This window comes from Rosa chinensis, chromosome 7 (genome assembly GCF_002994745.2).
Source record: "Rosa chinensis cultivar Old Blush chromosome 7, RchiOBHm-V2, whole genome shotgun sequence".
Classification (NCBI taxonomy): domain Eukaryota; kingdom Viridiplantae; phylum Streptophyta; class Magnoliopsida; order Rosales; family Rosaceae; genus Rosa; species Rosa chinensis.
Window position 1 is genome coordinate 14976609 of NC_037094.1, and position 67377 is coordinate 15043985.

Below are 67377 nucleotides of genomic sequence, written 5' to 3' on the forward strand. Positions count from 1 at the left end.
TATTTATTATTTTATTTATCAAAAACATCCTCACTCTTATAAGACGAAATACCCAAAACACCCACCAGTTGGAATTTTAGCTCACCCAAAACTCCTTTACCAGTTCCACCCCTTATTTTTTTCCGCATGAAATGCTTATATTCAGACCTCCATAGCTCCATATTTAGTAAGTGGACAGCAGCTTCCATGAGTCTATCCCTCATGAGTTGTCTAGTGAATTTGTGTTTGTTTAACCTGGGCCAATTACAATATACATGAGTCATGAATCTTCCAAGAGCCAGAGGATGGATTGAAATTTCATTCAAAACTGCACTCCTGGAAGCCACCATCTTTGATTCAATATTTCAAGTTTTCAACTCTGAAAAAGTTTGAAGATTCACCAATTCCTAAACTTCTTTGAAAATCCATAACCCAAAAAGATAGGTTTCTTGATTTCAACGAAGAGAAAGAGTTTCTACTACAGAATTTAATCACCCTAAAGGTCACGTTTGGTTCGCGGAAATGAAGCATCAGGAAAGAAAATTTGTTCCTTTCCTGCGTTTGGGATGCAAAAGGAAAGGAAATCGTCTTCTGAAGGAAATGAAAATAAGGGGAAAAGTGGTTCCTTCCAAATCTCAAATGAATCATTTTCCCCCTTCTTTTCTCGCATTTATTACTCACAACATATTATTTTATTACATTAGAGCAACTCCAACAACTTCCCCATATTTTGATTTTTCTCTACTTTAGGGAAAAATTAGTCTTTTTTGCTCCAACAGATTCCCTATAACTATCCCTATTTTAGGGAGAGTAAGGAAAGAGAAAATAAAACTCCCTATATTTACAGCAATCTCTAAAATTTTAAGCAAGAATATGAAGATTTTAAAGATTGCTGTAAAATAAATAATCTGTTGGAGTTGGAGAAAAAAAGATGCTAAAGTTTTGAATTTTGCTTCCTTATTATATGGAAATTATAAGGAAGCGGTTGGAGTTGCTCTTATTTACAACTTTCCTGATAACTTTCTTTACATTACCAAACATCGGAATAGAAAGTTTCTCTTCCCATAGAAAAGGTAAAGAAATTACTTTCATTTCGGAATAGAGGTCAAAGGAAATTCAAGGTTCTCTCCTAATCATTATGTTCCTATGCATATATAAATGAATCCCCCAAACTTTTTCAAATTTAAAAAAGATGGAGAAGAATACTAGTGAAACAAGAGCCAAGTCTCGTTCCAATTTCATCAATTGAAGACTACTATTAAAGTCTTCTAAAGAAGCTAATAATGTTAATTTGTTATAGCAATTGATCAAGACCTAGTACTCTTTCACGTTGACTTCTAGAAAACACACAAAAACTAAAGGAGGTCCACATACTAAATGTGGAGGTCTCGATAGAAGCACCTATAATGCTTACGCAAACATAAGTACCAGCTATCATTATTATATGGGAAAAATTCACCAACGGTGTCTGGACACTTAGAGGACTTTCAGAATGATACCTGAACTTACAAAGTTATCAATGTGATATCTGGACTCATTTTTTCATATCAACGTCGTACCTATGAATAGTTTCCGTCACTGAGCCGTTAAATTTTGTACGTGAGTCACTTAATGAAGATAAAAATACCGATTTACTCTCAAAATTTTTTGAAAAAATTCACCAACGGTGTCTGGACACTTAGGGGACTTTCAGAATGATCCCTGAACTTACAAAGTTATCAATGTGATACCTAGACTCATTTTTTCATATCAACGTCGTACATACGACCAATTTCTGTCACGGATCCGTTAAATTTTGCACTTACGATGCACGTGAGTCACTTAATGAAGACAAAAATACCGATTTACCCTAAAAAGTTTTTCTTTTTCTTTTTCTTTTCTTTCTTTCTTTCTTTATTCTTCTTCTTCTTCTTTTTCGGATTCCTTATTCTCTCATTCTCTCCTTGCCAACACCACCGCTTTCGGAGAACCCACCATCGAATATGCAGGAAGAAAAATGGGGGAGAGCCACAATAACCTCCACCACTACGCAATGACATCGTCCTCCGCTGCTTCTTGATTGGGTTTGAGGATAAGGATTGCTTCTTCCTCCACCGCTAGCGAAATCGTGGAGGCTCGAGGCCACATTCTAAGGGCCACCGGCCGGAAGGACTGCCACAGCAAGGTCTGCAGTGCCAAAGGCCCCAGGGACCACCCCGTCCGGCTCGCCGCCCACACCACCATTCAATTCTACGACGTGCAAGACCGGTTAGGATACGACCGGCCCAGCATGGCCGTCGATTGGCTCATCAAGAAAGCCAAGACCACAATAGACGAGTTGCCGCCGTGGAACCCGAACTCAATTTCTGTTCAGACAAAATCTTCTCCGACGATGTCGATATTCGCCTAGCAGGACACGCAGAACGTGAGCCTCCATTTCTCGATGGTGGAGGCTCCGAGTTCCTTGTTTGCTAATCGGCGAGGCGCAATGGTGGGCAGCAGCAGAGTGGCGGAGCTGGTGAATCAGAACAGCTCGAATTTTTTGCAGGTGAGGATGGTATGGAGGCCGAAGTTAATGTTAATCTTTTTCTGCCTACAATTGCCTCTGATCGAAGTTGGGCTAGAGGCCGAAGTTGTCGGCTAGACAGGTGAAGTTGCAGGTGAGGATGGTGTGGAGGTGGTGTTGCATGTCGGGAACGACGGAGAGGATGGCAGGGTGGGATTGGTGCTGTGATTTGAGAGTGGAGGGTTGGCGGGGTTTGTGTTTTTGATCAATGGTGTATAAAAAAGGGTCGGAGGAGAAAACAAGAGTGGTGGTGGCTAAGTCGTCAGCGGAGGGGATGAACTCAGAGTAAGCGGCGAAGCCTCAATGCAGAATTTCAATTTGCTGTAAGATTTGAAATGGGAGGAACCAGAAGCATTTGCGGTGGTTGAAGGTGGATTGAGACGCAACAGCGATGTTTGATCGGAGATCGGCGGTGGAAATCGGCTGAGCAAGATGATTTGAATCTTCATGATTCAAATCAGGTGAAGAAGAAAACAAAAAAGAAGAAGAAGAATAAAGAAAGAAAAAAAAAAGAATAAAGAAAGAAAGAAAGTAAAGAAAAAAAAAACTATTGAGGGTAAATCGATCTTTTTGTCTTCATCAAGTTACTCACATGCAAAATTTAACGGCTCCGTGACGGAAATTGGTCGTAGGTACGACGTTGATACAAAAAAAATGAGTCTAGGTATCACATTGATAACTTTGTAAGTTCAGATATCATTCTGAAAGTCCCATAAGTGTCCAGACACCGTTGGTGAATTTTTTCCTAAAACAAACTGAGGGCAGAATATCTTTTTTGCCCTCATTTTTGGGCTCATGTGCTCACAGTTGGCGGAGACGTGACGGAAGCTCGCCAGAGGTACGACGATAATACGAAAAGTAAAGTCTAGGTATCACATTGATAACATTCAGAGTTTAGGTATCATTCTGAAAATCACCAAAGTGTCTAACCGTTGGTGAATTTTTCCCTTATTATATTGTAAGATGTAGCCTTTTAACTTTTGATTACTAATTTAGCTCAATATTAAAATGTAGATATAACATAGAGTAATGATATAAGAATGCAAGTGAAAGACTAACAAGTAACAAGTCGATAAACGTCTAAAATTACGTTTATGTGATTGTTTTTGCTAGCTAACATTTTTGTTTTTTGATGACCTTGCTGGCTAACATTTGATTAGTCATGGTTAAGGATCACATCGGCTTGAACATTAGAAATCAACGATCTGGTGGGATTTCTATGCATGATATCTGATGAACAAAATTAGGCTGCACGAAATACCTCTCCAAGTTCCCTTCTCTCAAAATTTTCTGTATGAATCTGGATCCAGGCAGATCTAAAAAATCAAAAATGAGGTCAGTCCTTTTCAAGGGGGATTAAAATGTTCTCTAGTGAAGTGATGAAAGAGCATCATCAAATGCCGATCGGTGTTATGAAAAAAGTGTCGGAAGGGTCAAAAGGTCTGTGCAGCCTGCGGGCTCAAGTGTAATGGATGAAGGTCTTTTCGTATATTGGGCTTAAGTCTCAGAGTTGGTGATACATGGGAACTGAGGCCCTAAACACATGAAAAGTGCAATCCAACTATTATGGAAGAAAGTTTTCTGTCTTCCAAAATTGCATAAAACACGTAGCTAGACTTGCTGTACATGTTGTACAAGCCTATAGATCTGACCGTCTGATTGAAGACCTTCTCATACTCATGACTCATGACGAGTTCTAGATTAAGTCATGAAATCCTTGGATTAGGTTATCGATCTAAAAGTGACATTATAACCCTCCAATTGGATTTGCTTATATGATTGATGTTTACTCTAAAAATGACATTCTTGTTTACATGTGTGCAAGGATGAGGATTGCAAACACACTTTTATTGGTCAATCTTATTTCGAAATATTCAATTTGATTCATTTGTATAACACACGAGCTAAGAATCATCCTATTTTTCAAAAAGTTTTAAAATAAAATAAAATTTGAATAAAATACGTCATTGCTAAAGTTGGGCTATTGAACGTGTTTTGATTTGTTTTCTATATAGATATTGATGACATATTTTCAAGTCTAATCCTAACATAACGCCTCAATTGGACATTCCCTAGACGGTCAATGTCTGCTAGAAGAGATTCTTTTGTACTCGTCCGAGCGAAAATGAGAATGTTATCTGATTCTTAGTGGTCAGTATTATTTTTAGAGATTCTTATCAAATTATACATTTATTTGCTTAGAATTTCACAATACACGAGATGAGACAACATGCAAACCTAATTTATTAAAAACTAAAACAAAGACATAAGAGCCAAAAGCAGGTTTTTTGACGCCGAACTTTTTTGCTATATAGATATTGATGATATCCTCTCAAGTCTAAACCTAACATTATAACGCCTCAACTGAACATTCTGTAAATGGTTGATGTCCACTAGAAGATATTATTTTGCACTCGCCAAAGCGAAAATGAGAATGTCAAACTAACTCTTAGTGGTCAATATTATTTTTAAAAAAATTATTGTTTTATTATGCATTTATTCACTTGATAGAATTTCACAATGCACCGGATGAGACAACATATGAACTCAATTTATTAAAAACTAAAATAAAAGACATAAGCGCCAAAAACTAGCTTTTTGACACCAAACTTTCTTGCTATATAGATATTGATGATATCCTTTCAAGTCTAAACCTAACATTATAATGCCTCAATTGGGTATTCTCTAAACGGTTGACGTCCGATAGAAGAATTTATTTTGCACCTGTTAGTGCGAAAACTAGAATGTCAAACTAACGCTTAGTGGTCAATATTATTTCAAGAGATTCATGTCTTATTATGCACTCATTCACTTGATAGAATTTCACAATACACGAGATGAGATAATATGCGAATAATAATTTATTAAAAACTAAAACAAAAAACATAAAGCGCCTCCAAAACATGTTTTTTGACGCTAAATTTTTTTGCTATTTTCTATAGAAATTAATGATATGTTATTTCAAATTGTATATTCGGACCTCATTGAATGCATCTAATCATGACATTGTAATGCCTCAATAGTAGTCAATGATACTCAAAGAGATTCGCATTTACTCGTTTGCGACAAGGAAATAAGGAAATATGATGGACATTATCTTCATTTCATTGCTCATGTTGCTATGCGAAGTTATCATTCAGATTTTAAGAATGAATTGATCATTTCTTCTCAATTGATTACTTCTTAAATCTCATAATAATCCTAAGAATGAATTGATCATTCCTTCCCATGATTGATCGCCTCTTAAATCTCTATCCTAAGAATGAATCGATCATTTCTTCCCATTGGTTCCATAATCACAGGGCTGAATTTACTCATCAGCGTTTTACCATGGACTTGAATCACTCATGCAATCATATCCATTTTTCCAACGCTTGGGCACAAATCATGGTTGATTAGCTTATAATTAGTGTATTTTTCAACTAAATTCTGACTTGAGTACCTGGAACAGAGTTTCATGCTATTAGTGGTTGATTAATATTATTGAAGTACCCTAATCAAATTGACATAGACTTTCCAAAGAAACATTGACATGGACTTTCCAAAGAAGGTCTTATCAAATAAAAAGGTTAAAAAAAGGCACAAGATTTACAGAACATGGAATATTTTGGCCAAACAATGAACCGTGCAAGAAGCTGGGTGGGTGTTATTCAAATTATTTGTGGAGCATTTGCAATATATCAAAATTGAGGGGCAGATGTGCAAAGCACAATGCTATATATATAGCATGGCAGAACTGCAGAAGTGGACTGGTCTCTTCCTGTGTTGTTTGAAAATCTCTTCTGTGTGAGAGAGAGAGACGAGAAATGGTTTTCTTTGTCTTGTTGCTCAGTAATTCCAGAGGCCCTGTCTAAATTTGTCAGTGTTCTTTGTCCGCTTCACAACAGAAGACGCACAAATACAAAAGCAGAACACTTCCTAACTTTCCTGGTCTGTTTCCTTTTGGGGTTCCAATTTCAGATAATAGAGAAAGCAATTTGGGTCTGCAATGTCTTCTGATCTCTTTGTTGACGATGCCTCCTTATACCGCCATTCCTATGAAACAGACCTCTTGTCTGACCCCTTCTCTCCTTTCTCAGACTCAGCTCTTGACCTCCTTCAAGCAATCTCTGACCACCGAAACGTACAAAACCCAGTTGAGGATCAGTCTCATTCTTTTGAGCAAAGCTCCCCAAATCCTGTTTCTTCTTCACCCCCAAGTTATCAATCGGGAAGTTTGAGCCATTACCAAGCAACCCATCTGGGCCCTCTTGAAAATGGTCCCAGTTTGGGAGATGCCTTGGGAAATTTCTCAGCTTTGGACATTTTAGGGGAGGTGAAAACTGAGCAATGTCATGTGGGTTTTGACCAGAATGCTCATAATTACAACACCCAACACGCTTTTTCTCCTCACAGTTACAGTGGTGGTGCTGAAAATGTGGCCAAATTTATGCAGAGGAGCTATAGCAGCAACTCCTTTGACGGAAAGCCTGGCTTTGTTTTCCAACCTCGCTTCGATTCTCACATGGAATCCCCAAAATTTCAGAACCAAGCAGCCTCCTTGAGCTCACCTGAGAGCAGCTACTTGACAAGTCAAATGAGAAGGGTTTCCAGCACTGGAGATTTACAAGTCAGTCTCACAATTCACAATTTTACTTCACTCCTCTGTGTTTGCTCTGTTTCGTTTCACCAAATACTAACAACATCCACTGTTTCTGCTCTGTTTCGTTTTTCAGAATTTCAAAACTGCTCGTAATCCTCGAGAGAGCTCGGCCATGGAGGAAGCTGGGAGCTTCAAGATGGGGAAGTACAGTGCAGAGGAGAGAAAAGAGAGGATTTCAAAGTACAGAGCTAAGAGATCACAGAGAAACTTCAACAAGACTATCAAGGTATGCTTTTTTTCCAAGAACTGATTTTTCCTCAGTAACCAAAAACACCATTTTTTTTTTTCATCATAGTTTTATTACGTGTTGGATTCTGAAAGTGGGTGATTTTTTTCTGTATACTTGGATAGTATGCATGCCGAAAGACACTAGCAGACAACCGTCCACGCATACGTGGAAGATTTGCACGAAATGATGAAACTGGTGATCTCACCAAACCTGCATGTTCAACCAGAGAAGAGGACGAAGATGATCTCTGGGTAATTTAATTTGGCTTCTCCACATTTCAGTATTCTCTCACGTTTCATCAACCTTATAATGTAACGTACGAAACGGTTATGTTGCAAAACTCTCAATTTGACTTGACCAGAATACACATGATAATTAATTTAGATTGACGGTTTCATAACATAATATATTGGACTGTCGGCTATAAAATATTTCTTTATCAATCTTTTATACTCTATGGTCGACAGTACAATAAATCATCACGTGAACTCTCTAGTCAAATCAAATTGACAGTTTCACCACATAACATATTGCACTGTCGGCCATATAGTATTTCTTCATCAATCCCATATAGTATTTCTTCATCAATCTTTTAAATTATAGCCTAACTTTTGGTGCGGGTTTTGCAGATTGAAGGGTTGAATGTAGATGAGGAATTAGGGGATAGGACAGTAAGAGGAGGACAGCAGTTTATGAACAACAACTTTGCACCCCCGCAGTTCCAGTACTATGGCTATTATCATTGAGCAATTACTAGAAAAGCTTTTCCAGAAAGGATGAGCTTCCTTTTAGGATAGTATTATTAGTTCCGGAGCACAACATGACTAAGAAGCCTTTCTGGGTAAAGCAGAGAGATTCAAAGGGTTTCCTTTTGTTTTCCTTTTATGTTTAATGAAATAAGGCACCTACTGTTGAGATTAAAGTTACAGTAGGGTAGTTCAGTAGTTGTAGCTGGTAGAAGTTAGTCACTAATAGGGTTTCTCTTAACTAGTTCTGACCTCCTCTGTATATGTAGTCAATAATAAGAAAATGTTATATTCAAAAATCAAGATGGTTGTTCTTCAAGTTGCTATCATACAGTCATATGTATGAACAATCAAAGCAGATCAGCAATTATTTTAGCTCCGCGAAAAATATAAGGCAATTCTATTTGTGATTTGACGTTGTCCTCGAGTGCTCATAATCTATTACTCAATCATTCAAATGAGTACTCATTTCTTTCCCCATACCATTTTTGGCATGTTTTTTTTTTTTTTTTTTTTTTTGGTGGAGACAATTTTTATGAATCTTATAATCCAAATTACCCTAAAGTTCCCACTAATCGGCTAGGATTTCACTGTTTGAGACCACATGGCATAGATGCCTTTCGCCTTTATCCTCAAGAAATTGTCTAAAACAGTCGAGGAAAAGGAGTCTAAATAGCTCTAAAGGTGAAATTTTTTTTTTTTTCCTTTTCATATTCCAGTTCAATTTTACCGGCAGATCTAACAAATTGCTCTTCTGTAGAAGATCAGCTCCAGTTCTGCAGCGATTCGTAGCCATGAAATTGATCCTCTCAAGTTTGAACCAATATTGTATATCAAACTCAACATGTTTCAATAAAACATAGTGGACTTCTAGTTCATGTTTACATTAAACCCTAAAAGGCTATTCCTTTATAAAGTGGCTTTTAGTAATATTCTGTAAATGCTATATGACTTAATTTGATTGCATGTTGGAAGCAATAGGTTTCTGTTTCCTAACTTAGGTTGATAATTATCAACTTGGTCCATATATAACGAATAAGAAAGATGCCTATATATATTCACTTTCATAATGTTCTTAACCCCCACATGCCAATTTACAATTGTCTTTCTGTTGGTAGACTAGTAGAGCACATAATAACCTCGAAGAAATATATAGTAGCCCACCTCAAATGGTCAAATTTTGCACTTGATGTTGCACTGAGTTAATGGTAAAGTTGGATTTTTTATTATTAATTTACCTCTTTCGGCCGCCGATAGGATCTTACGGACAACAACATACTATCAGATAAAAATATTTAAATTTTTTATTTATCTCTCTAAAAGTGATATTTAAATGTGAAATTTATGAGTCTTATACAGTTATATACTATATTAAAAGAGCATTAGCAGACTATATACCTTGGCTCCTCAATTATTTTAGAGTTAGCTTTTTATCTATGTTAGCTGTTGCACCAGACTCCTAAGAGTGTGTTTGGATGAGGGAAAAAATGATGGAATTTAATTGAAAGTGAGGATTTCATAATTCCTAAAAGCCAATTCCCTCGCTTGGCATTATCAGATTGGAAATTTTAAATTTCTCTATGGAAAAAAACAAAGAAATTTGTTATTTAAATTACTCACTTCAATTTCCACCAAAATATGTGTCATTTACGAATTCTTTGCAGTATTCAATTTTTATTTCTAAAACAAGATTTTTTTTCTATTTTATCTTTTTATTTGTTTTAAACTTTCTTAATTTATTACACATTTCAAATTCTAAATAGATGCAACCAAACAATAGAAATTGCAATTAATGGAATTTTAGATTGATGGAGTTAAAGATTCCATCATTTATAAATTCCTACGGATTTTATAATTTTCTCATCCAAACGCAGCGTAAGTGTCTCTCCATTATAATTATCAGTTATCTCACTCCTAAATGTAGAGAGCAAGATAAGGCTTTCTATTATTTTTGTTAATTTAAAATATTTATTTTTTAATTATTTAAATTATATTATTATAAATTCAAAACTAGCTAAATACATAGTCAAAATAACTTTGTAACTACTTTGGCTAGAATTTGACTTATAAATAACTAACATTGCTAAAAATGCTCTTTAAAAATATTATCGTTTTGATTATAACCAATTATCTTATCAAATGTAACTAGACAAGGATGTTGATTTCTTAATTAGTCTTGTTCTATTAATCAAGTAATAGGTAATTAGAGTAGGACTTTCATATTCCAATCAAAGATCCAATCAAAAGAATTTCCCAGTCTATATTAATTAATTTGTAATTTATGTTTCAACCCTTTTTAGTGTAGTCAAGTCATTAACCACTAAGACAGATGCAAAAATTACTTTCAGGTGTTTTTGTAGAGTTTAGCAGGCACAGCTCTTCTGCAGAGTCCAGCAAATCATCACCCACAAACTATTTTACACAATATAAAATTCTCCCCTATCGGTAGGAAGAGAATAAAATGATGTTGAATCCTCCCTTCCAATTGGGTAATGGCACGTCTCTGATTCATATAGTTATATATGCTAATCTTATATAGTGATCATTCTGAATTTGGATTGAAAATGTGGTAGAAGACTAAAAATCAATTGGAAGAATCTATTAGTGTGAATGGTACTAGCAGTCAAACCCAAATATATAAAAGCAGAGCTTGTAAATGAATTAACAGCCTGAGCTACTGAATATACATTTGGAACAGATCCTTCTGGTCATGCATGAAACATATTAGCACCATCACCTTATAAATATATATGCAGCTTTCTCTATTTATTCCCAAAAATGGAAAAAGAAAATAGATCCTTTTGCCTTTGAATCTGCCAGGCATAAAATGCATGCACTAATTCCATAATTTCATATATAATGCAGTATATCTCAGATATAAAAATATTTATGATTATGACACATGTAAACCAATCAAGTACTGTCAAGCTGCAGATGACATCTGCTAGCTTGGTAGCATTGCAAGCCCACAAAGGGAACCTAATATATAAGTCTATACCTGAGAGAACCCATATCTTTTAACTTCCAATTAAACTTTGGATGAATAATCTTGAAGATTTAGCACTAAATAGAAGAAAGATTTCACCAGGAGCAGTGTCCTAGCCTACATGTGTGTGTGTGTGGAATCATATATCCTGGCATTAGGTGTATTATATAATTAGCAACAGAAAGAGATGCTTTGATATATCATAAAGGATTAAAGGGCATATATCAAAATTATAATGATTTTTCAAAGTCATAGCTAACCCTCATCAAGCTTGGCATCTTCTTCAATCTTCTACTATCATGACACCTTTCTTTATGGAAAAAGATGAACATTATACCAGTGAAAGAACCTGAGAAAGATCAAAGACCTTAATTTTTCAATTTCAAGTACTACAAAGACCTTAGTTTTTCAATTTCAAGTACTACTCAGATTGACAGCTTATGTATAATAGATCACTAATCAGAAATGCTCATAGAAACCAGAAAAGAAACAATGAGCATCTGAAAGAGCCATAAAAGGAGACACAAAGACCGAATCTCTTCAATCCACAAAGGCTATCATTCTGCAATATTAGCTATATAGCTATGTAGTTGATGATCATTCTGCAAAACCCATTTTCCTGCTGCGTTAAATATGTGCACGAGAGAAAGCGAGACAACTCACTTAATGGGGAGAGCAGTAAAGAAAAGTATGCTTATAAAACTTGATCATAAGAACAACTAATGATTCCAAACACACACTTTTTGACCATCACAATATAACAAGAGAATTCATATTTTAGGCTGCTTCAGTTCAATATCCTATCATTACACTGCTATAGATCATAGGAGTGATTAAATAGTTTGTGTAATACCTTATTGGCTCGTTAGTTTTGGTGGATTTAGGAGTTTCTGACTTGAAACGTACATAATAAAGAAACTTACGAAATATAACATTGACAAATATGTTACCCCTCCCATTTGTCCGCCTAGGGTTCAATGGTTGTTTAACATGGCGTTAAAACTCTAATTACAAAATGTTCCAAGTTTTAAACAAATGATTTGCATCTTTAGGATGAGCTAATTTTTCAAACCTAGTTTGGAACAAATGATCATGCATGCCTCATAGATTTTACGTGCAAAATAGACATAGATACACAAAGATGTAACTTGATGTACAATATTGATTAATTTCTCAACGATTTAAGATTTCGAGTCTAGTTATTGTCAATTATTTTAAAAAATATTTTAGAATGAACTCCTCAGAAAAAGAAGAGAATATGTCGACAGAATGATGATCGGAAAAGTTGCTGATCTCTCTTGGTGGTCCTAGAAAAGGGTCCTTGCTGGGACATGGAAAATTCCATGTTCAGGGAAACTTTACTAGTGATTTCTCTTGCAATGATTGAACAGAGAAACCATATAATACCAAGTAGGTGCACGAATGGTATATCATCATTAAGTGGACCGAATTTAGTTATAAACTACTGCCCATCTAGCAGACAAGAAAGACAGAGCCCTTATTTAATTATTATATGTCACTACTGGTGAATCTTTTGGTCATGAGGAAAAACACTCGTGGCATGGAAAAATAGATACCAAAACAAAGGTGTTAGTTATACGATTAGTCCCTCAACTTTTGTTCAATTATCACAGAGGCTTTTCGATTCGTTTTTGATTTTATTATGTCTACATGTTAGCGTAGAGCAGTGGAGTTAAATTACACAGTGATAGACTTGCCTCGACAGTTACAGCTTCCAATCCAAAACCAAGTTAAAAGGGCTAAAAGCATAAAACAATCATTATATGCTAAGCAAGGCTATGAATTTCCTATGTGGACTCCCTCTAGACCGGAATTGTTAGTTAGTAAAAGATTGATTTGTGATTTTTCCTGAAATTCCCACATCAGTACGTTAGCGTTGGTTGATAGACTTGCCTCAAGATTAGAGCTTCCAACCCAAAACCAAGTTAATAAGTAAAGCAAGGCTATCAATTCCTGTGGACTGGGAAGACCTCCAGACCAGAATAGTTAGGAAATTAGTTGAAGTGTTAAATGTAAGTTTAGTATCTACAATAGTCAGAGGCCTTTCAAACCCCAAATCCATTACAAAATGACTGATCTCTGAGTCATTTGACTAAACCATAGAGGGTTTTCCTATCATATTCTGTGTATTAAACTATCCACTTTATTCATAACATTCTTATGAATTGTGGACTAAGTAGTCCTCCTTTACTGCACATAATTGTTATATTCTTCTTGTCTCCACTACTTGAGATTAGGAGTGATGTCCATTTCAAGCCAAAAAAAAAGTGTAGGAATTGGCTATGTCCAAGTATTACTGGTTTAGTATGATTTCTTTGTACCCCATAGCTCTCTCTGGCACCTGAAGTAATTGTGAGGGCAATGATGAGCAGTGTTGGGAATCTTGATCTTTGGCTTAGGTGAAGTGAATCTTTGCCCCGATAGTGCTAGGAGAGTGTGGGTTTTCCTTTGCTTCTTCAAGTAAGCAAGTGTCAATTTGTATAAGCAAATAAAAGTGGAGAATGTCCCAAAAAGCAGTCAAATAGCTAGCCTCTTAGCTAGGTCTTTGGAGACCACAAAAAGAATCTCTCCAACGTCGTGAGTGTGAAGAATCCATATAGGCATCCATCAGCTCTTACCGATCTCTCACCAACTTCCTGATGTTGACAGTCGGTCAGTTTATGTCCGCACACAAGAATAAAGTGAGTCAATAATTTATATCAAGCTAACTAAACACCCTCATTCACGAGAGTGCTGTCTAGCAAATGAAGAGGCAGACACATGCATACACTATAAGAGCAGGCCAGCAGCAGCAGCACGATACATAAACAAGGATGGGGAATGGGATTTTTTTGACTCATGACCTACTGCAACTGCACTTTGATACCGTGTTAAACAACTATGGAAGCTAATTAAAACCTTGGGTTTAGAAAAAGAAGAAATTTGGGTTAAACTCTTATATATCAAAGTAGCGGAGAATGTTTAGATCTTGTCATCCTGAACAAATCGATTTTGCAAGGACAACTACAAAAGTTCAAGGGTTTCACTCAAGTGATTTGCAAGACTTCCATAAACCCTTTCTTTCATTCGTGAATAGGGCCTTGGTCGAGTCACTTTTGGCCTTTTCGGATCGATAAGTGGAAGAGTGGAACTGTGGAAGTCATAAAACAGAGATGTGTCTCTTCGCACCTCAGATCCTGCGGCTCATTTTACAGTCAAGACCAAGCAAAGAACATTTTGCAGTGGACAAGATACCATGAAGAAGTCCAAACTATATCACTACATGTACATGCATGGTTCTTGTACAATTGGAGCACAAAATATTCGCAGTCAAGAATCACAGATTGGGATCACGAAACCAAAACCCATGCACAATCCTACACTCGGAAGTCTTGAAGCCCAATCTTAAATATATACTTTTCGGTTTCTCGGTTGTAATTAGTTGTTCATTAACGTTTACTTTTCAGGTTCTGAACAAAAGGCAAGCAAGGATGACACCAAGTTTGGAATCATGGACACATTCAAATTCCATAAAAATATTCGATTTCTACGATCGTGTAACTCAAGTTTGATCTTTGAAAGTGGCTGACTTTATTCAAAACTCTACCTGGAATAAAACAAGCTTTATTAAGCTTGTTACCTCCAGATATTGTCGATAAGATTATAGCCATTCCTTTATCTATAAGCCCTACCGAGGATGAGTTTGTTTGGGTCCTTGTGCGAATGGTATGTTTACCATTAAATTTGCTTCAGCTTTATAATTTGATCAAACTATATATTGCTCATATTAACTCTGAACTAATGAACAAAGTCTGGAATTTAAACATTCCTCCTAAAATTAAGATTTTTGCTTGGTTACTTATTCGAAATAGATCAAAGACTAGAGACAGACTTGCTTTCTTTAATCATAACATTTCTCTAAGTTGCCCTCTTTGTAATAATAATGAAACTGAATCTATAGACCATCTATTCCGCTTGTGTCAGTATGCTAAACAAATCTGGACTCATGATATAGATTTAGATCCCACTAATTGGAACGGTAACATTATTTCTTGGTTGCAGTTCATTAGTAAGAATCAGAATGCTGTTGATCTTCTTAGTAGAGCTATATATATTATTTGGTCTATTTGGAAGACCAGAAATAGAGCAGTTTTTCAGAATCTAAATTCAAGCCCTGCTATCAACTTGTTTGAGGCTTAAAATCTGAATCGTCTTTACTCTTAAAAAAATCACAGTAGCTATACTCAGAGGATTTCCAAGGATTACTATATCAAGTGGTACCCTCCTTCGGAAAATTTTGTTAAACTAAACTTTGATGGATTTTAGGCCTCCTTTGTAACCAAAAAAAAAAAAACGTTAATTGATTGTACTATGGGAAGGGCTACCGTGCCATGGCAACTCAAGCTCAAGATAATATTCCTTTATTATTCAACAGATTGTACAAAATTTACGGACTGTAGTATTTGGACATGTATTTGGAGAAGCTAATTTTATATTTAGCTTATATCATCATAACCTAGAATTTGATTTTCTTGTTTAACTTTTTCCGTGTGCCCAGCATTCTATTTAGATGAGCTGGGAAATGGTGTTGTTAGAGGATTTTCTTTGTTTTGTATTTACTTTCTGTCATCAAATAAAAAAAGACAACAAGAAAATTGAGACGTCGGCTCCAATTCAGAAGACAGCATCTAACCCCAGCTTCCAAATAACTGTTGCCAGTTTGCCACTGCCCTTTTGTACGCAGCAAACACTTAAATGGGATGCAAATTTCGTAATCGTGTTGTTCAAGCATGATAATCCTACTCGGTGGAAACTTCCACATTTAAGCCACAGACCAGGAACACCATCACTCGCTTGAGTTTTCTTCGTCAATTAACTATCTCAGAACCATTACTGCAGAATTTGAAAGATCTGAACCATGGGGAATTCACATCTTCAAAGAATATACAAGTACAGCAACACTTTTGATATTTGAAAGCTGCAAATGTTTTTGGATAAGGAACTGGGTTGTCTGAGAAATATACAGCGCGCTTGCTCATTTTTAAAGTAAGCCGAAACATCAACCTCAAAGTTTCAAAATCGTTAATTTCTTCATCCTGTATGTGCTCAGGCAAAGCGCTTTTTAAACAAATGATGTCTCTTGGCCGGATCCTTGGGCTTACTCTTCATCTGTCCTTTGCCATTTTTGTTTTTCCCAGTACTGCAAAGTAGGAGATGATTTAGGATAACAGAGAAACAATAAAGATAAAATATACTTCCTTTATGTCCTCTACAAGTAAAGCAACAAGAGGTAGAAAAAATTGGATAAGCATACCTATATTCCATGTAAACCATCCCATTGGCACCCGACATCGCACTCATGGATCCAGAGAAACGACGTGATTTATGAAGGGCAATGTCATCCACATCTTCGTCTAGTTGCTCTAAGCCAACAGCATCGTCACCAGCAGTCAACACCTGAAAGCATTAAACAAGTCACAAAATCTAAAAAATGACTTCCTCATAGATAATGCCAATTTTCCTGCACGATTTTGACACCATGGCCTCTGATAGGAAAGAAATCCAAGACTGCTTTCACTTCTATTCTTAGATGTCTCTATTGGAAAATTATTTACTGACTTCCCTCGCCCCATTTCTGGAAAAGGAAGAGTGAACGAATGTGGATATACAAGGAGAGTAAAGTGAGTGTAACAAATATGGAAGAAGAAAGTCGCCTTTTCAATGCATTAAAAACTTAAGACCTGTTTGGAACAGTGAAGAGGATTCACTGGGGAGGAGGGGGTGTGCAATTTCAATCCAAAAAAAAAAAACACCACTACAAAAACGGCTTTTAAAGAAACAATCCCCCAGAGACATTGAAGATAAGTTTACTAGCATTGCTGAAAAAGAATCAGCTTTAAGTGAAAAACTTAAGAGGGAAAGACAGAGACCTTTGTGAGTAGGTGCAGTTGCTCATCAAGACGGTGGTAGCTCAAATCAGCTCCTGAATCAGGTGGAGGCAAGCTTGTAATAACCTGTCAATAGAGGTTTATTGGTAGCAATTAGACAACTGTAGATATCAGAGACAGGTATAGTGCTTTGAAGGCACACCAAACAAAACTTAGAGCGGAAAAAAAAAGCAAACTGATGTACCTTAAAACTATACCCTTGATCAATCAAAAACTGTTGTCGTTTAGTTGAATAGTACATCTCCTGTATTCAGATGGATGACTGAATCAATATCAAAATTAAAAAGTTCCTAATGAAACTAAGAGAATAAATGCATACCTGTGTATCAGTTGACACGAGAGAATAAAAGAATGCATTATACTCCTCTTTGCCTCCTGCCATCCGATCCCGAAGTTTACCCTGTTGATCCAATCAAAATGTTAACAACACATGAGAGTACAACATCTAATAATTATACCCAATACATTAATCTCATTTCACAAAGCATTAATAAAGAAAAAATCAATGTCAGGTCATTCACTAGAAGCTACGCCAGGTGTACGTCATATTAACTGCGGAAATCCTAGAGTACAAAACCTGCAATAGACACCACCCATTTTTATAACACATTCCAGATCCACCCAATATCAAAAGAAAGCTATGATACATATTTCAAAAATGAACATGAATACATGCCTGCACTAAGAATATGACATGCTAATAGCAATATTGGCCAATAAAAATTGTAATTGATTCCATCATAATCCCAATATCAGAAGGAAGCAAGGACTACATCCATATGAATATCAGCATGAAAACAAACCTTGGCCCTCAGAATACGACCAAGACGCTGTGCTTCTTGACGTCTTGAACCAGCATGTGATGATATCTGAATTATCACATTTGCCTCAGGAATGTCAATAGAATTATCTCCCACCTGAAATTAACATAGTATGAAGCCATGAATCATACATTATGAGATTAGGTCTTCAGCCTCGCATAATAATTTCATAATATAAGAGCATAAAGTTTCCATTTGTCAATGATATCAACAATATATGATTAATTCCAGTTATCAAAAGTAGACTAAGTCATTTCAAAGATTTCAAATCATGTGCAACAATTTAAAGTTTGGAGGATATCCAGATATTATCAAAGATAAAAAAGAAAAGACAAGGATGACCACATCAACTAAGTACCTTTGACAAGAATACAGTATTTACGTCCCGACTTGTTTTGAAGGCTTCTAAGATCTTTGTCCTCTCAACATGGCTGAAATTACAAAACCAATGGGCATTAGATTAACACAGCAGAAGCAAAAGCTCTTCACCGATATGAACTATGTCCATGAACAACCTGGTAGCTCCATAGATCATCGGTTTCCGAAGTTTCATTGCATACTCCGTGAGAGCAAAGAGATTGTCAGCAAAGACGATAATTTTATCACCACGTTGCTGTTCATGAAACCGTATAAGAAACTCACAAGCCCTAAACTTATTCGGATTCATCACATAAAGTGCCTGAAAAAGAAAGAGGACTTTAAATCTTTGAGAAGGAAAATTAGGAAAGTGCACACAGGTTAAACATACAGATGTTATCTACATAGATAGTAGTTAAGAAAAGGAAGATAAAAGCATTATGCAACAGCAACAAAACGTCCTCAAGTATACAAATGTTTTGACCCACGGGGTGCACAGGGGAAAACACCCCAAACCATAAGGTAGTAAGCTATAATTATTCTCCTTATAAGTGAGGAGCTGTGAGTTCAAGTCCTCACCAAAGTTGTTTTAGGGTGAATGGGTCCACTTCTCCTCATCAATCAATTCCTTTCTTGAAATTTATTAAAATGGATAGTGGACTACTGTAACTCTTTTATTTTGCCAATAAGGATCTGATTTGAATTTGAAGTCTGACTTGCTATAAGAGTGAAGACCCACGTTAGGTAACTTTCAATTTCAAAGCCTATAAAAAGGGTCAAATGGTTGCACCATACCAAAACGGCGGAAAATTTGTTAAAAGAAGGAAGGCAACACCTTTGGATTTTCTCTCACATGAAATTCTTTTTTCACTTAATGAACTCAGTTTCCTATTAACCGAAAATTAAATGAAGGAGTCACATAAGCATGCACACAGCTCTTCACTCATACGGACATAAAACCATCCTTGGAGATAATATGCTCATACATCAAGATGAGTACATTTTCAGAATGGACAAACCTGCTTTTTCTTGGAGTTCTCTTTCTTCAAATATTCTGCAAAGAACTCCTTCGTCATTGGACACCATACTTCAGCACACTGTACATTTGCAATAAATCCACCTTTTACCAAATCCAGCCAGTTTGCTTCATACAATTTGGGACCAATAAGGAAATTCAGATCTGTGATCCTCTCATCCTCTCTCACAAGCGTGGCTGCAAGTGTATTGATCAATAATTTAGGACTTAGAAACACTAAAAGATCAAGGCTAAATGTAGGCAATGACTCAAAGCCTATATTATCAGACTCACCAGTCAGTCCAAGCTTGCAGTGTGATTTGGTAATGGCGATAACCTTTCGAAACATCTGAGCAGGAACAACGTGCACCTAATAAAAAGGAGAACTTGATCAGTATCCTGTGATGCATTCAGCATATGAGATGTACATAATCTTACAGTAAAGAATCCAGTTCATAAAATCATATAATTACCTCATCCATGAGAAGCAATCCCCATTCTCTATTTCTTATTTCTTCAATAATCTTTTCAGATTCTTCGGACCTCTTGCCACCAAACGCAACCATGTTATATGTTGTCACAACCACCCCAGCATTTCCACGGAATCTTTCTTTGCTATCAGATGTGAAACGACAAATGTGTTCATCTCGAATGGTTGACCACAATTTAAACTGAAAAGCCCATTGATCAACAGAAACAGCATTTGTTGCTAGACAAAGGCAGCTCTTTTTTATTCGGGAGGCTGCAGAAACACCAACTAGAGATTTTCCAGCACCACAAGGTAACACAATAATGCCAGATCGTGCTCTCCCTGCATTATCAAATTATAAAGTTGAAAAAAAAAATCCAATTAAAGCCAAAAGCTTTGGGAAAATAAAGCAACGAAAAGCACAGAAAAGTTACTTTAACTACTTAGGAACTTATGGTAGAACTTCATACTGGTTATGCACAGTTCTTAGAATAAAAATAAAGATAAAGTCTTCAAAATGGAACAAAGTTATTCATAATGTAATCGTTCCACAAATCCCCACCAAAATTTGAACGCTCAATTTGAAAGAGTTTAGAAATTTCAGTGATTAATCATGTATGACAAGTTTACAAGTAAACCATACCATTTCCAAACATTTTACTCAAGCTCTTCTCTTGATATGGTCGTGGTTGCGCTTGAGGCTTGAGTTCCATATCAAGATCAGGGTTAACCTGAAGTGACAAAAGAACAATACTATGATTAGAGTGAAAAGGAAAAAGAAAGCAACTCCTAGATGATGATTGCTTTATATACTGATTAATGATTTTAGGGTAAAGGTAACTCACCGTATCATTTCTGAAGTCATACTCCTCCAACATGGGATAGTTCAAAGCGTTTGGCAAACAACGTTCTTTTACTTTCTCAACCTGACAAACAATAGAAATAATATGCAAATTAAGAACTTTCTGATATGAAAAGCTTCATGTAAACAAAAGAAGAAGAAAAATGATTTATTATCCCATAGGATCACAGAGTATGCATAATCAAGAGCTTCAGATTTCAGGAAGACAGAAAAAAAAAAAAAAAAAATATTTGGGGGGGGGGGGGGGGGGGGGTGGGAGGGGGGTGTGGAAGATCTATACTGTGAATCTGTGATAGTGTGAGGAAACGCATGCTCCAGGGATACATAAGCTAATAATGGGAAAACAGGCTTCCATGTTAATAACAAGCTACCTGTGAAGGATCAATTTCAAATGCGTGAGTTTCTTTTTCTTCAGCCGCAGCTGCCAATTCTGCTTCATTTAGCAAACCACTGGAATCGGCTGCAATTTCGCCCAAGGTTTTGCTAATTGTAAATCCACCATTTCCATTAGCACCCTATAAAAGAACTCATGAATGTCAAAACATGTGTCCATGTGGAGGAAACCTAGAGATATAAATTTAATAAATAGTTATCTGAATTAAAATAGAATGAAGAAGTTTAAAGATGTACAAGCAAACAAATTACATATACTGGTATATACTTGGGGGGAACAACACATTGTTAATAATTCATGCACTCTACAGATCTTATGGATACATGACGTAGGGAACAAAAATGGAACCTCACCAACCATGAAGTAAGAACAAGAAGCATGCAGCTTCGATGGGATACAATACAACATGCCTAAACTCCCAATAAAATTCTTTTCATGAAAAACAGTACTAACACACAATGATAACTACACATTCTGAGTTGAACCAAGGGGCAGACCTCAGGAATAATCCTTGATTTGGATATAACGTCATCCCTGAGCAATTTCTTCAATACCTGAAAACCATCCAACAACAATTTAGTAATCCAAGATATCTGTATCCATAACCGACAACTGAAAACGGTAAAAGGCTTACCTCTGGGAATGGGGATTCAACATAATACCGATTCTTCTTCAGCACAAGCTTCACTTTGCCGTAATTAGCCGTAGAACCGTGTATGAAATCAATCATTTCTTTGGGGAGCTTGGTCTTTGACAGCTTATCCAAAACCGAAATGATAGTTTGGGTTTCAAGACCAACAGACACGGCCGCATACAAGGAATGCGGGGTCAAGTTGTACTCGTGCATCGACTCCGGCCTACAACCAAACTCCAATTCATCACACACTCAAAAATTTCAACTACATTATTGCATTTACACTCGAAAAACTAGCTACCTGCAAACCGGTTCAGCAATGGCGATGAGAAAATCATAGGCTTGCTTGTACAAAGCTGAGAACGTCTCGAGAAATATTCTACCATCGGCGCAGGCCCACAAAGGCCGATTCATGTGGTCAGGTTTCAATTCCAGCTTAGTAAAATCCCTCTTTTTAACTTCACCTTCAATCAAAAGCATCATTCACAATTTCAGCCACATTGATTGAAACCCTAATTTTGCAAAACCCTATCACAAACTCAAACCAATAAAAACTCATACCGTCGCCGCGAACGTCATCGTCGAGTTCTTCGCCGCCGACGTAGGCTTCGTAGTCCTCCACGGGGATGCTTTCCTGCACAAAAGGCTTGGTATGAAGAAAACTACATCTCATCGCGGTAAAAGTAATCGGAAGATCGTGGTTACTATATGAAGCAAACCTTGGCCGACGATTTGTGCTTTTTACTGGGTCGGTGGGATTTCTCACCTGAAAGAATGAAAGATATGATTAGCGACGGTAATTTTGAAAGGGGAAGAGGTGAAAAGCGACAAAAAAAAAGTGTTGGAGGTTGTTGAATAATACCATGTCCCATTGTGGTTGCAGATTTGATTTGAATTTCTGTGTTTGTTGAGTTATGGGTGTTTGGGGTTTTGGGGAAGATGATGATTTTTATTGATTTTCTTGTCTTGAAATTTATTTTTCTGGTTTGATTTCGAGGGAGAGGTTCTATATATAGGCTGCGCGGGTGATATGGCATGTGCGGGGCACGTGGGGGAAATTAGAGGTTGTGTCTCCGAAGCTTAGGCTTAGTTTGAGATTGCTGTGAAAAGAAGCACTTCTGAAATTGCTGTGAAAAGAAGCAGCTGAGGTGTTTAGTAAACTGTTTTTAAAAGTGTTGTGAGAATGAAAAGAAATTTCTAGGTGTTTGGTAAGTTGCAAGATAAAAGTGTTTTGGATGGGTATAATTACCAAAATGATTATACATGTTAAGATATACTACTAAAATACATAATTTTATTTTTTGATTATGTAACCATACCAAAAAAAAAAATTCATGAATTATCCTTGTACCCTTGCTTGAACCGAATAAAACATATTATGTTTTACTATTGGGTATCCATTTTCTTCTAATGTATGACATTTGATCACATGGAAATATTGAGCTTGAACATGAACACCATCAATAGGGCCAATACAATCCTACAAATTAGTGAAAAGCACAGTTATATCAATAAATTTGATCAAGGTTGTTCCACTTGATACTCTGCCTGGTAAAGAAAAGTACATCTTATATCAACTGTAATGCAAATTCTTCACATCCCAAGGGAAGAAGGGAAGAAGTGAAAGATTTGATACATTGATAAGTTGAAAATTTGAGATCTCACAATTGCAAGATAATACAATCAAAGAGTCATATACGAAAATCTAAAATCTTAACATCACCTCATAAAATTAGTAAGGTGAAATTTTACGATGTCGGTAATTATTAAGGACCTCAGGAATAATTATTGAGATTTTTCATAAGGTGAAATTCTTGATTTAAGAGTGTGATAATAAAATACACGACACGATGAGTACGTGAAAATTTTCAAGGAATTTTTCGGACACCCAAACTATTTATTATGAATTTTCAAGGTTTGGGAAATATGGAAATTCATTTTAGATAAAAAGAAAATGTCTTGATGAGATCTGAACCATTGAAATTAGCACCGCTTGATCTGAGCAGTTGAAAATCATTCAAAGGAGACTATATAAGGCCTAGATCGTATTTGACGACCCAGAACTGTCGAGAAGGTTTTAGAACGCTCGACCCATTTTGGCGACTCGGCGACTATGACCCGACCGGAACTCCCTTGTCCGACGGCATACCGGTCACGTTCGACGCGTCTTGTCATCATGGTTCCACCTGTGGTCATGGATCGTCCATGCATGGAGCGAGGAGAGATAATCGAAGCTGGAAAGCTTCGAGTCTTCCGGCGGTTCCGATGCATTTTCCGACGATCCAAGAGGTATGGAAATGGGTCCTCTCGTCGTGCTCTACGTCTTGATGTAATTAGTTTCTGTTTTTGATTGACTTTTGAACGAATGTTATTTTTGGGAGGTTTCGGATACCGCCGCTGTTATGATTTTCGGCAATAGTTCTGGAGTCTCTTGCCTCTTCTCCGACGTTCTGAACACAGTTGCACCTGGTCAAGCTTAATCCGTTGAATGGATGGACCAATTTGAAAGAATTGGAATGGGTAAAGTTGTGGAGATGATGAACAACGAGGGAACTTTCCTCGGGTTGTCGTGTTCTTGGTCGGAGAATTGCTAAGGGGAGAGAAGAATCGGTGAGACAGTCACAGAGAGAAGGAAAAGATGTTGGCGAAGGAAGAATGCATTGAGTTCGACATAACAGAAGGAATGGTGGTGTAAAACTCATAAAAGCATGAGGACAATTTTGGGAGTTCATTAAATTTCATTAATTCTCCGCGTTCTTGGGTTGATTCCTACAGAAGCAGATTTCCAAAGCTCCTCAAAGTAGCTTCTCTATTTCCACTATTTTGAGAATCGCTTCCGACCAAAAGCAGTCTTTGGAAGGTTTACCAAACAGCTAAAAAAAATTTCAGAAGTGCTTTTGGGCTCAAAAGCAGTTCTAAAAGCATTCCCAAACTAAGCCTTATTCGAACGGAGATTTCTTCCATTTTCACTTTTTAGTTTTACGTTCAAGAAAATCTAGAATATGTGTCTGGCTCAAATTATAGGTTACTTGACCTAGTTGTAATAGGATTTAGAATTAGAGATGTTCTCGGAGATATTCATAAATATCCGATTAATTATACGATTATCTTTCCTTGTACAAATTTGATTCTATGTTTTGTAATCCTCTATATAAAGAGGCCCATATTATCAATGAAAGCATGACTCAATTCTCTCTCAATTTCAGTTTTCTTTGAACACTTTATCAACACAAACCTCTAACCTTGAAACAAATAGCCAAACCCTGATTCAAGAAGCTAAAACCTTAAATCCGAATATAAAACCTTGAACCCTTTTCTGCCTCCTCCACATAACTTGAAGCCTCGACCTCAGGAATCCAGAATCGGCAGCAGAACCACCAGAACCGGCCACCGGAAGCTCCATACAACCCGCAACAAATATTCCACCAGTTCACCATCTTTCGGATCTCCAATTTCCACAAAATTTTGTCAGTAGAAGCCCCTCTGTACCTACATGTGCGTTTGCAAGCATAATTAGCTATAATGAGCCACGCCCATTATACCGCCAGGGGTATCGAATCTCACCAAGTGGGCGACCTGCGGCGACACAGCCAGGCGGGCTACCGCCCGAGCCAGGGATCGCCCCCAGTTCGCAGCTAACGCGCCGCCACGCGCCTCACCAAGTTGGCATCAGAAGCTCCAGACGCTGGGTGTCGAAGCACATCAGTCCCACATCGAAAACAAGAAGAAGATCAACCTTCTCCCTACCTATAAAAGGTTCTCTCCTCTCTCCTCATTAATTACGCATTTATTACTCATCTATCGCTATGCTGCCTATATACAGTGACTGACTTAGGCATCAGAGAAGTGAAGGCCGCCCAACGCGGTCTCCCTCTGACGCCCTGTCTCTCGTGTACAGCAAGCGGAAGTCATCAAATCCTAGGAGTAGCGGTCCGCCCACCGGACCCGCGTTAAACGAAGAATCGGCTACCGCCGGACTTTGAGCATTAACACCCTCAATCTGAAGATTCAGGAATAGGAAGAAATATCACAAAAACAAGTCTAAAAGTTACTGAACCGGCAACTAAATTTTCTTGCAGAAAACCGACAGAAAATAGAAGAAGAAGAAGAAGAAGAAGAAAAAAAAAAAAAAAAAAGGCAGCTCAAGCCTAGCCTAAGCTGCGGCCCACTAACGTAAGCCACGTCAGCAGCCAGCCCCACTGCCACGTAATCACTGGACCCCACTGCCACGTCAGCACCAGTCAACGCTAGTCAACTCCAGTTGACCGTTTCCGGTCAACTTTCTACAACTTTTCCGGCCACTTTCCTGCTACTTTTTCTTGTCAAATTTTCTGGCGGCCTATTTTAGGTATTATTTACTAAAAGTTTCCGTTTTTTAGTTTTTATTCAATTTCTTTTCTTTTTCTCAGGGACTTGCAAACTCCCTTCTTCTACCACGCTTTCTTCATCATAGGGGAGACCTAATTAAGCAGAACTATGGGGGTTCGTGCTCACTCCAAGCTTGGAGCTTTTGAGATCTCCAAACTTAGAGTTTGTAGAGAATTTATGATCGACCACTTACGTCATTGTTTCAATCTAATCCAACCCCTCTTGGAATCGAATTTGTTGGAAGCGAATATACTAAAAAATTCCTAATTTCTTGGAAGCGATTGCGCTAATAAATTTTATATGTTTTCGTGATAGCTTTTTCCGCTCCGAAACTAACCATTTTTCTTGTTTTCTTTCAAGATGAGTAACCTGAACAAATTGGATTTTGCTCCATTGGGAACAACTGGCTCTGGATATCACGGGTGGGTTCGTGATGTCCGCCAGCATCTCAAGGCAAATGGAATCCTGGATACGATTCTCGAGCCTAGCCAGGACGCGTTAACTGTTGAGCAAGCTTAAGCTTTGGATGCAAATAAAGCAGCCATAGAGGCAAATAAGGCGAAAGCCATCATTCTAATGACTCATCATATGGATGATTCGCTCCAGTACGAGTGTATGTATGAAGAAGACCCCAGAAGGCTGTGGGTCTCACTAGAAGAAAGATTTGGCAACGTCTGTGACTCCCTGCTTCCTGACCTATAAGTAAGATGGCATAGCATCCGCTTTTGTGATTTCAAGTCAATTCTTGACTACAACTCAGAAGCACTTCGCATTAAATATAATGGAATTATGTGGTAAAGAGATCACAGATGCGATGTTGATTGAGAAGACTCTCTCTACCTTTCCCGTCTCTGCATTGATGGTTGCTAAGAACTATCGAATTGATGTTACTGCAGAATGAATCATAAGGTTTTATGAGCTCATTGGAGATATGAATGTCGCTGAAAAGCAAGACAACATCCTTGTGAAGAACTATAATTCGAGATCCGTGGAAACAGAGCATATTCCGGAATCCAATTATAGTCGCGCCCCTAAGAAAGGGCACCAAGAGCGAAACCCTAATCTTGGGGATACTTCTCGACATTTTGGTCCATATAATCGCTCTACTTGGGAAGGTAACCGCCAAAATAGGCGAACACGGAACCGAAGAAGTCAACGTGGAAAGAGAGAGGGAGACAACGCCTCTGGCCATGTTAGTGGTGCCACCAATACTAACAGCCATCTAAATGACACTTTAAAAGAGCCTCAATCAATGAAGTCTGAGTAAAGAGATGTATATTCTCAATGTGGAGTATCCGGTCATTGGGTACACATTTGTGGAGCTCATGAAGAAATTATCACCGCCTACAAAGCATATTGTGAAGCAAGAGAAACTCACTATGTGGACCAAGATGATCAAGAAGATGATCTAGAGTGAAAGGTTGAAGACTACAAATCTGGCTGGAATTAATAGATCGCTAATTCTGTTTAAGTCTTTATTTTTCCAAGAGATGTAATAGGCAATTGCCATATTATTTTTGTAGTAGATGCCAATAGTTTCATCTTTCTTCAAAGAAGGCTCACCCAAAGTAAGTGTGATGTCTATGAAGGTTATGAGATTAGTGATACTTAAGCGAGCCTTACTCCACCGACATCTCTCTACTCACCTGGTCACATTTAATTTGGAATTACCTAAAGAAGTTAGACGACTATCATTGTTTTGCATTAGCTAGCATTTTAGATTAGATTTTCTTTGGTCAAAGAGACAATGATGTAACTCCGTTGGCTTATGAATAAAATTTTAAGTTCTTTTCATTATGACTCCATTTTGATTCTGAGCATATTACTTTTGCGACTACGATGGCTGAGTCATCAGTATTAATTCAAGGACATGGAATAGCCCAAGTTCCCCTGGCCAAATAACACCTTGATTACTATCACATAAACTCTCTACGCTTCTAGCGCAAATCGCACCTATGAATAGCCAACAGATTCCATGCGAAAATGTATGTAGAGAACGGAAATGGGTTCCTTTGCAACACCTCTAAAGATTGCAAACAAAGGCGCATCTTAGAGAAGTTTATATGTCTCTCTAGTGGACTCTATGTCCCTATCCGAGCTATTAAATCCAATAAAGCTACGAGAGAAAATATCTTGGATTTAGACACATATTGGCTTTATCACGACAGGATATGTCATCCTAGTCATGATATGATGATCTGTCTACTAAAGACTTGTTGAGAGAAAATCTGCACACAGTGAGCGTAAATGTCACCCAACATAATTTCACTCGTATTCATTTAGTGAATAGAGTTTTTATTATTTCGGGTTCGACCCATTCAAGACAGAATGTGTCTCTTAATTACAATCCATTGTTACAGGGAAACACCCTTTGATTCCATTTATGAAAAAACCAATTGATGGGATGTGTGTTTGTTTGTTTTTGCGGCTGCACCCGGATATTTGAATGGGTTGCCTACGTACCCTTGGAGAGGGATCAAGCCACTCGTAGTTCAAGAGTTCCAATGAGTGGATGACTCATTGGAGGCTTTTGATTTTGGAATTAGAGTAGTGTTTGGGACGAATTTGGTTCAAGTGGACCAGGGATTCGATTTTGTGTTTAGGACGCGGTTGCATCTAGATAGATTTGGTTCTAGATTGCCTACATACCATTTGCGGGATCAAACCACATGTAGTTCCGGCATTTGGGATTTAAATGAGTAGATGACCCATTTATTTTGGATTTGTGTTTGAGAGATTTGAAAGGTTTAGAGCCTTTGAATTTTGTGTGATTTGGGAATGATTTGATTTTCTGGTGCTGAGAGAATTTGACTGGAATCAGTGATTCATTTGGGACTGGCTGAATTTGACTGGTGGAGTCAGGGATTCTGTTTGGAGTTGCGGTTGCATCTAGTGGGTCGCTAGACTGCCTACATACCCTGTGAAGGGATCAAACCACTGTAGTTCATCTTTTGAGATTTTTGGTTTTATACCAATTTTTTTTACTCAACGGGTATGTATTTTGAACTCGTCGAGAAAACATATTTTGGTGAACACCCGATTTTAGTAGAGTGTCCCCTGATTTGAAATGGGCACCCGAATGTGTCGAGCTTCGTAATGGGCCCTGGATTTTGCAATGGGCTTTGTGCCACTTTTTTACTTGTCGATGAATAACTCGGCTAACTCGTACTTGGAGTGGGCCTTGCAGAGCTTCAAAACTTGTATACAAGTGATTCGGAAGAGCCCATGAGCTTGCAATGCATAAACTGATTTGGACACCCATTAATACAGCCCATTGAGCCCAGCTCACGTCTTCAAGGTTCTGATCCCAAAAAGGAGATTCAACAAGCTTCAAATCCTCTGGGAGACCTCTTTGGCGTAATCATCAGACAGAGATCAATTTCAACAAGATGAGGATTTAACTATTTTAATTCAATCTGGAGAGGGCGTCATATCGCTGAAGTCCATATAAATGGGTTGGCTCAAGTGCCTAGATTCCCCATTCGTTCTCTTTCGCGCACAAAATCAGGTACCAGTTCACCTTCTTCTTCTTTTTCCCCATAGTTGGAAGCATTTATGCTAATCAACGTTTCTTGTTTTCTTCTCATCAGAGGCCTTGATTTCTTACCCCTGTTCGCAAAACGCATCTGTCAGAGCATTTTGTGAGGAACCCGGAATTGGTCATGAGAAACCATTCCTTCAAACCAATTGTTGGGTATCGTACTGCACTCCAATTCATGCTTTATTTAAATATACCACCGATTGATGATTTAATGATGCCACCGATTGCTTTTCCACCGATGTCCACTGCGACTCAATTGCTTTATCTGCCAAGATTTGATTATCATGTGTCTCATCTTGAATATTAATTCTTTGCATGATTCCCTTTTGATTGACAAGGAAACGTGCAGCTGAACTTTGCTAATTAAGAGAGACTTGCTGCTCATTTGTTTAATTGCAAAGCTTTTGCCTTTAGTTAATGGTTTGACAATCATGCTTAATTGCATAGGAATTGTTTTTGTCTTTGATGTTTGGTGATCGGTGCCCACATGATCATGGCCTTTCTTTGATTTTCTTTATTCATTGTTCCACCATGACTCAATTGCTTTGTGCTTCATTGTGCAGAGGTTGTTCCCTTTGTCTTTAGCTCTCATTTATAGACAAGGCTGCAGCATACTTTAATTATAGATGAGTCATGATCAGCTTTCCACCGTCAAACAAAAGAAAAGAATATGGCCACTATTTTGTCTTCTTTGTTTCAAGCTTGCAGCACATCCAACAAACCATTACTTATGTTGCTCTGACTTGCAGCAAATGTGTTTAATTGCATATTTTTGAAAGCTATGACTTTGACAGACATGTGTGAAGTAATTATCTGCAGATTTTTGACATTTCTCCACCGCCAAGCTTCGTAGCTTCTTGAGAAGTGACCTCTGCTTCTTTAATTAGATGCAGTTGCTTGCTTCCTGATCTTTTATTTTTGGCTTGTTCTGAAAAAGGACTTGCAGCATAGCTGCCTCGATTATGCATATTCTGAAGCTTTTGCTCTGCTGCAAATGAGTGGAATTAAGCTTCCATTTTCTCTTTGTGTAGCCGTGATCATGAAATCAAAAGCGAGGACTTCATTCTTCTTCCTTGCTGATTATGAGATTGTTTTTTCATCTTGCAGACATAATTTTGAAGCAAAGCATTGCAGGCGGTGTTCGAACCATTGCTTTACAGAAGTGAGTTTCAACTCCATCAAATGTTGCAGCTTGGCCACAGAATGCCTTTCCGTAACAGATAGCAATTTTTCCTTTGCTGCAGGTGGAGTAACATCTTAGCTTTGGTGCTGCACAAAGATTCCTCCAGAGCAGTTTCTTCACTCTGTGAGTCCAAGAACTTTACAAATTTGTATTTGGTGTGAACTGGCAGCCCCATGCTTTCACTTTGACACTTGTTTTTGCCACCCATATGCAGGACGCACCGCGATACAGGCATCAAAAACAAGTGCAGTGCACCCTCTAGCTCGGACCTTGCTTCCGCCACCCATACGCAGGACGCACCGCAGTATAGGCATCGAAAGAAGGCCGAAAACACCGGTGAGCCGTTTCCCTTGCCGAAATCTCTTCTCCTCCTTCATCTCTGTGAACATGCTTCTTTTTTGTCTCCTTGGACCTGCACTGTTTGTTAACACAGAGGCAAATGGAGGTGTATTTGGTTGTTTTGTTTTCTGATTTTGGTGGGCAACAATGAGGGATTTGAGGCTTTGTGAGTTGTGATGGTGTTGTTGGCATATTTGGCCGGAGTGGTTTATTTGGGGAACGGAAGGCTTGTTTCTGGTGCTTAGAAGCAGAGGCAAGTCTGCACTTCAGCAACGATGAAAGGAAATAGTGAGAAAAGACCATGGAATCAGCAGGATACCTGACTTTAAAGCTCCTCGCCGGGTCGTAATCTCCAGGTAACTATCTCTCCCTTCTGAACGATGCTTTGTCTCGATGCAGTGCTTCGACTCACTAATTTCTCTGTTTCTCTCCCCCCACTTCTTGTGCAGCCTTGTGCTCTTTATATAGGAGGCAATGAAGACTCTAGAGGGCTGGATAAGCCTTCATTTGAAATTCAAATTTCGCGAAACTCACGAAGATAAGCTGACCAGAGACCTCATCTTTGACACCGAGATTGAACTCGGACGCACTCTGCTACTTCATTCTTATCTCAAATTGAGATATTTGAGTTAAAATTTGAATGCCTCCCTTTGTTTCTGTTTTGTAGTATCCACGTTAGAAGTAGGTCAACATTCAACTTCTTGTTTGAATATGAATAAGATAAATGTAACTAAAGCAATTTTTTTAATTGCTGCCACTATTTTTCTTCTTTTTTTTTTTTTTTGAATAATGTTGTGACAACCACATGCTTTATACATTGTGGATTATTTATTCTCCAACAGTTGCCCCCTCAAGCGTCGTGCGTGTAATAACTTTGCGCGTATGATGATTGAAACTTTATTTGAAGTCATGTGCATTATGACAAAGCTGCATCAGGACTTCATTGTCACTCATCTTCCCCGTGAATTTATTTTCGCCTCTTGTAGATTCATTTGTAGAGTATACTCGTAGTCTCATACAAGTAGTGGAAGACTTTGCGTCTTTCTATTGCAACCTGTTGGTAGAGAGAATGTGATTTCGCAGATTTTGTGGCTGGATCTAGAATTTGAGACTAGATTTCCTACGTACCCATTTAAGGGATCAAGCCGTACGTAGTTCCCCGAAGGATTTTTTTGATTGGTAAATGAAGCATCTGTTGTACCTTCGTTGCTTTCATGCTATTTGCAGGTATTGAACTATGTGCTCTTGAAGAGATTTTTCCCTTTTACCCGGATCAGCCTAGAAGGGATTGCACCTCACCAGGATTTTTCTCGAGGAGGTTTCCACTTACTCGACTCTTTCTTGAAGAGCTTTCTCCTTACTTACATCAAGCTTGAGGGAACTTCTAGCTTTCTCCTTACATATATCAAGCTCGAGGAGATTTCTACTCACTCGAATCTTTATCGAAGAGATTCCTTTTCATTTAAATCGACTTCGAGAAGATTTCCCTTCACTCGGATTTGTTTCGAGGAGATCTCTCCTTACTTGAATCATCTTGGAGAAGATTTCTCCTCAAAGAGCTTCTTCATCCTTTCGTCATAGGCACATGTTAATTAGGCTTTCATGCTTAGCCAACAACAGCAACTACTTCATTTATCTGATTTTCTCTTTCTTCCTGATTGATTCAGGAATGGAGATATATTTTTGATTGGGTGGCTGCATCTAGTTTTTGAGGCTAGACTGCCTACGTACCCCTTTTGAGGGATCAAGCCGTCGTAGTTCTGGGGCTTTGTGCTCTAACTTTTGCCTGGACCGCCCTTTCGGACTTTCAATCCAGCGAGCTTTTTTTTTTTTTTTTTTTTTGTTTTTTTTTTTTTTTTAGCACCTTTTGAGAGGCAAATAAGATTGCAGACAAACTTCAATTTTACTTTGCTAACGATGTCTCCACCTCAATTTCCTTGTTGTTGACCATTTCTTGGATTATGTTCTTCAGAACGAAACAATCCTTTGTTGGATGACTTACAATTCGATGGTACTGGCAATATCTGGGGTCGTCGGTCTTGTTGACTTCACTCTGTCGTTTTGGTTCAGGGAGCTTGATAGATTGTGCTTCGTTGAGCTCACTGAAAATCAGTTCGACGTCATCATCATCGAAAGAGTATTTGACTTCTTTTCTTTCTTTGAGAGTGAGCTTTCTAGTCCCTTCTTTTCCTTTGCATTTGTTCGACTTGGTGTCAGTTTCGACAAAGGTTGCCAGTGACTCATCTGTATTGCCGACTCTATGGTCTTTAAAGGATGCCCTCTGTGTCATAATCTTCTTACGGGCGACTTGTCTTTCGACATTGCTAGCTTTTGAAACTAGTTCTTCGAACGTTTGAGGTTCTGCAGTGCTAACAAAAGTTGCTATCTGTGGTAAAAGATTGTTTGAGCACATTTGTACCGCCGAAAGCTCTGTTAGTTTTTCCGAGCATTGGACGTTTAAGCTCCTCCATCTGGAAATGAATTCATTGGTGCTTTCATCAGACTTCTGTTTAGTGTCAGCCAAGTCGATGATTGAAACTTTCTTTTTGGAGCTGACAAATTGTGCAAGAAATGCTCTTTGCATATCGTCCCATGTGAGGATAGAACCTGGTTGCAATTGACTGTACCAAGTAAAAGCTGCTCCTTTTAGGGACTGAACAAATTGCCTTACCAACAATGCATCTGACTGTGATGTTTCCCCGCAGGCTGAGAAGAAATGAGCCAAATGTTCATGTGGAGAGCCATCTACTCCATCGAACTTATCAAAAGTTGGCCTCTGGTAGCCTTTAGGGAATGGTAATGCGTCGTAGTGAGCAGGGTAGGGTTTCAAGTACCCAGTGAACTGTGGATTTGAGGAGGTGTATACTTCACGGATTCCTTCTGCAATTAGTGTTTTTATGTCTTCAAGACTTGTGATTGCGAATCCATGTCCTCCTATTTTCTTTTCATGATCGATCTTCTCATCACTTTTGTGATTGCCAATGTTAGCCATAGCGGCTAATTGAGAAGTCAGTGCTGCTATTTGAGCATCTTTTTCAGCTAGCATCGTCTTCATTTCTTCTAGCTGCTCTTCTATTGTTGATGCGTTCGTGACCATAACTGACATGGTCTCAGGCTTTGCGCCGTTATGTGTCTCAAAAATTTCTTGAGTATTTGGACTAACAACAGGGACCATATATGGTCTTGATTCTGCTGAAGAGTCTGGGAATGCCCCCACTGGTATACATGTTTTCTTGGACTTTTCAGTTGTAGAGGCTGTTTTGTTGACCACTGATAGATTCTGTTGGTGGTGTGCCTTAACAACTTTGTCTTGTGGGCCAGATGAGCTGTCAGAGGTTGAGATGAACTTGACTATCTGAGGTTCGGAAGCTATATTAGCTGTCAGTGATTGCAGATGTACTTGTTGTGGGGACTTGAGGGACCGGGCTTCGGGCCTTGTTGGAACCTCATGTGGTGTGACTACCAAACTGATTGGAATAGAACCAATCATTATCTGAGTACTGACAGGGGCATGGTTAGCATTGAGCATAGTGGTCTTGATGACTCTGACATCATCGATGAGCTTCTGAACATTGCTTGTCAGTGGAGCTTGATCAACGGAGAATGAAACATGATGTTCAGGTCGTGTTGCTTGTCCAGTCTTCGACTCAATAGCTTTGAGCTCCTGGAAGTAAATAGTCACTTGCGGTGCCATCTTGTATCCCCTGAGGCAAACAAGTAACAAATATGATTAGTTATATCATAAATGGAGATGAAAAGGAGAATGGATCCCACCGGGCGTGCCAAAAATTATGTTGAGAGAAAATCTGCACACAGTGAGCGTAAATGTCACCCAACATAATTTCACTCGTATTCATTTAGTGAATAGAGTTTTTATTATTTCGGGTTCGACCCATTCAAGACAGAATGTGTCTCTTAATTACAATCCCTTGTTACAGGGAAACACCCTTTGATTCCATTTATGAAAAAACAAATTGATGGGATGTGTGTTTGTTTGTTTTTGCGGCTGCACCCGGATATTTGAATGGGTTGCCTACGTACCCTTGGAGAGGGATCAAGCCACTCGTAGTTCAAGAGTTCCAATGAGTGGATGACTCATTGGAGGCTTTTGATTTTGGAATTAGAGTAGTGTTTGGGACGAATTTGGTTCAAGTGGACCAGGGATTCGATTTTGTGTTTAGGACGCGGTTGCATCTAGATAGATTTGGTTCTAGATTGCCTACATACCATTTGCGGGATCAAACCACATGTAGTTCCGGCATTTGGGATTTAAATGAGTAGATGACCCATTTATTTTGGATTTGTGTTTGAGAGATTTGAAAGGTTTAGAGCCTTTGAATTTTGTGTGATTTGGGAATGATTTGATTTTCTGGTGCTGAGAGAATTTGACTGGAATCAGTGATTCATTTGGGACTGGCTGAATTTGACTGGTGGAGTCAGGGATTCTGTTTGGAGTTGCGGTTGCATCTAGTGGGTCGCTAGACTGCCTACATACCCTGTGAAGGGATCAAACCACTGTAGTTCATCTTTTGAGATTTTGGTTTTATACCAATTTTTTTTACTCAACGGGTATGTATTTTGAACTCGTCGAGAAAACATATTTTGGTGAACACCCGATTTTAGTAGAGTGTCCCCTGATTTGAAATGGGCACCCGAATGTGTCGAGCTTCGTAATGGGCCCTGGATTTTGCAATGGGCTTTGTGCCACTTTTTTACTTGTCGATGAATAACTCGGCTAACTCGTACTTGGAGTGGGCCTTGCAGAGCTTCAAAACTTGTATACAAGTGATTCGGAAGAGCCCATGAGCTTGCAATGCATAAACTGATTTGGACACCCATTAATACAGCCCATTGAGCCCAGCTCACGTCTTCAAGGTTCTGATCCCAAAAAGGAGATTCAACAAGCTTCAAATCCTCTGGGAGACCTCTTTGGCGTAATCATCAGACAGAGATCAATTTCAACAAGATGAGGATTTAACTATTTTAATTCAATCTGGAGAGGGCGTCATATCGCTGAAGTCCATATAAATGGGTTGGCTCAAGTGCCTAGATTCCCCATTCGTTCTCTTTCGCGCACAAAATCAGGTACCAGTTCACCTTCTTCTTCTTTTTCCCCATAGTTGGAAGCATTTATGCTAATCAACGTTTCTTGTTTTCTTCTCATCAGAGGCCTTGATTTCTTACCCCTGTTCGCAAAACGCATCTGTCAGAGCATTTTGTGAGGAACCCGGAATTGGTCATGAGAAACCATTCCTTCAAACCAATTGTTGGGTATCGTACTGCACTCCAATTCATGCTTTATTTAAATATACCACCGATTGATGATTTAATGATGCCACCGATTGCTTTTCCACCGATGTCCACTGCGACTCAATTGCTTTATCTGCCAAGATTTGATTATCATGTGTCTCATCTTGAATATTAATTCTTTGCATGATTCCCTTTTGATTGACAAGGAAACGTGCAGCTGAACTTTGCTAATTAAGAGAGACTTGCTGCTCATTTGTTTAATTGCAAAGCTTTTGCCTTTAGTTAATGGTTTGACAATCATGCTTAATTGCATAGGAATTGTTTTTGTCTTTGATGTTTGGTGATCGGTGCCCACATGATCATGGCCTTTCTTTGATTTTCTTTATTCATTGTTCCACCATGACTCAATTGCTTTGTGCTTCATTGTGCAGAGGTTGTTCCCTTTGTCTTTAGCTCTCATTTATAGACAAGGCTGCAGCATACTTTAATTATAGATGAGTCATGATCAGCTTTCCACCGTCAAACAAAAGAAAAGAATATGGCCACTATTTTGTCTTCTTTGTTTCAAGCTTGCAGCACATCCAACAAACCATTACTTATGTTGCTCTGACTTGCAGCAAATGTGTTTAATTGCATATTTTTGAAAGCTATGACTTTGACAGACATGTGTGAAGTAATTATCTGCAGATTTTTGACATTTCTCCACCGCCAAGCTTCGTAGCTTCTTGAGAAGTGACCTCTGCTTCTTTAATTAGATGCAGTTGCTTGCTTCCTGATCTTTTATTTTTGGCTTGTTCTGAAAAAGGACTTGCAGCATAGCTGCCTCGATTATGCATATTCTGAAGCTTTTGCTCTGCTGCAAATGAGTGGAATTAAGCTTCCATTTTCTCTTTGTGTAGCCGTGATCATGAAATCAAAAGCGAGGACTTCATTCTTCTTCCTTGCTGATTATGAGATTGTTTTTTCATCTTGCAGACATAATTTTGAAGCAAAGCATTGCAGGCGGTGTTCGAACCATTGCTTTACAGAAGTGAGTTTCAACTCCATCAAATGTTGCAGCTTGGCCACAGAATGCCTTTCCGTAACAGATAGCAATTTTTCCTTTGCTGCAGGTGGAGTAACATCTTAGCTTTGGTGCTGCACAAAGATTCCTCCAGAGCAGTTTCTTCACTCTGTGAGTCCAAGAACTTTACAAATTTGTATTTGGTGTGAACTGGCAGCCCCATGCTTTCACTTTGACACTTGTTTTTGCCACCCATATGCAGGACGCACCGCGATACAGGCATCAAAAACAAGTGCAGTGCACCCTCTAGCTCGGACCTTGCTTCCGCCACCCATACGCAGGACGCACCGCAGTATAGGCATCGAAAGAAGGCCGAAAACACCGGTGAGCCGTTTCCCTTGCCGAAATCTCTTCTCCTCCTTCATCTCTGTGAACATGCTTCTTTTTTGTCTCCTTGGACCTGCACTGTTTGTTAACACAGAGGCAAATGGAGGTGTATTTGGTTGTTTTGTTTTCTGATTTTGGTGGGCAACAATGAGGGATTTGAGGCTTTGTGAGTTGTGATGGTGTTGTTGGCATATTTGGCCGGAGTGGTTTATTTGGGGAACGGAAGGCTTGTTTCTGGTGCTTAGAAGCAGAGGCAAGTCTGCACTTCAGCAACGATGAAAGGAAATAGTGAGAAAAGACCATGGAATCAGCAGGATACCTGACTTTAAAGCTCCTCGCCGGGTCGTAATCTCCAGGTAACTATCTCTCCCTTCTGAACGATGCTTTGTCTCGATGCAGTGCTTCGACTCACTAATTTCTCTGTTTCTCTCCCCCCACTTCTTGTGCAGCCTTGTGCTCTTTATATAGGAGGCAATGAAGACTCTAGAGGGCTGGATAAGCCTTCATTTGAAATTCAAATTTCGCGAAACTCACGAAGATAAGCTGACCAGAGACCTCATCTTTGACACCGAGATTGAACTCGGACGCACTCTGCTACTTCATTCTTATCTCAAATTGAGATATTTGAGTTAAAATTTGAATGCCTCCCTTTGTTTCTGTTTTGTAGTATCCACGTTAGAAGTAGGTCAACATTCAACTTCTTGTTTGAATATGAATAAGATAAATGTAACTAAAGCAATTTTTTTAATTGCTGCCACTATTTTTCTTCTTTTTTTTTTTTTTTGAATAATGTTGTGACAACCACATGCTTTATACATTGTGGATTATTTATTCTCCAACAGTTGCCCCCTCAAGCGTCGTGCGTGTAATAACTTTGCGCGTATGATGATTGAAACTTTATTTGAAGTCATGTGCATTATGACAAAGCTGCATCAGGACTTCATTGTCACTCATCTTCCCCGTGAATTTATTTTCGCCTCTTGTAGATTCATTTGTAGAGTATACTCGTAGTCTCATACAAGTAGTGGAAGACTTTGCGTCTTTCTATTGCAACCTGTTGGTAGAGAGAATGTGATTTCGCAGATTTTGTGGCTGGATCTAGAATTTGAGACTAGATTTCCTACGTACCCATTTAAGGGATCAAGCCGTACGTAGTTCCCCCGAAGGATTTTTTGATTGGTAAATGAAGCATCTGTTGTACCTTCGTTGCTTTCATGCTATTTGCAGGTATTGAACTATGTGCTCTTGAAGAGATTTTTCCCTTTTACCCGGATCAGCCTAGAAGGGATTGCACCTCACCAGGATTTTTCTCGAGGAGGTTTCCACTTACTCGACTCTTTCTTGAAGAGCTTTCTCCTTACTTACATCAAGCTTGAGGGAACTTCTAGCTTTCTCCTTACATATATCAAGCTCGAGGAGATTTCTACTCACTCGAATCTTTATCGAAGAGATTCCTTTTCATTTAAATCGACTTCGAGAAGATTTCCCTTCACTCGGATTTGTTTCGAGGAGATCTCTCCTTACTTGAATCATCTTGGAGAAGATTTCTCCTCAAAGAGCTTCTTCATCCTTTCGTCATAGGCACATGTTAATTAGGCTTTCATGCTTAGCCAACAACAGCAACTACTTCATTTATCTGATTTTCTCTTTCTTCCTGATTGATTCAGGAATGGAGATATATTTTTGATTGGGTGGCTGCATCTAGTTTTTGAGGCTAGACTGCCTACGTACCCCTTTTGAGGGATCAAGCCGTCGTAGTTCTGGGGCTTTGTGCTCTAACTTTTGCCTGGACCGCCCTTTCGGACTTTCAATCCAGCGAGCTTTTTTTTTTTTTTTTTTTTGTTCTTTTTTTTTTTTTAGCACCTTTTGAGAGGCAAATAAGATTGCAGACAAACTTCAATTTTACTTTGCTAACGATGTCTCCACCTCAATTTCCTTGTTGTTGACCATTTCTTGGATTATGTTCTTCAGAACGAAACAATCCTTTGTTGGATGACTTACAATTCGATGGTACTGGCAATATCTGGGGTCGTCGGTCTTGTTGACTTCACTCTGTCGTTTTGGTTCAGGGAGCTTGATAGATTGTGCTTCGTTGAGCTCACTGAAAATCAGTTCGACGTCATCATCATCGAAAGAGTATTTGACTTCTTTTCTTTCTTTGAGAGTGAGCTTTCTAGTCCCTTCTTTTCCTTTGCATTTGTTCGACTTGGTGTCAGTTTCGACAAAGGTTGCCAGTGACTCATCTGTATTGCCGACTCTATGGTCTTTAAAGGATGCCCTCTGTGTCATAATCTTCTTACGGGCGACTTGTCTTTCGACATTGCTAGCTTTTGAAACTAGTTCTTCGAACGTTTGAGGTTCTGCAGTGCTAACAAAAGTTGCTATCTGTGGTAAAAGATTGTTTGAGCACATTTGTACCGCCGAAAGCTCTGTTAGTTTTTCCGAGCATTGGACGTTTAAGCTCCTCCATCTGGAAATGAATTCATTGGTGCTTTCATCAGACTTCTGTTTAGTGTCAGCCAAGTCGATGATTGAAACTTTCTTTTTGGAGCTGACAAATTGTGCAAGAAATGCTCTTTGCATATCGTCCCATGTGAGGATAGAACCTGGTTGCAATTGACTGTACCAAGTAAAAGCTGCTCCTTTTAGGGACTGAACAAATTGCCTTACCAACAATGCATCTGACTGTGATGTTTCCCCGCAGGCTGAGAAGAAATGAGCCAAATGTTCATGTGGAGAGCCATCTACTCCATCGAACTTATCAAAAGTTGGCCTCTGGTAGCCTTTAGGGAATGGTAATGCGTCGTAGTGAGCAGGGTAGGGTTTCAAGTACCCAGTGAACTGTGGATTTGAGGAGGTGTATACTTCACGGATTCCTTCTGCAATTAGTGTTTTTATGTCTTCAAGACTTGTGATTGCGAATCCATGTCCTCCTATTTTCTTTTCATGATCGATCTTCTCATCACTTTTGTGATTGCCAATGTTAGCCATAGCGGCTAATTGAGAAGTCAGTGCTGCTATTTGAGCATCTTTTTCAGCTAGCATCGTCTTCATTTCTTCTAGCTGCTCTTCTATTGTTGATGCGTTCGTGACCATAACTGACATGGTCTCAGGCTTTGCGCCGTTATGTGTCTCAAAAATTTCTTGAGTATTTGGACTAACAACAGGGACCATATATGGTCTTGATTCTGCTGAAGAGTCTGGGAATGCCCCCACTGGTATACATGTTTTCTTGGACTTTTCAGTTGTAGAGGCTGTTTTGTTGACCACTGATAGATTCTGTTGGTGGTGTGCCTTAACAACTTTGTCTTGTGGGCCAGATGAGCTGTCAGAGGTTGAGATGAACTTGACTATCTGAGGTTCGGAAGCTATATTAGCTGTCAGTGATTGCAGATGTACTTGTTGTGGGGACTTGAGGGACCGGGCTTCGGGCCTTGTTGGAACCTCATGTGGTGTGACTACCAAACTGATTGGAATAGAACCAATCATTATTTGAGTACTGACAGGGGCATGGTTAGCATTGAGCATAGTGGTCTTGATGACTCTGACATCATCGATGAGCTTCTGAACATTGCTTGTCAGTGGAGCTTGATCAACGGAGAATGAAACATGATGTTCAGGTCGTGTTGCTTGTCCAGTCTTCGACTCAATAGCTTTGAGCTCCTGGAAGTAAATAGTCACTTGCGGTGCCATCTTGTATCCCCTGAGGCAAACAAGTAACAAATATGATTAGTTATATCATAAATGGAGATGAAAAGGAGAATGGATCCCACCGGGCGTGCCAAAAATTATGTTGAGAGAAAATCTGCACACAGTGAGCGTAAATGTCACCCAACATAATTTCACTCGTATTCATTTAGTGAATAGAGTTTTTATTATTTCGGGTTCGACCCATTCAAGACAGAATGTGTCTCTTAATTACAATCCCTTGTTACAGGGAAACACCCTTTGATTCCATTTATGAAAAAACAAATTGATGGGATGTGTGTTTGTTTGTTTTTGCGGCTGCACCCGGATATTTGAATGGGTTGCCTACGTACCCTTGGAGAGGGATCAAGCCACTCGTAGTTCAAGAGTTCCAATGAGTGGATGACTCATTGGAGGCTTTTGATTTTGGAATTAGAGTAGTGTTTGGGACGAATTTGGTTCAAGTGGACCAGGGATTCGATTTTGTGTTTAGGACGCGGTTGCATCTAGATAGATTTGGTTCTAGATTGCCTACATACCCTTTGCGGGATCAAACCACATGTAGTTCCGGCATTTGGGATTTAAATGAGTAGATGACCCATTTATTTTGGATTTGTGTTTGAGAGATTTGAAGGGTTTAGAGCCTTTGAATTTTGTGTGATTTGGGAATGATTTGATTTTCTGGTGCTGAGAGAATTTGACTGGAATCAGTGATTCATTTGGGACTGGCTGAATTTGACTGGTGGAGTCAGGGATTCTGTTTGGAGTTGCGGTTGCATCTAGTGGGTCGCTAGACTGCCTACATACCCTGTGAAGGGATCAAACCACTGTAGTTCATCTTTTGAGATTTTTGGTTTTATACCAATTTTTTTTACTCAACGGGTATGTATTTTGAACTCGTCGAGAAAACATATTTTGGTGAACACCCGATTTTAGTAGAGTGTCCCCTGATTTGAAATGGGCACCCGAATGTGTCGAGCTTCGTAATGGGCCCTGGATTTTGCAATGGGCTTTGTGCCACTTTTTTACTTGTCGATGAATAACTCGGCTAACTCGTACTTGGAGTGGGCCTTGCAGAGCTTCAAAACTTGTATACAAGTGATTCGGAAGAGCCCATGAGCTTGCAATGCATAAACTGATTTGGACACCCATTAATACAGCCCATTGAGCCCAGCTCACGTCTTCAAGGTTCTGATCCCAAAAAGGAGATTCAACAAGCTTCAAATCCTCTGGGAGACCTCTTTGGCGTAATCATCAGACAGAGATCAATTTCAACAAGATGAGGATTTAACTATTTTAATTCAATCTGGAGAGGGCGTCATATCGCTGAAGTCCATATAAATGGGTTGGCTCAAGTGCCTAGATTCCCCATTCGTTCTCTTTCGCGCACAAAATCAGGTACCAGTTCACCTTCTTCTTCTTTTTCCCCATAGTTGGAAGCATTTATGCTAATCAACGTTTCTTGTTTTCTTCTCATCAGAGGCCTTGATTTCTTACCCCTGTTCGCAAAACGCATCTGTCAGAGCATTTTGTGAGGAACCCGGAATTGGTCATGAGAAACCATTCCTTCAAACCAATTGTTGGGTATCGTACTGCACTCCAATTCATGCTTTATTTAAATATACCACCGATTGATGATTTAATGATGCCACCGATTGCTTTTCCACCGATGTCCACTGCGACTCAATTGCTTTATCTGCCAAGATTTGATTATCATGTGTCTCATCTTGAATATTAATTCTTTGCATGATTCCCTTTTGATTGACAAGGAAACGTGCAGCTGAACTTTGCTAATTAAGAGAGACTTGCTGCTCATTTGTTTAATTGCAAAGCTTTTGCCTTTAGTTAATGGTTTGACAATCATGCTTAATTGCATAGGAATTGTTTTTGTCTTTGATGTTTGGTGATCGGTGCCCACATGATCATGGCCTTTCTTTGATTTTCTTTATTCATTGTTCCACCATGACTCAATTGCTTTGTGCTTCATTGTGCAGAGGTTGTTCCCTTTGTCTTTAGCTCTCATTTATAGACAAGGCTGCAGCATACTTTAATTATAGATGAGTCATGATCAGCTTTCCACCGTCAAACAAAAGAAAAGAATATGGCCACTATTTTGTCTTCTTTGTTTCAAGCTTGCAGCACATCCAACAAACCATTACTTATGTTGCTCTGACTTGCAGCAAATGTGTTTAATTGCATATTTTTGAAAGCTATGACTTTGACAGACATGTGTGAAGTAATTATCTGCAGATTTTTGACATTTCTCCACCGCCAAGCTTCGTAGCTTCTTGAGAAGTGACCTCTGCTTCTTTAATTAGATGCAGTTGCTTGCTTCCTGATCTTTTATTTTTGGCTTGTTCTGAAAAAGGACTTGCAGCATAGCTGCCTCGATTATGCATATTCTGAAGCTTTTGCTCTGCTGCAAATGAGTGGAATTAAGCTTCCATTTTCTCTTTGTGTAGCCGTGATCATGAAATCAAAAGCGAGGACTTCATTCTTCTTCCTTGCTGATTATGAGATTGTTTTTTCATCTTGCAGACATAATTTTGAAGCAAAGCATTGCAGGCGGTGTTCGAACCATTGCTTTACAGAAGTGAGTTTCAACTCCATCAAATGTTGCAGCTTGGCCACAGAATGCCTTTCCGTAACAGATAGCAATTTTTCCTTTGCTGCAGGTGGAGTAACATCTTAGCTTTGGTGCTGCACAAAGATTCCTCCAGAGCAGTTTCTTCACTCTGTGAGTCCAAGAACTTTACAAATTTGTATTTGGTGTGAACTGGCAGCCCCATGCTTTCACTTTGACACTTGTTTTTGCCACCCATATGCAGGACGCACCGCGATACAGGCATCAAAAACAAGTGCAGTGCACCCTCTAGCTCGGACCTTGCTTCCGCCACCCATACGCAGGACGCACCGCAGTATAGGCATCGAAAGAAGGCCGAAAACACCGGTGAGCCGTTTCCCTTGCCGAAATCTCTTCTCCTCCTTCATCTCTGTGAACATGCTTCTTTTTTGTCTCCTTGGACCTGCACTGTTTGTTAACACAGAGGCAAATGGAGGTGTATTTGGTTGTTTTGTTTTCTGATTTTGGTGGGCAACAATGAGGGATTTGAGGCTTTGTGAGTTGTGATGGTGTTGTTGGCATATTTGGCCGGAGTGGTTTATTTGGGGAACGGAAGGCTTGTTTCTGGTGCTTAGAAGCAGAGGCAAGTCTGCACTTCAGCAACGATGAAAGGAAATAGTGAGAAAAGACCATGGAATCAGCAGGATACCTGACTTTAAAGCTCCTCGCCGGGTCGTAATCTCCAGGTAACTATCTCTCCCTTCTGAACGATGCTTTGTCTCGATGCAGTGCTTCGACTCACTAATTTCTCTGTTTCTCTCCCCCCACTTCTTGTGCAGCCTTGTGCTCTTTATATAGGAGGCAATGAAGACTCTAGAGGGCTGGATAAGCCTTCATTTGAAATTCAAATTTCGCGAAACTCACGAAGATAAGCTGACCAGAGACCTCATCTTTGACACCGAGATTGAACTCGGACGCACTCTGCTACTTCATTCTTATCTCAAATTGAGATATTTGAGTTAAAATTTGAATGCCTCCCTTTGTTTCTGTTTTGTAGTATCCACGTTAGAAGTAGGTCAACATTCAACTTCTTGTTTGAATATGAATAAGATAAATGTAACTAAAGCAATTTTTTTAATTGCTGCCACTATTTTTTTTTTTTTTTTTTTTTTTTTGAATAATGTTGTGACAACCACATGCTTTATACATTGTGGATTATTTATTCTCCAACAAGACTTCACATGGACATCCTTCTATCGAGCGAAACGAAGCATGAATCAAAAGTTGATTCCTGGACTAAGTATGACCGCCGCCATCCACCACCAACCTAGGGCTGGCACAGTTCTTATCCATGATGCCATGGATATCGTATATCATGGTGATGCGGCCCTAGGTGTTGTTGTTATCACCGACTTTGCTTCAAATAGAGTTTCAGACGCTTGGGCCCAACCAAATTCCTCTTTGGTTGCTTCTAAAGCCTCTCGCTCATTTACAAAGCCTGATACTTAAGGAAATTAGGACTGACACAGAACTATGCAAAGGATATGACAATACTCATTATATTCTTACATAGAATCCATGAAGATTCTATGGACTAATTCAACAAACTTGCGGACGTTTAAATATCTCATGATGTTGGTTGACACGCAAACACGTTGGTCACGTGTTGTGCCATTGTCCACTTGTAATGCTGCTTATATTACACTCCTAGCACATATCATATGACAACGGGCTCATTCCCTGAATCATCTTATTCAGTCAATTGGATTTGACTATGCTAGAGAGTTTACATCGAAAACTTTCAATGGTTATTGCATTGGGACTAATGTTGGACATCATATTCCCATGTACACACCCAAATGGTCTCTCGAAAACGACTACGATGGTAGTCAGGGCATTAGTAATGCGCACTAATCTCCTTATGTCCGCTTAGGTCTACGACCCACCGCTACTCAATCTACCTCTGGTTTACAGCTAGTGACTGTGTACAAGTATCATACTTATACATCTTTGAGTGTATCATTTATGTGCCAATTGCACAGCCACAGTGCTCTATGATAGGTCCTCACAGACAAATTGGCAGCAACGTTAGATTTGAGACTCCGACAATCGTCCGCCACTTAATGCCTTTGCAAGGCGACTCATTACCACTAGATTTGCGGGTTGTCACTTTAATGAGACAGTCTTCCCGTCGTTAGGGGGAGATAAGAACAAGAATGTTCAGCTGAAACGACAGAAATTGTCGTGGTCTGTCCCCACTATGTCTCATCTGATCCCCGTTAAAGTGAAGAGATCACACAAATATGCTGCAAACATACCTGCAAGGATGAACGTCCCTACGAGAAGACGTAGTGCCACCCTACAAGGAGGTATGCATGACGCCAACGCCAAAGAGAGTGGTACTCTGGCGTTATAGGCCGTGGCCCTAGCCAAGAGGCGTGGGAAGCCCGTGGGTTCTAAGAATACTTTGGCACATTCCAATCTTTTGATCATCAAGACTCAAAATCCGTCTCATGAGAATCTTCCGGATTATGGTTATTGTTGGCGGATACCTCAACGTCATAACCTATTCCTGAAAATACAAAGCTCTATGAAAATTACACTAGTGTATATAAGACGTGGGATAAAAACTCCATCATAATTGATGATGTAGTTGTGCATTTCATTGTGCATGAGTTTGTTGAGTCAGATGATATCGAACCACGCTCCGTTGATGAATGAATGCCAATGTAGAAAGATTTGGCCTAAATGAAAAGATGCGATCTAGGTTAAGTTGTATTCTCTAACGAAGATGAAGGTTTTTGAGCCAGTGATGCCAACACCTCCTAACATAAAATCTATTGACTAATGGGTCTTCGTTAGAAAGCGTGATGAGAAAAAAAGATGACAATCTCGCCTTATGGCGCAAGGCTTCTCACAAAATGCCCTGGAATCGACTACGATGAGATATATTCTCTCGTAATGGATGCCATTGCACTCCACTACCCTGTCTGTTTGGTAGTTTCCAAATAACTGATCATGCAGCTTATGAATGTGGTCACTACATATCTCTATGGGGATCTAGATACGGAATATACATGAAGGTTCATGGTGGACTTCATTTACCCAAGTCAAGTGGCTTTAGACCACGGAGCTTGTTTGCAATAAGATTGAAACGCTCACTAAAGTGATTACTTAATTCAGAAGAGATATGCCCGCGCATTTATATAACAAATTTCGGATTCTATCGTGATTCATGTTGGACATGATCTTCATTAGAAGCCCTTAGAGAGTTAAGGGAAACCACTGAACACTTGAAATCCGAGTTTGAGATGAAGGATTTTGGGAGAACACGATTATGTCTCAGTTTGGATCTTGAGCATCGTGTTGATAAATGCTTAGGCATTTTGACAAGGTCAAGCCTTCAAGCAACCCCATGATCGTCGGTAGTCTTGATCCTGAAAATGATTCTCTTCGTCTGAAGGATGATGGTGAAGATGTGATAGACGCGGAAGTGCCCTACATAAGTACAATAAACACATTATTGTACTTAGCTCAATGCACAAGACTAGACATCTCATTTGCTATGAACTTGTTAGCTAGATATAGTTCTGCGCTAACTTAACGCCATTGGATTGGTGTAAAAGATATCTTTTGGTACTTGAGATGTACGATTGATATGTGCTTGTTCTATCCCTACAGAGAGACGATGGATTCGGACCCATCACACACTGGGAACGCCGCCAACACTGGCCTGCGACCATTGTCCTCATCCCAAAACAACATGTGTTTTGGAAGGTTTTGCTGATGTTAGGTATCTCTCTAACCCACACAAAAGTCTTCCCAAACTGGTTAAGTGTTCACCATGGGTAAAGACCGTGATATCTTAGAGGTCTACAAAACAGACCCTAGTCGCTATATTTTTGAACAATGTAGAGATTATTACTCTTCACGAAGTGGTTCGTGAATATATATGGATTGGATCCATAATTACGCATGTTCAAACAATTGTGGTTTAAAGTCTACCACAGATGAGCCTACGAGCAATTAGGATAATGCTGCTTGTTTTGAACAAATGAAGCAAGACTACATCAAAAGCAACAACGCCAAGCATAATCAGTAACACAGACTCTCCTCAAGATCAAAGTGAACTAGGTTTGATTTGAGGACAGTGTGGCAGACTTGCTCACGAAGTCATTGCCTAAATTCCACTTTCGAGAAACATGTTGGTAGCATCGTTTGCGGAAGTTATCCGAACTCCCATGACCGTTGTCATCAGGAGGAGATGAAGACATCAGATGGAGATGTCTACATGTATGGCCTCGAAACGTGAATGGTGTATTGTGCTCCTTTGCCTCTTCGACCTAGGTTATTTTTGTCCCACATGGTTTTTGTTACTCGGCAAAGTTTTTAATGAAGCAACGAGAAGAGCACCACTTTTGGGCGACACAAGGGAGAGTGTTCAAGTAAATCACGAATATGTGTCTGACCCAAACTCTAGGTTACTTGACCTAGTTGTAATAGAGTTTAGAATTAGAGATATTTTTGGAGATATTCATAGATATCCGATTAATTGTACAATTATATTTCCTTGTACAACTTTGATTTTATGTCTTGTAATTCTCTATATAAAGAGGTCCCTATTATCAATGAAAGTACGACTCAATTCTCTCCCAATTTCAGTCTTCCTTAAACATTTTAGACATTTTGTAATTTTTCTTTTTCTTTTTCTTTTTAGAGATTGAAGGGGTTTGCTCCGTATGTAAATTAATCATCATGTTGAACACTGATGCATATGTCAAATTCATGGATCCATATACGATTTCATTTTCATTTCAAAAAAAAAAAAAATACAATTTCATTTTTCACATTTGATTATTATGTTTTATATACTAAAATTGTGTACTTTTGAGCCGGAGTATGTATATTATAGGAGTGTTAATTACTTTAGTTTTAAGTATTCCATTTAGGGTAAATTTCGTAAACAGTACACCAAGTAAATGCTACTAATAATTCTTATACACAAAGTTTCAAACCAAACATTTCGGTACACGAAATCTGAAACTCGACCCACTATCAGTACACGACGTCAATTTTTGACACCAAAATGTCCATTATGCCCTCAGTTTTTTTTTTAAATAATTTTTTTTTCCTTCGTTTTATCTCTTTCTTCTTCCTTCTTCCGGGCTCACTCCCTCGCTTCCAACGCCGCCTTCCTCACCTCGCATAACAGAAGAAAAATAACTCGAGTCATTTATAAATGAAGGAAAAAAAATAACAGAAAAACAAATTATTAATAAAAAAAGAAATGAGGGCATAATGGACATTTTGGTGTCAAAAAATGACGTCGTATACTGATAGTGGGTCGAGTTTCAGATTTCGTGTACCGAAATGTTTGGTTTGAAACTTTGTGTATAAGAATTATTAGTGGTCTTTACTTGGTGTACTGTTTGCGAAATTTTCCCTTCCATTTATGGCATGGAGTATATAGTTCTTGTTCTTCTCAAAGAATATATATATATATATATATATATATTTTTTTTTGATGACCTTGTTCTTCTCAAAGTTTCTACATACTTGAGGTTAAGGCACTTTCACATAAAAGAGATATGACCAGTAGGCAATGAGAAAAAAGCAAGTTTATAGGAGCTGACCGCCAAATATATATATATATATATATATATAGGCCCGATCACAGGCGAATATCCGCAACTGATGCAAAAGTGCATACGTCGCTTATGGAGGCTCGAGGCGGCGACGATGTCGGCTCTGGTTCTGTCCTCAGAGACTAAGGACACCCCAGACGTGATCACCATCAAGTTGAGGGCCAATGTGATCGGAGTCGGAGGTCTGCGCCGGAAGTTCAACAGAAACTCTGAGCAAACCAATTTCGACTTCGAACTTGTCACTGAGGAGTCCACCGGCAAACCAATTTAGACTTCAATCACATCCGGGGTGTCCCTGGTCTCTAAGGACAGAACCACAGTCGCCATCATCACCGCCCCGAGCCTCCGTGAGCGGCGTCCGCTTCTAATCTTCTATATATATATATATATATTAAATGTTTGGAACCCAACCTAACTGGAAGGTTTGACCATACGCTTGATTCCATTTATTAAACTAGAAATATGCAAAGAGAGAGAAATAAAAATTGTACCCCATGAAACAGAAGAAACATTACAATAATCTTTGTAGAGAACATTATGAATAATAGCAGAAGTTTCATCTAACAAAACATTATTAACATAACACAAAATAGCAATGTGAGAAAGCCTATATATCACACCATTTGTTTCATGGTAAACATGCTTAGTCTAATTGATTTAAAAGCAGTCATATAGTCTTTAAAATCACCTAAAATTCAACTTACGTACCTTTGAGAAAATTTTCTCCCCACTTTAGAGTGCAGCAATCAGAATAGCAGAGTCACTTTTAATGTCAATTTCTGACCAGCATTGGTGAATACAAGAAGAAGATCAGCTCTACATGTCTCTGCTTCCATATTAAGAGTTGAGCGTGCATGCACAAAAGGTATAGCAATAGCCCCAATACTCGTACCAAAATCATCTATGACCACTACACCAATACCCCCATAGCCACTATTAGCTCTAAAAGCCCCATCAATATTCCTTTGCAGCCTACCCTTGGGGTGGACACTACAAAACATATTTCAATATTATTGAGTTTTGGTCAAGAATAATGGGCTTTAGTGAATTTCTCAAATAAGGTTTTATGAGTGTCAACCCAAAATTAGCGAGAACGAAGGAGTAATATTGTTGAGATTTTTTTTTTTTTTGCCAAATTTTTTTTGTGGTTTGTTGGAATTTCTTTCCGAAAACTTAAAATTGATGAGTGATGTCTCAACCTGTAATTGTTTTCAAATGTGACAAAAGTTTTTTCAGATTATCATCTTTTGGAGATCATATTCTTCAACACTTATAAACACTGTAATTTTACTTGAAATTGCATTCTAAAATTGATAAAAAGGCTTTTGAATTGTCAAAACAAAAGCACTTTTGATCGTGACAAAGCCCAGACAAAACTGCTTCGGGTAAAAACGGTACAATTGAACGCATTTACTTGCACTCAAACCGGTCCGGTCGACTCACTTGGGTTTAGGCAGTCAATTCAGTAAATTTACTCATCATCAGTTTTTATTTCCTCGTTGTTCATTTTGCGTCTTCCAGTCTGATTTAGACGAAGGAAGCATTTGGTCTCCGGCACCTCGAGCAAGAAGAGATGAGCGGGCACGACTCCAAGTACTTCTCCACCACCAAGAAGGGTGAAATTCCCGAGCTCAAAGAAGAGCTCAATTCTCAATACAAGGTCTACCTCTCTCTCTCTCTCTCTCTAAATTGATCTCTGATCTACATCTATTACCAATTCGATTCTTCCTTCTGGCTTTTCGTTACGTATTGAGGATTCTGCGAGCAGATCTGTTAGTTGAAGCATTGAACTCTTGCTTAGATTTGCTCTCCTCTCTGGTTAAATTCTGTTAGTTGCCAACTTAGGGCTTCGGAATTGTGCGGATCCGATACGGAATTTTTGTTTCGTTTCTATCGAGCTTTCGATTCTGCTGTGTGCTTGAGAAACCTATGGAGTTGAAATCGAAATCTGCCATTTGCGTATTACCGGAATGTAGTTTCCTTCTTTTTTGCACTAGGAACAAATCGGAGCATTGTTCATAGCTCATACTGCAGTTAATTGTAGTTTTACATGATCAAAATCTAACGTCATTGATGATTTTCTAATATAAGAGCTTTTGCTTTATTGATTTTGGCTCACATGGATATGAACAGTTAATTGGTGTTAAAGTTTGCATCATTTTTATGTGTGTTTAGGGTCGTCTATGCTAGAGTTGTTTTGATTATATGCTTGCGTCGTTCTTTTAACTCAGAATTATCTTCTCATGTACTTTGTTTTTAAGTGTGGTGCAGGATAAGAGGAAAGATGCTGTTAAGAAGGTGATTGCTGCAATGACAGTTGGAAAGGATGTCTCGTCGCTTTTCACGGATGTAGTGAATTGCATGCAAACAGAAAATTTGGAGCTGAAGAAGCTGGTTTATTTGTATCTGATAAATTATGCTAAAAGCCAGCCTGACCTAGCAATTCTTGCTGTGAATACATTTGTCAAGGTAATACTGCATTCAATTTTTTACAGATGATGCAGTTATTAGAAATTCATATTTTTGCCACTTCTTTCAAGCATGCATTCCTGCGTGTAAATTAATCAAGTCAATTCAGGTTTAGAGGTGGAATCTTGCCATTTCATCACAAGTTCATAGGCAAACCATATGTTGTGATGAAGCCTGGCATTTCAGGCTTTAAGGATCTGTTTTGACAAAGCCCATCGGATAGGTTTTAGAAAATTGAAATGGTTATCATGCTAAAGCAACTAGACATGATTCGTCATTCCATGTATAAATTTTATAAGTCAATAACATCATTACTCTCCTCACGTCTCGCTCCTATTTCCTTAACTGACTGCCATTAAAATGGACAAAAGATATACCAAGTATGATGGTCAGGACTGGTAAATTGGTCTTATGGCAGCACCAAATGATATCAGGAACTTCTCCTTTTTGTTGTTTAAAAAATAGGGTTTAATTCCTGTTTTATCGTAAATCATTTTGAACTAAACATTTATCAAATATCTCTTGTATATGTCCTCTAATGAATTTGTGCTGCATGTTGAAAAATGCAGGATTCACAGGACCCAAATCCTTTGATTCGCGCTTTAGCCGTTCGGACAATGGGATGCATTCGTGTTGATAAAATTACAGAATATCTATGTGATCCCCTTCAGAGATGCCTTAAGGTTGACTTTTAGTGCTAGTCTATTTGTTTTGGTATTCCTGGTTATTGGGACTTGGTGTTAAGTTTGTAATTGAGTTGGAATTTGCACTCTTTGTTTCTCAACAACTCTGAAAGTGCTTTATTCTGATTGTGTCTTGCTATCTGTTTTCTTATTTACTGTACTTCATGACAGGATGATGATCCATATGTTCGCAAGACAGCAGCCATATGTGTCGCCAAACTTTACGACATAAATGCTGAGTTAGTTGAGGATAGGGGTTTCCTGGAATCTCTCAAGGATTTGATTTCTGATAATAATCCTATGGTTGTTGCAAATGCTGTGGCTGCGCTTGCTGAAATTCAAGAGAATAGTAATAGACCCATCTTTGAGATGACCAGTCACACTCTGACAAAGCTCCTTACTGCATTGAATGAATGCACAGAGTATGTGTACTTTTAGTATTACTTATTCAACTATATTTGTGTTTTGGACAGATTTACTTCTGATCATCTATTCAGATCACTGTCGATAAAGGTGTTCTGTTTTATGTTTTATTAAAATGCTTTGCAGTTGATTCTCTAACTTGATTGCGGTACATGTGTCCAGGTGGGGACAAGTATTTATACTGGATGCTCTTTCTAGATACAAGGCAGCTGATGCCCGTGAAGCTGAAAATATAGTAGAGCGAGTTACCCCGCGACTACAGCATGCTAACTGTGCTGTCGTGCTTTCAGCTGTAAAGGTGACAATTTCTTTGTTTAATGCTCCTCATTGTATTGTTATTGCTATTGCTCTCATCTTCATCATTGTGAACACTCCCACCATTTGTTTTATCTGTTCTCCTACCATTTCACTTGCAGATGATCCTCCAACAAATGGAACTTATCACCAGTACCGATGTTGTCAGAAATCTTTGCAAAAAGATGGCTCCTCCACTTGTGACACTACTCTCTGCTGAGCCTGAGATACAATATGTTGCATTAAGAAACATCAACCTTATAGTACAAAGACGGCCCACAATTCTTGCTCATGAAATTAAGGTAAATAAATTTCAGTCTAGACTGCTGTCGCTTGATCCCAAGTTATACACACTCTCATATGCATTCAAGCAGTTCATACTTATAAGCAAATTCTCAATTATTTTGTAGGTATTCTTTTGCAAGTACAATGATCCTATTTATGTAAAGATGGAAAAGTTAGAAATTATGATAAAGCTTGCTTCAGATCGAAACATAGACCAGGTATGCAATTTTTTTTTCCAGAAATTACTGGTTCAGATTAAACTTCAACGCTTAAAGTTATGTTTCAGATAGAGTATAATCAGAATCATAACCTACTGGAACATTTCTGCAGGTTCTATTGGAGTTTAAAGAGTATGCTACTGAAGTAGATGTTGATTTTGTCCGAAAGGCTGTCCGTGCCATTGGTCGCTGTGCCATCAAATTAGAAAGAGCAGCTGAACGGTGCATTACTGTATTACTTGAGTTGATTAAGATCAAAGTCAATTACGTAGTTCAAGAGGCCATTATTGTCATCAAAGATATCTTTAGAAGATATCCCAATACGTAAGTTATGGGCTTTTAGTGCTTATATATATATATATATATATCTTCTGCCCTTTACGAGCATTTTCCTGAATCTTTGTCTTGATTACAGCTATGAATCCATCATTGCAACTCTATGCGAAAGCCTAGACACTTTAGATGAACCAGAAGCCAAGGTACTCAATGTTCCTTTTCATGCTAAAAATAGTATTACTACCTAAGCTTTCTACTTTGTGCCTCTTCTTCCTACTGAAAACAGCTTTCACTTATTAAACTTTGAATTATTGCTTCTTGTTAACTCTCTCTCTCTCTCTCTCTCTGAAAGGCATCGATGATCTGGATAATTGGTGAATATGCGGAAAGAATTGACAATGCTGATGAGCTCCTTGAAAGCTTTCTGGAAAGTTTCCCCGAAGAACCTGCACATGTCCAATTGCAGTTGCTGACTGCAACTGTCAAACTTTTTCTTAAAAAGCCCACCGAAGGACCACAACAGATGATTCAGGTTTTGCTTTTGTATTCTCCACATCTTTTATCCTTCCTGGGTTATATTCTCCTTGATTCGCTTTAAAAAAGCTTATTAGAATCTGTAGTATCATCATGTAAGCAAATAGTTTCAATTAGATCGTTATAGTATAAAACAATATAAAAAGCATAAGACTGTCTTATTATTTTGAAAGGTGTATTTAGCCATTTAATTTTGAATGCATGTTCTTGCTCATTGGTCACAGTTGTACTTTAGATATGCACCAAGTAAAAATTCTGAAATTGTCCGTCCATCTTGCAGGTTGTTCTGAATAATGCTACTGTGGAGACAGACAATCCTGATCTGAGAGATCGTGCATACATATATTGGCGCCTTCTATCAACTGATCCTGAGGTGGGTTTTGTGGAGATGAATTTCATTTTTGTCAGTATGACATTGCCCTTCTCTTTTACTCGTACAACTGCGAAGCTATTTTTATTTTCTTTTGGGGTGGGGTCATTGGTTGTGCATGTTGCAACAGATTGCTGTTGAAATGCTTATGCATGTGCCACATATGTACAACATCTAGGTTGTCCCCACATACGATTAAATAAAGCTTCTGAATTTTCAAGATAAAATTCCATAATTCTTTTTAAACATTTGGTTATGCCATACGACAACTTAGAATACCATATCCAGTGGGGCTATACCATTGTGTTTTATGTCTTATGGGACTAGTTTATATCTCTCAGGCAGCCAAGGATGTTGTTTTAGCTGAGAAGCCAGTGATCAGCGACGATTCAAACCTGCTTGATTCATCACTTCTGGATGAACTTCTTGCAAACATTGCTACGTTATCCTCTGTGTATCACAAGCCCCCAGAAGCGTTTGTTACCCGTGTGAAGACCTCATCGCCGAGACCTGAAGATGAGGAGTATGGTAGCGAAACAGGAAATTCTGAATCAGCAGCTGATAGTGCTGCTACTGGTGCATCCCCACCACCAACTAGTTCAGGTAGTGTTCCATATGCTGCACAAAGGCAACCAGTCCCTGCACCAGCTTCGCCTGCTGCTCCAGTGCCAGACTTACTTGGTGATCTGATTGGCCTGGATAACAGTGCCATTGTCCCTGTGGATCAGCCTGCTGCTCCTGCTGGGTAAGTATGATGAAGTGTAGGGTATTGCTTCTGTCACAGTTACGTTTTAATGTTAAGTGAACTAGTTGCGGGTTGTAGGAGGTGGTATTTCTTAGTCTATAAATTAACTATGGGATTTCGTTTGATATAAAAAATAAAGTGTGAATTGTCATTGGTTGACTATGCTGTGAAGAATCAATTTCTGATGTCAGGTGTGTACATCAAAGTTTTGAGGCACTTACTGGATTTTCTGACTTTGATTGCAGACCTCCGTTGCCTGTCTTACTACCAGCATCAACTGGTCAAGGTTTACAAATCAGTGCTCAGTTGACACGCAGGGATGGTCAAATATTTTACAGTATATTGTTTGAGAACAACACACAGGTCCCATTAGATGGGTTTATGATTCAGTTCAACAAAAATACTTTCGGTCTTGCAGCTGCTGGACCCCTTCAGGTAGTCATCAAACATATGACCAATTGAAATTTCTGCCCGAATACATTTTGACCTACTACATTTCTGTTAAATAGGTTCCACAAATTCAACCTGGGACATCAGCAGGGACTCTCCTGCCTATGGTTACGTTCCAGAATATGTCTCAAGGTCCTCCAAGCTCATTATTGCAGGTTGCTGTGAAAAACAATCAACAACCTGTCTGGTACTTCAATGATAAAATCCCATTGCATGTCTTCTTTACCGAGGATGGCAGAATGGAGCGTGCAAATTTTCTTGAGGTGAATTATCTTGAACCCTCTGTTTCCTCTTTAATGTTGTGTGGGGCCCTTTGTGTCCTACTGTGAGATAAAAGCACACCTCAACCTGTTAATTGCTGTTCTTTTTAGCGGATTGACTATACTATTCCAATTCATTTAAGCAATGACCTGATTCAATTAGACAGGGAAGGGAAGTAACTTGGGAGGTGATAAATACAGCAGTGGACACCTAGCATCGCATTAGGGCCATTACTACAGTAGTGCTGTTAACTTATATTTGGGTAGTATGCTTCCATGTTAACTTTTAGCTAAGAAGGGCGACAGGATTAAGTGTGTGGCTGCCCAAGTGGCGATGGAGGGTAGGTATTAGTGAGGATTAGGACATGTCAGAGGTTACGGGTGGGGGTTTTGAAGTGAAATTTTGTATCTTTGTTGAGAATTTATAGAGTCGACTACAAAATAAAAAAACTGTGTAGTCTGAAACGTGTGGATACAGAGCTTTCTGATCAGATGCTGCTATTGAATGAAATTGATTAGACCAAGAGTGCTGATTGTTGCAATCTAAACCTGATGCTTATTATCATTGCAGACTTGGAGATCCCTTCCTGATTCAAATGAGATTACAAAAGACTTCCCTGGAATTGTGGTGGGTAATGTTGAAGCAACTCTGGACCGCCTGGCTGCTACAAACATGTTCTTTATTGCGAAGCGAAAACACGCCAACCAGGATGTCTTCTATTTCTCTGCAAAGATACCTCGAGGAATACCCTTCCTAATTGAACTCACTACAGTAGTAAATACCCCGGGGGTCAAGTGCGCAATCAAGACTCCAAGCCCAGAATCAGCACCCCTTTTCTTTGAAGCTGTGGAGACACTCCTGAAGGACTAACCATCACCCCCTTTGAGACACTCCTTGAGGAGTATTCACTGAGTCGTAAAAAACCTGGGGTCAAGTGTGCAATCAAGAATCCAAGCAGAGAACCGGCATCCATTTTCTTTGAAGCTGTTGAGACGACTCATGGATTGATTCTGTTTTATATGTTTATAATTTTTTTTTGTATCTCATATTTTTGGTTAGCATTTGTAATTCAGTCTTGGCTATTGAGGCTTGGGTTGATCTTTTCTTTATCTTTCTGCCATTCTTTGTACTTAAACTTCATTGCCACTTGCATTGACCTTGAATTATTCAAACTTTGAGGGTTTTTTACTATTGAAACATAGTTTACAAGTAGTGATTTCTGTTAGAGTTTGAATAGAAATCGGTTTCTATTGAGGAGGATTAGATTTGTCTCAAAGAGATCTCTCTAAGATTTTCTTCCTCACTCGGATCCATCTCAAGGGGATTTTCACCTCACTTGGATCTTCCTCAATGAGATTTCCAAACGGTGGTGGAATAGAATTCAGTTTTTGAACGGTTGAATTCAAAAGCACAAGTCTGATCAACTTACCTTTTGAATTTGAACTAAAGAGGTTATTGAAAGGCAACTTACCTCTTCAATTTAAACTGAAGTGGTATCTCAAACATTATATAAACCCACCAGGTCTTCCTCTCCAAAAAAAAATATAGATTTATTTTTCTTCCTTTCCTTCAGAGAGAAAAACACTTAGTACGTTCGCTAGAATCCAAGGTCTGGTGCTAGGCTCTTGGATTATCGATAGTTGTATCCTGGTGGACAGAAGCCTAAAGAACTACAAGCACTGAGTAGGGGTGAAATTCTGTCTAAAGGACATTGCCAATCTGCAAGCCTCTATCGAATCACAAGTCAGTTTCTCTTGCAATTACAATTCCTTTATCTCAGATACATGTTGTGTATTGTAATCCATATATTATTGTATAAATTATTGCTGTAATTACTTATATATTGTAGAAGCATATTTTCAATTCATTGATACAAATCCAACAATCTTTAGACAGAATTCATGGATCAAGTATCAGTGAATGGTGTGAAAACTCATGTTGAGAAACCAGAAAAATTCAAGGGCGTGGACTTTAAACGCTGGCAACAAAAAATGTTGTTTTATCTAACAACATTGAACCTTGCTCATGTCGTGAAGGAAGAAGTTCCAAAGGCAGAAGGAGATGATGTGACTGCAGAACAATTGAATGCAATTGATTGTAATACCCCGTACCTTAAAGTTTTTACTATTTACTTTTTACGATTATTGACCAAGGAGTTGACTTTTTCCTCGTCCGTTGAGTTAAGGAAATTTATTTGAGATTGTCGTAGAATACGCAAAATCGAGTTCGTGGACACGTAGTTTGTTTAAATTGGATTTATATCGGAAAAGTTATGACCAAAAATAAAAATTTCTATTTTTGGCATGGCTTTTTGTTTGTGAGCTTCTATATGTGGAAGGAGGACTTATTAAAACAGATGGAAGAGAGAGAAAGGGAAAGAATCAGAAAAAAATAAAAGGAAAGAGAGAGAGCACGGGTAGAAACCCGAGTCACCCCCCTCCCATTTTCTTTTTTTTCTTCTTCCGTCGCTGCTCTTTCCTTCTCCGGCGAATTCGTCGCCGTCCGGCCACCCCAAGACGCATCGTTGGGCACGGCGTGATCCTCTCTTCCTTCTCCTTCTAGCTATGTAAGTTTTTCACCATGGGTATCATTAGTTTTTGAGTTTTGAAGAGAATTTGCAGAAAAGGGGAAAAACGGAGTTTGGCTCCCATCTCGGTTTTCCGGCGGTTTCCGGCCGAATTTCCTTGGGTTTTGGTTGTTGGTGAATTGCTGAACATGTTGCTAACCTTGTTGCAGCTTGTCTTGAGCTGTGGAGGAAGAATTCAAGGTGATTGGGGACGTGAACAGTAGCGTGAACAGTTCCATCCGAGTTCTTGAGTTTGGGTTTGGAATTCCAGCTTTTTCTGCTTGTTTTTGGAGATTTCTGCTGGTTTTCTTTGAAGTTTTGGGTTGCTGGGTTGTTGTTGATGATCATATCTAACTATTGCAGCTTGTGTTGGCCGGTGGAGGAAGATTTGAGAGTATTTGGAGACGTGAACAGTATTATGAACAGTGCTGCGAGTTCTTGATATTTTTTTGGGTATAAATTCGGCTATTTCTGCTTGCTTTTGGTGGCTGCTGCAGGTATAGAAATGGTTGTGTGGGTTATGAAGTTGATTTTGGAATAAATAGGTTGATTGGAATTGAATTTACTCTTTAAGTGTGTGTTAAACTTGAGGTTTGTTTGATATTGAGTTTTCTTTGGTTGTGATGTTGAACATGGTTGATGGATTTGTCATGTTTGTAGTGTTGGGTGAAAATTCTTGGTAAAGGGCTATTATTAATTATTTGTTAGGAAGTAGAGAGAATTTGAGATTGTTAGAGTGGAATTTGTGATTTTGCAAAGGAGAGAAAAATTAAGAAAGAATGTGGAATTGTTCTATTTTGTGGAGGAGTTTGGAGTGGAGATTGTGTTTTGGAAAAGAAAATCTAGAGAGGAGTTGAAATTTAGAGATGGAATTGTGAGTGGAAATAAGGAAGATTAAGAATGAATTTGGAAATTTTGGAAAGGATTTTTATGATAAATTGGTGGTATTTTTGTGATGAAGGAAGTGAGATTAAATTGATTTAGTTATCGAACGGTCCTTGTGAAGATTTAAATTAAGTGAAGTCATTGAATGGTTAAGGAATCGATTGAGTGGTTATGAGTTAGAGGGCTTTGACATCGTAAGGAATTATAGAATTTAATTCCGAATAGAAGTGTGGAATTTTATAATAATTTGTGATTAATAGACGCTTATTCCGAGGGGAATGGGTTGTTTTGAGAGTATTTCATTGTATGGTCAATTATATCCTATTCTATTGTGACAGGACGTACTGAGCCCTCGAGCGAGGAGGACACAGACAGGCAGCAGGGTTAGCTGCGGGATTTACTTGTGAGTGGACTTTTATTTTGTTAAAATAATGCATGCAGCTTGGAAATAAGTTTACAGTTGATTTATTATTTGAGGAAATGTGACTATGGAAAGAAAAGGATTAAAAAGGAAACAGTTGACAAGGAGGCCAGTTTGGCGCATGCGTATCTTACCTAGTTGGCAGTCCCTTCTAGGTAATAGTCTGGTTGGCAGTCCCTTCCAGACTACAGCTCGGTTGGCAGTCCCATCCGAAGTGTCATCTGGTTGGCAGTCCCTTCCAGATGACTTGATGTAGTTAGTCGGCAGTCCCGTCTACTACTTGTGGCTAGTTGGCAGTCCCAACTAATCACCGCCTCCTATCCGGTTGGCAGTCCCTTCCGATGCGTCTTCGGGTGGCAGTCCCTCCCCGATGGCATGAGATGCCTAGGAAGCAGTCCTTCCTAGTAATCAAATGAGTTTCTTGGAAAAAGGATTGAGTTGGGAATTTTCATGAAGTATCGCTGCATGATGGTTTTGTTAAAAAGAGAAATGGGGAAGCATACCATAAATTGTTTTGATTCTAGTTTCAGTTTTGTCCACTCACTCTAATAGATTTTTATATGTTTTCCCCTGGGCCCTTCGTTTTCAAATGCCCAGATTTCAGATTTGCCGAGATCGCGTCCAGGTTCTAGAGACTTTGGAATCAGCGCTTCCGTTTTTGTCCGTAGGTTATTACTTAACCTACCTTGTATGATATCGGCTTAGTTTAGTGTTGCTCTGATAAGCCTTTCTTTTAAGTTGGATGGAGGTTGTTGTTTGGTTTGTTGTTACTTACGGAGGATTATGTTGGGATTTGAACTTTCTGGATGTAATATAATTGTGCTTGGATTGTAAATTTGATATCGTAGGTTGAGTAGAAGATATAGTTGAAATCATGTCCAGGTTTGTGAAATTTTGGGTAGCCCATATTTAGGGGAGGTTCTGCCGAATTTTCGGTAGGATTTCGCTTAAAGTGGGCCCCGCAGGCTCGTATCCAGGTTTCGGGGCGATTCCTGGGTCGGGTCCTGTCAGTTGGTATCAGAGCACTAGGTTATTAGATTCTGTGGCCGATATCTTCTTATAGTTGTCTTACATGCTTGATAGTATTTAGTACCTCCCGAGTGATGGCCCGACTGCAGCGGTTCCCCATCGTATACTCTTCGGTGCTGACTTACCAATCAAGTATGTAAGATAGTTGTTGTTGGTATAAATATTTTGGTGTAACTCAGTTATGGGAATTTCAGGTGGAATGAGACCCGGACGCAGATCTCGTGCTAGTAGTGACCCTTTACCCACTGGTGAGGGTGATGATGAGCAGGTCCCTCGTGGGTTGCTACGGACCATGGAGCAGTTGTTTGAGTGTTTTAGAGCGGCACTCCCAAATCCTAGGACTGACTATACTGTGGAGCGTGCCAGACGCCATGGGGCGTATACTTTCTCTAGTGCTCCTACGGAGTCTGTAGCAGGAGACTGGATTACCCGCATGGAGAGAGTATTTGAGTCCTTGGGTTGTCCAGCTGCTAGGAGGGTTCCTTTGGCTATTGACCTCCTAGACGGGGATGCATGGCTTTGGTGGCAGGGTACCAGGAATATGGGTATTGACCCAACTACCATGACTTGGGAAGAGTTCAAAACGGAGTTCTCAAATCGGTACTATAATCAGGCATCCCAGCACCGTCTCCGATTTGATTTCATGCAGTTGAAGCAGACTGAAGAGATGACTGTGTTGCAGTATGAGGAGCGTTTCATTGCTTTGTCTCGGTTTGCCCCTGGGTTGGTGGCGACAGAAAAGTTGAAGGTTGATCAGTTTATCAATGGCCTCCTACCTATATATAGAGATTGGTTGGCGCCTCATGATTATCCGACTTTTAAGTTAGCTGTGGAGGCTTCTATGAGGTGTGAGGCTAGATATCTGGACGGTTCCCGACCTTTGGAGATTGGCGGTCCCAGTCAGGGGCCATCTAAGAGAATTGCCTCCAGTTCGGGTTCTGCATCGTCATCAGGCAGTAGACTGAGCAGTTCAGATTCTAGCTCTCGTCAGCGTTTCAGGGGACGCTTCAGGAGGTCTGGGCAGACAGGTAGGAGACAGTTCAGGGGTGGCACTGCTAGTTCCAGTGGAGGCTTTGGTAGACAGGCGATTCCGAGAGACTATCCCCAGTGTACTACTTGTGGTAGGCACCATGTGGGCCCGTGTCAGGCAGGTGTGGGGATTTGTTACCAGTGTGGCCAGTGGGGTCACTACAGGAGAGAATGCCCTCAGTTGACCCAGGGAGTCTTCACTACTACTAGTCAGAGTATGGGTCAGACCTCTGTGGGTGCTACTAGTTCGGGGTCTCATGGCAGTTTGTCAGGCAGGAGCAGCACTCAGCCGGGTCTTGGACAGAGAGGGCGTCCAGTGACCCAGGCCCGTCTTCATGCTATGACCCAGCAGGAGGGTCGCACTGCACCGAACATCATTATGGGTATGTTAATTGTTTTTGGCCAACCAGCTTTCATTTTGATTGATCCTGGAGCCTCTCACTCCTTTATGTCTAAGAGGTTTTCTTTCTTTGCTATGTGCCCCCATCTCTCCTACTCGGAGAGTGGCATGTTGTTCTACCATCGGGGGAAAGACATAGAATTGAGTGGGTACATCGTTTTTGTGGAGTGTTTGTAGAAGGAGTTTGCTTAGAGGCGGACTTGATTCCATTTGAGTTAGTGGAATTTGATGTAATCCTAGGGATGGATTTCCTTCGGATGCATCATGCCTTAGTGGATTGTTTTTGTAGTACTGTATTATTTCGGAGTCCGGGTAAGCCAATTGTCACCTTTTATGGTGAACGGGAGGTTCTCCCATCTTACATAATCTCAGCTTTAACTGTTAAGAAGATGATAAGTAGGGTTGCCAATCTTATTTGGCACATGTGGTGAATTCAGATGCCGAAGTTATGGATCTTAGCCAAATTTTGATTGTTGGTGACTATCCAGATGTATTTCCAGAAGAATTGCCTGGTTTGCCCCCGGTGCGAGAGATAGACTTTACCATTGATTTACTTACAGGTATAACACCCATCTCTCAAGCACCTTATAGAATGGCACCGGCAGAACTAAAGGAGTTATATATTCAGTTGCAGGAGTTAACGGATAAAGGGTTTATATGACCTAGTGTATCCCCCTGGGGTGCACCTGTGTTGTTTGTGAAGAAGGAAGATGGTACTTTAAGGCTTTGTATTGAGTATCGGAAACTAAACAGGGTGACTATAAGGAATAAATATCCCTTGCCCCACATTGATGATTTGTTTGACCAGTTGAGGGGTGCTAAAGTTTTCTCAAAAATTGATTTGAGGTCTGGTTATCATCAGATACGGATTAAAGAGGAGGATGTAGCCAAAACTGCTTTTCGATCACGTTATGGTCATTATGAGTTCCTTGTTATGCCTTTTGGGTTGACAAATGCACCCGCTGCTTTCATGGATCTCATGAACAGGGTGTTTCGCCCGTATCTTGACCGCTTTGTGATTGTGTTCATTGATGACATATTGGTTTATTATAAGAGAGAAGAGTTACATGCTGAGCATTTGAGTATAGTATTGGAGACTTTGAGGATAAATCAATTGTATGCTGAATTTAGTAAGTGTGAGTTTTGGTTTGACCTTATGACAATGAAGACAACGAAGATGGATGGAATTGTTTGAAGACTATAATTGTACCGTAGAGTACCACCCTGGTAAGGCGAATGTGGTGGTGGATACACTCAGTAGGAACCTCTCTGTGACTTTGTCATATTTAGGGGTCATTTGGGTACCGCTATTGTCTGAATTGAGGTCTACTGGGGTTGAGTTATCGGTTGATGAGGATGTTTCCATGGTGGCTAGTTTCCATGTGAGACCAGTGTTCATTGATAAGTGCGTGAGGCACAATCTTTTGACCCAAGAATTGAGGGGATTAAAGAAGGTGTTCGTGGCGGTTGGTAACTTGAATTATCTATTCGAAGAGATGGAACTTTAATGTTTGGAAAGAGACTTGGTGTTCCTACTTAAACAGGAAATACTTAATGAAGCTCATAGTTCCGCGTATGCTCTACAAACTGGTGGTATAAAAATGTATCGTACTCTAAAGGAATATTATTGGTGGCCAAACATGAACAGAGAAATTGCAGCCTTTGTGAGTAGATGCCTTGTATGCCAGCAAGTGAAAGCAGAAAGACAGAAGCCGTCAGGTTTGTTACAACCTTTGCCAATTCCGGAATGGAAATGGGAATATTTCACCATGGACTTTATGTATAAGTTACCTCGCACCCTGGTTGGTAATGATGGTATTGGGTGATTGTGGATCGACCCACCAAATCAGCTCATTTCCTGGAGGTTTGAGAAACTTTTAGTGTAGATAACTGACAACACTGTGTGGATGAGATTGTGAGGCTTCATGGTGTGCCCTAGTCCATTGTTTCCGAACGCGATGCCCGCTACACATCAAAGTTTTGGAGGAAGGTTCACAAATGTTTAGGAACAAAATTACATTTTAGCACTGTTTTCCATCCTCACTGAACGGACTAGACAGACTTTGGAAGACATGTTGAGGGCTTGTTCTCTACAATTTAAAGGAAGTTGGGATAAGCACTTGGCTTTGATGGAGTTTGCATATAACAACAGTTACCATTCGAGTATTGGTATGGCTCCCTACGAAGCTTTATATGGGAAACAGTGTAGGACCCCATTATGTTGGGATGAAGTGGGAGAAAGACAACTTATTGGTCCTGAGATTATTGAGATCACAACAGATAAAGTTAAGGTGATCAGAGAGAGACACAAGATGGCTCAAAGCAGACAGAAGAGCTACGCAGATAAACACAGGAAGCATCTTGAATTTCAAGTTGGTGATTGGGTATTTTTGAAGTTATCTCCGTGGAAGGGTGTGGTAAGGTTTGGTAAACGGGGGAAACTAAGTCCAAGGTATATTAGTCCCTAGGAGATTGTGGAACGAATTGGTCTTGTCGCTTATCGCTTGGCTTTACCTCCACAACTATCTCAAGTACATGATGTTTTCCACGTCTCCATGCTTCGCAAGTACATCACTGATCCTCCACATGTGTTACCAGCTCAACCCATTACACTTACAGAAGATTTAACATATGAAGAAGAACCAGTACATATCCTTATTTGTCATGAGCGGGCATTCCGAAGTAAGATACAATTTCGAGGACGAAATTTTATAAGGAGGGGAGATTGTAATACCCCGTACCTTAAAGTTTTTACTATTTACTTTTTACGATTATTGACCAAGGAGTTGACTTTTTCCTCGTCCGTTGAGTTAAGGAAATTTATTTGAGATTGTCGTAGAATACGCAAAATCGAGTTCGTGGACACGTAGTTTGTTTAAATTGGATTTATATCGGAAAAGTTATGACCAAAAATAAAAATTTCTATTTTTGGCATGGCTTTTTGTTTGTGAGCTTCTATATGTGGAAGGAGGACTTATTAAAACAGATGGAAGAGAGAGAAAGGGAAAGAATCAGAAAAAAATAAAAGGAAAGAGAGAGAGCACGGGTAGAAACCCGAGTCACCCCCCTCCCATTTTCTTTTTTTTCTTCTTCCGTCGCTGCTCTTTCCTTCTCCGGCGAATTCGTCGCCGTCCGGCCACCCCAAGACGCATCGTTGGGCACGGCGTGATCCTCTCTTCCTTCTCCTTCTAGCTATGTAAGTTTTTCACCATGGGTATCATTAGTTTTTGAGTTTTGAAGAGAATTTGCAGAAAAGGGGAAAAACGGAGTTTGGCTCCCATCTCGGTTTTCCGGCGGTTTCCGGCCGAATTTCCTTGGGTTTTGGTTGTTGGTGAATTGCTGAACATGTTGCTAACCTTGTTGCAGCTTGTCTTGAGCTGTGGAGGAAGAATTCAAGGTGATTGGGGACGTGAACAGTAGCGTGAACAGTTCCATCCGAGTTCTTGAGTTTGGGTTTGGAATTCCAGCTTTTTCTGCTTGTTTTTGGAGATTTCTGCTGGTTTTCTTTGAAGTTTTGGGTTGCTGGGTTGTTGTTGATGATCATATCTAACTATTGCAGCTTGTGTTGGCCGGTGGAGGAAGATTTGAGAGTATTTGGAGACGTGAACAGTATTATGAACAGTGCTGCGAGTTCTTGATATTTTTTTGGGTATAAATTCGGCTATTTCTGCTTGCTTTTGGTGGCTGCTGCAGGTATAGAAATGGTTGTGTGGGTTATGAAGTTGATTTTGGAATAAATAGGTTGATTGGAATTGAATTTACTCTTTAAGTGTGTGTTAAACTTGAGGTTTGTTTGATATTGAGTTTTCTTTGGTTGTGATGTTGAACATGGTTGATGGATTTGTCATGTTTGTAGTGTTGGGTGAAAATTCTTGGTAAAGGGCTATTATTAATTATTTGTTAGGAAGTAGAGAGAATTTGAGATTGTTAGAGTGGAATTTGTGATTTTGCAAAGGAGAGAAAAATTAAGAAAGAATGTGGAATTGTTCTATTTTGTGGAGGAGTTTGGAGTGGAGATTGTGTTTTGGAAAAGAAAATCTAGAGAGGAGTTGAAATTTAGAGATGGAATTGTGAGTGGAAATAAGGAAGATTAAGAATGAATTTGGAAATTTTGGAAAGGATTTTTATGATAAATTGGTGGTATTTTTGTGATGAAGGAAGTGAGATTAAATTGATTTAGTTATCGAACGGTCCTTGTGAAGATTTAAATTAAGTGAAGTCATTGAATGGTTAAGGAATCGATTGAGTGGTTATGAGTTAGAGGGCTTTGACATCGTAAGGAATTATAGAATTTAATTCCGAATAGAAGTGTGGAATTTTATAATAATTTGTGATTAATAGACGCTTATTCCGAGGGGAATGGGTTGTTTTGAGAGTATTTCATTGTATGGTCAATTATATCCTATTCTATTGTGACAGGACGTACTGAGCCCTCGAGCGAGGAGG

At 39.2% G+C, this 67377-nt stretch overlaps 3 protein-coding genes and 5 long non-coding RNA genes across 12 annotated transcripts in view; 7 read left to right on the top strand and 1 right to left on the bottom strand.

Annotated features, from left to right (window-relative positions):
- Nucleotides 1–6304: 6304 nt before the first annotated feature.
- LOC112180158 lies at nucleotides 6305–8438 on the top strand. The gene is made up of 4 exons (XM_024318662.2): nucleotides 6305–7133; nucleotides 7240–7392; nucleotides 7518–7646; nucleotides 8025–8438. The coding sequence occupies exons 1-4, from the start codon at nucleotides 6513–6515 to the stop codon at nucleotides 8139–8141; spliced, it is 1020 nt and encodes a 339-aa protein (XP_024174430.1). The 5' UTR covers nucleotides 6305–6512; the 3' UTR covers nucleotides 8142–8438.
- Nucleotides 8439–15804: 7366 nt separating this feature from the next.
- On the bottom strand, nucleotides 15805–22616 carry LOC112179320 (general transcription and DNA repair factor IIH helicase subunit XPB1). 2 transcript variants are annotated; one of them, XM_024317708.2, is made up of 20 exons: nucleotides 22490–22616; nucleotides 22347–22393; nucleotides 22189–22261; nucleotides 21929–22091; nucleotides 21628–21850; nucleotides 21491–21547; nucleotides 20971–21114; nucleotides 20583–20663; nucleotides 20381–20468; nucleotides 19742–20079; nucleotides 19563–19638; nucleotides 19273–19466; nucleotides 18412–18575; nucleotides 18255–18327; nucleotides 17879–17992; nucleotides 17395–17475; nucleotides 17260–17319; nucleotides 17058–17141; nucleotides 16442–16584; nucleotides 15805–16327 (listed from the first exon to the last, which is right to left on the bottom strand). In XM_024317708.2, the coding sequence occupies exons 1-20, from the start codon at nucleotides 22497–22499 to the stop codon at nucleotides 16234–16236; spliced, it is 2307 nt and encodes a 768-aa protein (XP_024173476.1). In that variant the 5' UTR covers nucleotides 22500–22616; the 3' UTR covers nucleotides 15805–16233. The 2 variants fall into 2 exon arrangements, with proteins under 2 accessions (XP_024173476.1, XP_040367597.1); XM_040511663.1 differs by lacking the exons at nucleotides 15805–16327; nucleotides 16442–16584; nucleotides 17058–17141; nucleotides 17260–17319; nucleotides 17395–17475 and adding an exon at nucleotides 17500–17652.
- A 6667-nt stretch (nucleotides 22617–29283) lies between these two features.
- LOC112179632 lies at nucleotides 29284–31827 on the top strand. Of its 2 annotated transcripts, none has more exons than XR_005802728.1 (6): nucleotides 29284–29503; nucleotides 29586–29689; nucleotides 30644–30698; nucleotides 30781–30842; nucleotides 30934–31414; nucleotides 31508–31827. It is a non-coding gene; the product is annotated as an uncharacterized LOC112179632 (long non-coding RNA). The 2 variants fall into 2 exon arrangements; XR_005802729.1 differs by having other exon boundaries at nucleotides 29285–29503; nucleotides 29586–29654.
- A 4096-nt stretch (nucleotides 31828–35923) lies between these two features.
- On the top strand, nucleotides 35924–38467 carry LOC112179651. Of its 2 annotated transcripts, none has more exons than XR_005802737.1 (6): nucleotides 35924–36143; nucleotides 36226–36329; nucleotides 37284–37338; nucleotides 37421–37482; nucleotides 37574–38054; nucleotides 38148–38467. It is a non-coding gene; the product is annotated as an uncharacterized LOC112179651 (long non-coding RNA). The 2 variants fall into 2 exon arrangements; XR_005802738.1 differs by having other exon boundaries at nucleotides 35925–36143; nucleotides 36226–36294.
- A 4096-nt stretch (nucleotides 38468–42563) lies between these two features.
- Nucleotides 42564–45095, top strand: LOC112179673. 2 transcript variants are annotated; one of them, XR_005802734.1, is made up of 6 exons: nucleotides 42564–42783; nucleotides 42866–42969; nucleotides 43924–43978; nucleotides 44061–44122; nucleotides 44214–44694; nucleotides 44788–45095. It is a non-coding gene; the product is annotated as an uncharacterized LOC112179673 (long non-coding RNA). The 2 variants fall into 2 exon arrangements; XR_005802735.1 differs by having other exon boundaries at nucleotides 42565–42783; nucleotides 42866–42934.
- Nucleotides 45096–51075: 5980 nt separating this feature from the next.
- On the top strand, nucleotides 51076–57800 carry LOC112180691 (beta-adaptin-like protein B). The gene is made up of 15 exons (XM_024319252.2): nucleotides 51076–51253; nucleotides 51865–52062; nucleotides 52632–52745; nucleotides 52917–53167; nucleotides 53331–53466; nucleotides 53585–53764; nucleotides 53873–53965; nucleotides 54078–54289; nucleotides 54381–54444; nucleotides 54594–54773; nucleotides 55056–55148; nucleotides 55487–55890; nucleotides 56136–56325; nucleotides 56400–56603; nucleotides 57172–57800. The coding sequence occupies exons 1-15, from the start codon at nucleotides 51167–51169 to the stop codon at nucleotides 57469–57471; spliced, it is 2706 nt and encodes a 901-aa protein (XP_024175020.1). The 5' UTR covers nucleotides 51076–51166; the 3' UTR covers nucleotides 57472–57800.
- Nucleotides 57801–58711: 911 nt separating this feature from the next.
- Nucleotides 58712–60643, top strand: LOC112180694. The gene is made up of 2 exons (XR_005803582.1): nucleotides 58712–59167; nucleotides 59338–60643. It is a non-coding gene; the product is annotated as an uncharacterized LOC112180694 (long non-coding RNA).
- A 3223-nt stretch (nucleotides 60644–63866) lies between these two features.
- LOC121050702 overlaps nucleotides 63867–67377 on the top strand; it is a 3737-nt gene continuing 226 nt past the window's right edge. The window contains exons 1-2 of the long non-coding RNA XR_005803581.1: nucleotides 63867–66127; nucleotides 66298–67377. The exon at nucleotides 66298–67377 is cut by the window's right edge and continues 226 nt beyond it. This is a non-coding gene — a long non-coding RNA (uncharacterized LOC121050702). The remainder of the gene's footprint in view (nucleotides 66128–66297) is intronic.

What these genes read in the sequence shown, in the direction of transcription:
- LOC112180158 (XM_024318662.2), top strand. Translation starts at nt 6,513, where the DNA reads ATGTCTTCTGATCTCTTTGTTGACGATGCCTCCTTATACCGCCATTCC. An exon ending in CCAGCACTGGAGATTTACAA is followed by an intron (nt 7,134 to 7,239) that starts GTCAGTCTCACA and finishes TTCGTTTTTCAG; the next exon opens with AATTTCAAAACTGCTCGTAA. An exon ending in AGGACGAAGATGATCTCTGG is followed by an intron (nt 7,647 to 8,024) that starts GTAATTTAATTT and finishes CGGGTTTTGCAG; the next exon opens with ATTGAAGGGTTGAATGTAGA.
- LOC112179320 (XM_024317708.2), bottom strand. An exon ending in GAGTAAAATGTTTGGAAATG is followed by an intron (nt 20,080 to 20,380) that starts GTATGGTTTACT and finishes TTGATAATGCAG; the next exon opens with GGAGAGCACGATCTGGCATT. An exon ending in CTGCAAGCTTGGACTGACTG is followed by an intron (nt 19,467 to 19,562) that starts GTGAGTCTGATA and finishes ATACACTTGCAG; the next exon opens with CCACGCTTGTGAGAGAGGAT.
- LOC112180691 (XM_024319252.2), top strand. Translation starts at nt 51,167, where the DNA reads ATGAGCGGGCACGACTCCAAGTACTTCTCCACCACCAAGAAGGGTGAA. An exon ending in CAGATCGAAACATAGACCAG is followed by an intron (nt 53,966 to 54,077) that starts GTATGCAATTTT and finishes ACATTTCTGCAG; the next exon opens with GTTCTATTGGAGTTTAAAGA. An exon ending in CAGCTGCTGGACCCCTTCAG is followed by an intron (nt 56,326 to 56,399) that starts GTAGTCATCAAA and finishes TCTGTTAAATAG; the next exon opens with GTTCCACAAATTCAACCTGG.